This window comes from Cavia porcellus, unplaced genomic scaffold (assembly GCF_034190915.1).
Source record: "Cavia porcellus strain 051 isolate PalLab524CR breed Dunkin Hartley unplaced genomic scaffold, mCavPor4.1 scaffold_13, whole genome shotgun sequence".
NCBI lineage: Eukaryota > Metazoa > Chordata > Mammalia > Rodentia > Caviidae > Cavia > Cavia porcellus.
This window is the reverse complement of record NW_026947496.1, coordinates 26,514,042-26,586,130: the sequence shown is the minus strand read 5'-3', so window position 1 is coordinate 26,586,130 and position 72,089 is coordinate 26,514,042.

The window sequence follows — 72,089 nt, the reverse complement described above, 5'->3', positions numbered from 1 at the left end:
GAATGGATAAAAAAGTTGTGGTATTTTTATATAATGGAGTACTACTCAGCTATAAAGAATGATCACGCTGAGACATTTATAAATAAATGGATGCAGCTTGAGACCATACTCGTAAGTGAAATAAATTAAACTCACATGTATAAATACCGAATAGTTTCCTTAGTGTAAGACATGATAAGAATACATAAAAGTGTGTGGCAATCATCATTCCCAATCATATTGGTTTGAAGCCATATAATGTTTTCACTCATTAACTGTAATGGTTTTAACCTGGGTTGTTCGATTTTAGTTTCTATGATAGTACAAATAGCTATTTTGAAGAAAACAACACAACATAAAAGCTAGTGCTGATTTAATATCATCTTGTTTTGAAGTCCCATCAAGCTGTGGTACATCTGTTTTCACTGGTTTTAACATGTTGTATCTTACTATATTTCACTATATGCTATAGTATAAACAAAATCCTTTATAGGCAAATGATAATAAAGAAACCGTTGTTCATTTTCTATTAGCTGGTTCTAAATAACATGTAATTCTTGCATTCTCTTGAATGGCGTCACACTGTCTCGATATGCTTGATGTTATAGCATACGAAGTTACACTCAAATAATTCAAGGAAAGAGGCACTATGGCAGCTACTATTATGTTAGATTACCAGGTGGTGAAACACAATGACTCTTGAATTGTTCGGTTCTGACCTGCGCTTTTCTGTTACAACATCCTCTCTTATCTCAATCTCCCCCCGACCTTTTTTTAAATTAATCTATTTTCTCTCATTTTTTAATTAAGGGAAAACTAAATTAAAAAACAGCGGGACATATTATAGTAATTTTCTTGGTTTTCCTATTAACCTGATTTGAACCCCAGTATTACTATCCCAATCTTGTTCTGTCTGATTATTCTATATTCTATTTTGTTTGATAGTATCCAGTTTGAGGGTATAGGCAACCACTTTGAAGGCAATAAGATGTACTATGATGCCCATTATGGTTTGACTATTATCCTTTTTTTGAAGTCCTGCTAGGTCTTCAGTGTAGGTTTTATTGCTCTTGTTCTGTACTGTTTTGATCAATTCTATTATACCTGATGGTATAGACAATTCAATTTAAAAATAGCAAGAGGCACAATGGTAACAACTTTTGATCACCTGGCATTCTATTTTTGCATCATGTGCTATGCCCACCCTTCTGTTCTGACTCTGTTTTGCTTAGTCACATTTGGTTTTATTGTCTTCAAAAAAAAAAGTAATAAGAACGGTGGGAGAAATTAAACTCAAAAAATCTAATTGTTATTGTAAAAAACAGAGGAAAGGAAGGTGGACTAAGGGATATAACTGCAAGTACATTCGAGGGTGTAGGGTGGAAAACCATATAACTGAGCTTTTGTTGGATCATTGAATGGAACTGTCTCCACTTTCACTGTATGAATGTCCACTTTATATGTTTTAATTTTGCAATTTGGACAACTGTTCTTGGGAAAATAATATATAACCTATTAACTGGTGATTTCTTACTGTATATATATTTTTTCTTCAAATACTGTATTATTTGTACCCTTTTACTGCTTTGATTTTTATGTCCTTTCTTTTTTTCTCTTTAAATAAAAAAAAATAAAAATATAAAATATAAAAAAAACAGAAAAACTTTCTGCCCATTTCAATGCCTTGGAGAACTTCCTCTAACTTTTTTTTTACTGTAGTCATTTCATAGTTTCAAGGCTTGCATTAAATCTACAATCCATTTCTAGATAATTTTTATAACAGATGTGGAACAGAAGTCTAGTTCCTTCGGTTTTCTTCTTACATTCCTTTATCCAATTCTCCCAGCATTATTTATTGAGAAAGCTGTCCTTCTCCAATGTGTTCTTACCCTCTTTGATGAAAGTAAGTTGGCTACTGATGCATGTAGTAAGTTCTACCCTCTCTACTATGTTCTATCAGTCTATTTATGTGTCTGTACTTATGCCAAGAATATGGTGTGCAATTTATTTTTGAAATTTAATTTAGGCTATATAATCAGTTGTAATTCAATTTAGGCTATATAATCTATATGACAAATCGTGAAGGAATTGGTCATCTGTAGCATTTTTTTTTCGGTCATCCATATCATTAAAAGTGACCCTCAGTCTGCTTCATATGTTGCAAAAAATTAACTCAAAATTAATAACAGAGGAAAATATAAAATTAAAATCTTTTACAATAAAACAAATAATATTGTGAATCTAGGAAAAGCAAGAAATTTTTATATTTGGCAACAAAAGAATTATCCACACAAGCAAAAATGGCAGTTAGGTTTAATCATGAATTCATTAATAACAATGATATTAAAATTAAGCAAAAAGTAAATGCTGTAGTTGGCCCAATTTAAAGGGAGAGATTTTCATATTCGGTAATACAGTGATACTCGACTATTGGCTGTCTTCAAAAATATATTTAATGTAAAAATACACAAATAAATTAATCCTTAAAGATGGGAAAAATAATCCGACCCTAAACAAGTTGCAGATGCTATATTACTATCAATGTTTATGTCACAGTAAAGAAAGCATAATGCATTTTATAGTAATCATTTGACCATCTTACCAAGAAGACATAAAAACTCCTTGTGCCTATGTAACTAATAAAAGATGTTCAACACACAAATTAAAAGTCAATGAAAGTAAAAATAAAATACAGAAATACACAATATGGATTTCAATATTTGCTTCAGCAGGTAGACAAAAACATGAATTAAAGATGAAGATTAATAGAATATTACAAATTGGAGTAAGCAAATATTTGTGAAATGCTCCCCCCACATGAAGCACTGCCAAGTAGAGTTAATATTTATAGAATATTCAACTGATTATTTTCAACTGCTCGCTGCTATCAAAAAGACAATATTCATGGTCACTAAATGGGTCTTGTGATGTTTATTATGGCTCAGGTCAGACAAAATATGCTCCTTAATCAAAACAAAATAATAATTTAGAAAAGGAGTAACAGAAATACTAAATAACTGAAATGTAACTGGAAACGAAAAGATTTAGATCCAAATAATTCATATGGCAAAGAAGAAAGAAAAGGAAAATGGAAAATATTTTGCACTGAATAAAAATGAAGGCAAAGTATTTCAAAATTTATTGATGCCACTAAGAAAATATTTGTAGAACCTTTTATACTTGTAATAGAAAAATAGTGATAGAAATGATCTCATCTGCCTCTTTCAGTGAATAGAAAAAGAGAAACAAACTTACTTAAAGTTATTGGAAGAGAGTAATATAATAGATCAGCACAAAAAGAATATATTGGATTCAGAAAAATAAAAAGTAAAAATAGAATGGCTTAACTGAGGTAACTGTAGATGGAAAAACCAAATAGAGTGATTAGGAAAAAAGCTAAAAATTACCAGTGTCAAGAATGCAACAAGTGTCGTCAAAAATATTGATCTTACAGATAATAAAATAATAAGAATAATAATGCTTTTTCATGAACAGTTTTGTGCAAGTAAATTTTAAGAAAATCAAACAATTTCTTGAAAGGTACAAGCAACCAGGAAAATTATTAATGAAACAGATAACTTGAATAGCTAAAACTCTTCCACAGAAAATGCTAGGTCAATATGAGTAATATTTCATCTTACCAAATATTTAAATTAGAAATTGTATTAGTAACAATAGATATAAGCAAAGACTTTGCAACTGTTATAAATAAATGCTTTGACAAAATATTCGTAAATGGAACCACATACATATGTATCTATGCACTGAGAGCAGAGCAAGAGATAGAGACGAGGGAAGAGATGAAAAAGAGCTATATAGAAAAACACAAAAAAATACACTAAATGGAGATTGTCTTTTCATTGCATGTTTTATTTAACATTTGAAAATTATTCATCAAAAATAGTGTATTAAAAGACTCAAAAAGAATATGTATGTGATAAACCCTACTGAGGCAACATCCACTTTTGTCAAAAAAACTATACAGATATTTCTGTTTGGTGAAGGATATTCAGGAAAATCCTTACCTACCATCATATTCAATGCAAAAAATATAAATGCTTTCTACTTAGGCTCAGAAATGTAAAAATCAGAACTTGAATATAAAATATTTCAAATAGCAATTTGTAGGTACACATACATAACTATACATTTAAGTGCAAGATAGATAATCACACTAATAATTTTCTGTTCATCAAAAATATGTTGTGCTATCAATTGTTTGATTGTCTGTTCACTTATAAGCTTAGATTTTGTGACCAGAACAACTACTTCTAAGATAATGATATGTAATATATTAGCTAGTGTTGATTTCTTACTGTTATATTTTGAAATTCTATATTATTTCTACTCTTTTCTGTTTTGCTTTTTAAAACATAACAAAAAGAACATAAAATCAAAAATATGATTGTATACAGGAAAAATATTGAAATAAATCTGAAACACACATAAACTGATTACTATTGATACTCCTGAGAAAATTGAGTAACTAAACAATATTTTGTGCCCAGGGATAATGAAATTCTCTCTCTCTCTCTCTCTCTCTCTCTCTCTCTCTTATTTTTGTACCATGGGAAATCACAGCCCCACACTTGTGAGGCAGGTGCTTGTGCTGCTGAGCTAAGCTCGCCACTACAATTCTTTGTTGTTGAGGTGTGAGTTCATCTGAGTTGCATTCTACAGGTTAGTAATCCAAATCAAACAAGGAGTGATTTATATTGTAGCAATTGACGAAACAATTGTAAGGTTCAGACAGATATTCAAAGATATTAGAAGTGTTATGAAAAAACTTGAGGAAGTAAAAAAAATTAAAAGAATATCAATGCCCACTTTCAAGTCTTAATTTAAAGTTAAATTAATCAGGTAACTGGTACTATCATCAAGACAGACAAGTAAGTAATAGGAACCAATGGGAATTCCCAATAATGGACAAAAATTTATGTAATAAATGGATGTTTGCCAAAGGTGAAAATATAATATAATTCAGCGGAAAAGCATTTTTAAGTGGTACTGGAAAATGATATTTAGTGAATACTAAATCTAAGTATATCATATATCGAAATATGAACTGAAACCTGTAACCTGCTAGAAAAAAATACTAGAACAGCCTGTAACTTTGATTTAAAAAAAGAATCAAAAGTATTATGCATGAGTACACAGTCATTAACCACACTTTATTAGAATTGTTTTATTTTTTATCTTCCTTTCTATGATTTTAGTTTTTAATTTTATTGGTGCATATTGGCCATGTGTAATAATTCCTCTCCCCATGGTGTGTTGGTTCATGTCCAAGACACATCTCAATTTTTTTCATCCCTCTCTTCTTCCTCCCTCCACCTATGGTTGATTTCCTTCCTTTCTGCAAATCTCTTTGCCCCTCTTTTGTACTCTTTTGCTCTTTTGCTCTGTAAGCACTATGAAGGAAATTAAATCACAATCCAAAGAATTTATTTGTAAATAATATGACCACTAAAAGATTTGTAGGGAGAACATATGCAGAACTTTCTAAACTCAATTGGAAAAAAAAAAAAAAACAGCTACATTTCACAAAAAAGAACAAAGGTTGAGCAAACATTTCAGCAAAGAAGATATACCAAGTGCACATAAGAGCATGAACACATTCAATGTCCATTTGGTAATTAGAAAAAAAGCAAATTAAAACCACAATCAGATATCACTAAAATATATTAGAATCTAAAATGAAAAATAAATTATGGGCCAGAGGTATCCCTCAGCAGTACAGTGCCTGCCTAGCAAGCATAAATTTCTGAGTCTGATTCCCAGTACCAAAAACAAAACAAACAAACAAAAAAACTTGTTCAAAAATCTACATAAAAAGGACCGAGTAAATTTGTATTAACAAGAAATCTCTCACATTGCTGTAGGCCATGTAAAATGGTAACACACTTTGAAAAATAAATTGGCAGGTTCCTTTAAAAATAAAACAAATCATACAACTTACCTATTCTTCTGGAAAAATTCTCAAGAGAAAAGTAGTAGGTCATACAAATATGTAACTCTAAAATGTGCAAGGTAGTCTGTAGTGCAACAAAGTAGACCAGCATTTGCCTGGGGATAAAAGAGGGGCGCGCATGTTGAGAAGGAAAGAGACATCATGAATCACAGGTGTAATGAATTACAATAGCAACTTTCTGGAGTGATGGGATATATTCATTTTATTGATTGTGCTTATGATTCTGTATATATGTCTTATATTCATGGATGGGTAGATACGTAAATAAACGTCAAATCTCATCAAGCTATGTACTTTAAGCTTTCAGTTTACTTTAGATCATCATTGTGTATTTTAATAAAATATCTCAAAATGAAACAAGAAAAGAATAAATATAGATTTTGAAGAATATTCATTCTATAAAGCTAGAGAGGTTGTGAAACAGATGTATTGGGGGAGGCTTTACGTTAGTTGTATGTTTTTGGTAATATTTTAGCTATTCTGTTCATGGATGACATTTTTAAAAAACATTTTAAGAAAATTAAGAAAGAAAAATGTTTTAAAAATTAGGGAAGAATGCTTTTTAACAATGAGAATAGAGATTTAAAACAATGTTTGTAATATTTATTCTGAACTTCTAACTCTGTCTTCCAAGAAACTAATAATTAAAATAATATCTTTACAAGTGCTGCATACATATTGTTAAACATCCATAGTACATTATAGCAACAAATTAAATTCTGCAAAAACTTGGAATAGAAGATTATTTTTAGTTCTAACTCAAGTTTAGATTGATAAATAAGGGTATCCTCCAGCTTCCTCAAGGATATGCTTTTAAGTATTTCAGCAGTTAGACTTCACAATATTTTTTTTTTAATTCAATGATAGTCAATTCTCTTACAGGGCGAATGCCACTTGAAAAATCACTTTTTGAACTTGGTTGCAGGTTGTTGTACCTTACCTCTGACCTGGGCTGTCTCTGGGCATTCAGACATAAATCTCAACAACTTAGTCTGCTTTGAGTTGTTGTTACTGTCCTGACTTTGGCAAAAGGAGGAGGGATGTTAGCCTTGTATGGCTTTATTGTGTGTGTGTGTGTGTGTCTCTCTGTGTGTGTGTGTGTGTGTGTGTGTGTGTGTCTGTGTATGTGTGTGTGTGTGTGTGTGTGTGTGTGTGTGTGTGTGTGTGGAGAAGGGTGGAGTGATATGTAGATATAATGTCTTCCTGAAGTTTCTGGCAAGCATCACACTTCTGACCATGATCTCAACCGAAAGCCTGAGCCAATTATCTGCCCTTCCCTTATTTTTCTTTTCTAATGGGCTTATAACAGAGTTTAAATCATAGTTTTATAATGTACTCAAAGTTATGATTTTAATAATCCTAAAATACTCAGATTTTGCTTAAAAATACATTGAAATAAACAAGTCAATAGCTACAGATTTCTCAAAACAGATGTATTATAGTGGACTCTTCTCACTGCAGAACTTTAGGGGAAAAAATTCAGATAGAATATATCTGAAAGTTGGTCCAGGAGTTGTACAGTCATTTAAATCATAAGGATTAAACCAGATGAGGAGAAAGAAGCATATCAAAACCAGTGTCTAATCTCTCACATCAATCCCTAAATATTAATTTTTAGGAGTAAAATCAGTTTTTGGTTATCGAAGGGATCATGACACATGCTCTCTGACTGCATGATTCTTATATTTGATTCTTTGGCAAAATCATTTCCTAACAAGTTGCATAAACATGAATAACTCACTCTTCATGATTTTGAAAATAATAAAAATCTTGCACAAAAATCATAGAAATTCATGCTGTATCCATCAGTGTTATCATTCATCTTTCCCATAGTTTTACAAATAAATCACAAAATAAAATTAAAGATACAGTTAGGATGAGAGCACAAGGCATTCTTAGGAGACTCCACTATGAAGGCGATCTTTTTCAGTCCTCACAGAAGCAATTAGTTCAATTCTTGATGCAAATGTCTATTTCTAGTTATTAATGGGCATGCAGTTTCAGGGAACTATGGGTCCTTAATATCCCTTTTCCTATTCATGTTGTTGGCAGAAAATTAAGGTCATTATTCATCAGTTATCACAGTGTATAGGAAATCTGTTTTACAAAAGTACTTTATTGGTCTGTTTGTACATTGAAGTAAGATATGCTAAGTAACAGGTAGTTCTTCGTATCTTCAATTTAGCTTTAATCCTTGTATCTATGGGCAGAAACATTATTTCTCTTCCACACCCAGCTATAAGAGACAATATTGTTACTCCTCTATAATATCAGTTCCATAAATGGGAGGCATAGATTATACAAATGGGTCTGTGCAACTGACCATGAGTCTACTTCTATTTCTTGGTTCTCAGATACTTGTATTCTAGCCACTAGGAATATGCTATAAGTTATCCAAGTTTTCATAAAAGGTCAGATATATGAGTTGAATGTGTAAGGATAATACTGTGATTTGTCAAAGCATTGTTGCCCCAAAAGATTTTATAGCTGTTGTGCAAATTACTATTCTAAAAGTTTAATGGGATAGTTGCACTGAATGATGATGCTTAATTGCCCAGTGTCACAACATGCTCATCTTGTCTGACTCAGTGTCACATGGGATATCATGTTAATTTTTGATTCTGTAATCTTCAGATGATGATGACTGCAAATCTTTAGGGGGAAGGAAACTCTGGAGTTGATATTGTTTTGTGTACAGTTGGATCACTAACCCTTCAGATACAAGTCATCTGAAATAATCAGCTTACCTTCAAATAATTCATTGGTTCTCATGATGGAAGTTTATCTATTTCTCTGTCACACACACACACACACACACACACACACACAGTTTTATCAAATTTCCTGATCTTTGATTTTCTAATTTTGCTTCTATTAGCACACTAACCATTAGACAAATATATTACCTCCTGCCAAGAAATCTATGTCTTTCTGTATCACCATCCATGGTTCTTTCTATACAGTTCAATTTAAAATACAAAATGTACTTATTGCAGCAGAGCCAACATGTGTGGAGTGGTAAATTTAAAAAAGTTCATTTCATACCAATAAAAATGTATCAGTTGGTGGAGTTGTTCTCTTTGTTTCATAGTTATCTGCAACCTCTAATGGGGCTATCGATGTAAATTAGAGGGAAGAGTCAATACAACAAAAACAGTCAGTATGAAATGATAGGCCACCTGTTTACATAATTCTTTGGGCCCTATGGATTTGTTTGGACCTGGTCCCAGATATCAAGTGCACCACACAGTATAGTATTAATGTGTCTGTCCAGTATGTTGACTCACTAGATCTAATTATTTTCAGATTGTGATAAGAAGCCCCTGTGCTCCTTTGTGGTCAGATGCTCCTTCCCTGTGAAAGTAGCAACACATCAGAAACTAGTCAAAGAGCAAGTAGTTTCTTATCACACTCTCAGTGCCCTTTCTCTAAAACCTTTAGATTCAGTGATATGATTGTGCTATTGTAGATTTAAACTACAATCAATCAGATTCCCATCTAGCACTGATTACTCCAACTTCATTAGATCACCTTAGCCACATGGTCCAAGTAATAGTGCAGATTTAATTACTGAGCATTGTATAGTGCTTTCTCCTTCTCCATGTTTCCCTCAAAATCAATGGTATTGGAAATTTGAGTTTTCAGAAAGCAAATCTTGAGGTAGAGCTGAAACACAAATTATTCACCAGGCGTAAACATCTGGCAAGAGGATAAAGTAGTAAGATGGGGAACAAAAAGTCAGAACTGTATTGCAGGACCCACAAAGTGGGAGCAATTCAGAGCAATAATGATTCACTGTCATTCTCACCTAGACCCAATCACCTATATACCATATGCTTGTGCTGTAGTCAAAGTTTGCAAGGAAATGATTTAATAGAGAACACAAAATTTATGGAATTTTTCATAATAGTCAACCAAAGAGTCAAACGAGTAAGGGCAAGAAATCTGTCCAGACATTAGGAAGCAAGAAATCCAGCTGAGGGCATGGATCCCACAGCAAGGTCCTGCAAGAATCCAGTTGCAGACCTACAGCCTATGACAAAATCCCCAGGAGTTCAACTGGAGACCTAGAGACTATGATAATGATTCATGCAAGTTTGTTTCATGGATCTGTGCTGGAAAGGCTCAAAGTCAGCAGTGGAAGCTAGAAAGTCTATGCCAGTGTGATGAAGGATCCGTGTTAGTAGCCTGAGTTTTCTGCTCTGGAACCCGGAAGTGATGCTCAAAGTAAGGAACAGAGCTCTCCCAAAACATACCACAGCTATGGTCAGTGACAATGAGGTCCCAAGCTTCTTAATCAGAACAGCTGAATGTGTACCAGGAAGTCAGAGCAACAGGCTTCTGCAGGAGATTGAACAGCATACTATATTGCCCTCTGGAGCCAGGAAGCGATGCTCACAGTAAGGACAAAATCTACCCCAAATTGAACCGCAGTCATTCTCAATGACAACACAGTCTTGAGCTCCTCTGATGATAAGAATAGCCAAATTCATATAAGGAAAGAAGTTTGAAAACTCCAGGAGAACCCCTGGCCACAGGAGAACCAAGAGCACCACAGGACTTCTTCCTCTTCAGTTCTCCCTTTCATGTTGTTGAAAACAATCCCCAGGTGGTCCCTCCACACCCAGTACCACACTGCTTCAGTTCAGTTAGATGTCACAAATTGACCACTAGTTGTCAATCCAGCACAATCCACTCCAGTCAACTGGATAACCTCACACATCTCCTTAAAGCATAGTCTCTAGTGGCAGATTTGCAAAAAGTTAACATGTCTTGGTGTATCCAGATTTACATTAATATACCAATTGAATATGTACTATTCTTATTGTACTCATTCCCATACCAAAAGCAAAATATTCAAAGGGTGATCAATATTCAAGGTTAAAACCACAATATTTTGATTAACCTGATTACAAACATATATCTTAAAATGACATTGAAATCACTAAAAAGGCTATTGCATTCATAGTCCTTGCTTTCCATTAACTTCTAACATGTCCTGAGAAGACTAAAAAACAGAGATCTCCTGCAATTTAATTCACTCTTTCCTTTGAGTGAAAGACTTCAGTTCATTTTTCCACTGTTGTGTTCTTCTCAACAAGCACATTCTCCTCTGTTTCATCCTTGCAGTCCACAGGACCCCTGGAGACTTCTCTCTGGCCAGGTGCTTCAGATCACTCTATGGGGTTCTTCACTCTTAATTTCCAATATAGGTCTAGCCAAAAGTTCTCAGTAGTAATCAAGCTACAATTTCAACAATAGATTTTACAGAAATTTTTCTGCTACACAGGTAATGCCTCTAAGCACAGGCAAGATGACACAAACTTTCATCCAAAGCAGAATAAACTATCTAAGATCTAGTAACCAGTGTAGTTCTTCTCAGTAGAAGCCTCCTGAACTCATCTTAATTAGCAGATTTTCCATCAGTTGTCTGGTTTTGTAGGCTCCACTGGAGTTTCCAGTATAGTTTATAGTTTGCAGGGGCTGCCTCTTTGGACAGGTTCTCAAAATTTTCCAAAATATTTCTGAAAGCTCTTAAGCCACATGACCTGGAAGCATCACAGCAATGACCCCACTCTCCTGGTACCAATTTCTTGGTTACATTTTTCTCATTGCTGAGACAAAACAACCAACACCCAAAATTAAAGAGAGAAATATTTATTTAGTTCACAATTTGTGGAGGATTTAGTCCATAGTCAGATGGCTCCAAAGCAAAGTGGAATGGCAGAGAGGCAACTTTCATGGTGATGGAAAACAGAAAAAGTGGCAAGAGCAGAAAGGAAAGAGCACAAGAGACAATCTTCCTTTCTATTCTATGGTATGTAGGCTACCCAACCTAGGCTGAGTATAGCACTCACATTGATAATCCTCTTTGGATCATGAATCATTCACCAACTCTAGAAACCTGCCCCCATGACACATAAGGCTTTGGAGGACATCCAGACACAAACCATAGCACCATGCTTTGTGGATGGTTTTACAAAGTGCAGAACCCCAAGGAAGGCAGGTGTCTGGAGAGGAGACTATGTGTTGATCTCTTTCCCAGTAGCTTAGCAGACACTTTTATTTTTTCTGGAAAAGTATCTGGATGGCATATGTCTATGTCTGCAACAATTATTCTGGTCTATTTTTCCTGCATTTAGGTAAGCTATCATAGGCTTTTGTCCCTGCATGGAATGGTGAAAGGAAAATTACAGTCCTTACTACTATAGTTATTTTCAGGGCCACAACCAACACTCACAACCTCCCATCTCTGCTGTCTCTTCCAAACACTTCATCCTCTATGCTACTCTTTTGGCTGATGTTGGAGAACTATCTCCTGATCCAACTCATGTCCACATTGTGGAGCAATCCAAAGCTTGCTCACTCTGCCCTATTAAACCAAAATTATTGCCCATCTAAAGCCACCTTTGGGCAAGGCAGCATCAGGTATGTCCAACAGATCACTTGAGTTTTACATATTGTCTCTTCAGAAACTTGTGATGACTGCTTTGTCTTATATTGAGCTGGATCAATTGGTTGTGCCAAAACAATAACTATTTTCTTTAGCCTCCCAGAAATACAAGGAGTCCCAGTATTCCCATAAAGCAGGAAAAACTTTTATTAACATAGATTTGCTTTGCCCTCTTTGAAGTGCTTCTTTATTAATCCAGATTTCTAACACTTCAAGTCCCAGAATTTCAAGGATAGGAAAATAACTGCTTCCTCTCATAACTCTTGGTGAGTTGTGGGAACTAGATTTAACATTTATTTTACTTTCTGGGTCTCTGGATTCATGTTTTTTTCTATGTGGGACCCAGATCCATGCAGAGGTTTTAATTCAATATATGTACCATGTCAAGTAGGATGACACTCTATTTTCACTTAGTAGTTCCTCTAAGTTGTCATGACTGTCATTCTTGTAAAAGACCATTTTTCTACTTGACTAAGTCAGCTTCTGGGTGTCCAGGATTTATTACAACCAGTGAGTCTCCTGGTTTGGGACCCAGTGTAATACTTCCTTTACTGTATCATGAGTTACTTAGCCTACCATGATATTGCATTTGACTCATACTAATAAACATTGGTGTTGGAAATAATATCATTTAAAATGAACCACAAGGATGAATTCTGGTCCTTTCTAGGAAAGAAAAGACTGTGAAACAAATGGTTTCAATTTCTTTCAAGGAATAAATGTTGCATTCTAGGTGGGACCCATTCTAGTCTTTGTTTCTAAAACATTCATTACTTGATATAGATCATCTTTGATATATGAAGACTCACTCCTGCCTACATAAAGCATGTAACTCTGCTACTGTGTTTGCTTCATTCTTGTGTGTATAATTGCAGCCCTGGGGAGAGGGGGTGACCCCAGAATCTATCTGATATCAACCAGCTGCACATATTTTCTCTTGGATTTTGAGATCCTTTTCTGTGGTCTATGTGGTCTTTGGGATGCTAACACATCATAGAAAAACTGTCATACTTCCTGCTAATTCGTAAAGAATTATTTGCATCTTCCTCAGAACTTGATTTTCTACTGTTTTCCAATCTTTCTTCCAAGCTTCAGATCAGTCATCTAAGTCACTTTTAAGCCATCTCTGTGTCCTCACCACAGGTCATTTCTCTTTCCACATAAAAGGAATAATAAGGTGTATTACTATGACTCTGCTAAATGGCTAGAATTTCTAACATCATTATAAAACTGTCTCTGCATAGGAGTGTAGTACAGCTGTCACACATTTTTGGCTTGCATTCACATAAAAACTGAACCATTAATAAACCAAAATTATATTTCCCCCTCTGTTTTATTTTATTATTTACTATCCCTGTGCAGACATGGTGTGACGTAAGCGAGACATGCTGGTACACGAATGGGGGATGTGGAACTGATATATTTTTGTGTGTCTCATAAATAATTCTTAAGCCTAATTCTATGAGCAGTTTAAGGTCATTGTCCTTTATTTGCTTCAACTTGTCAAAATAAATTTAATGAATTTATACTGCTATTTTTAAAATAAATAGTCAAAAGTGCCAGAAGAACAAAATGAAAGCACAAAATCTTCCTTCGTTTTTAGGAGATACATTTTTGAATTGTGCTCACAGACACACATAACTAAGTTTATACTTTTCCCACAAGTTTTTGAGTAAATAGGATAAGAGGAAAATGAGTATATTTTATATAAACATTCTTAATGTGATGAAAGTCAAATTTTCAAGTTCTGAGTACTAGAAGAAGTTTGTACTAGATACTTTTTAAGCACTAGTAAACGTTTAGGATGCAGGAAGGAACAAGATTGACATTAACAAGGCAAATTTCCCTTCCTACTGCTCCTGTATTAGGTGTAACTAAGTAACATGTTAATTGGAAAAAAAAAGTCACTAAAAAGATTTCCTATTGGTCAAATAAGACCACATCCTTTTTATACACTGTTTCCAATGTAACCATTTCCACTCTTGTGTGTTTTATATACTCGAAGATTCAACCAAAGTATGCTTCTTTGTATAAAATTGTATTTGAACTTATGAATTAATACCTTACATTTCTGGGCTTCAGGAGCACAATGTTTTTGCTTCATTTTAAATACTTTTAAGATGTGGCATGGATTTTTTTGTTTGTTTGTTTTTGGTACAGGAGATTGGACTCATGACCTTACGCTTGCCAGGCAGGCGCTTATACCACTGAGCTAAATCTCTGGCCCTAAACATTCTTATATTTAGAGAAACTGGCATTTTTCCTAATGATTCAACAAAACATGTTTGCTTGATAGATACGTTAATTATTCATTTAATATCTTGCCAGGAACTTCTACCTCCTAATTATTCTCAGACTGAACATTAATTTGTGAAGCAGGGGATCTTTTGTCACCTGGTTTCAAAGATTTTGCAACAATCTCAAATTCTCAGTTTTCTTGTTATTAAAACTTTTTGTTTACTTATGTAAATTCAAATACTACTGAGGTTCTTCTCTTGATTCTTATGTGGAAACTAAAGGAAAATAAAAGAAAATCTGCTTTTTCATATGTATTTAAGATATAAATCAAAGGTTTTGTAACCTTAATTGAGAAACTGAATTGTGAGCCCTAATGATGAATGATGACGTGCCTATCTGTTTATTCTTGCAAAGCAAAAGGAACAACATTTAGCACAAGCTTCACAATGTTGATTCTCTGTGAGTTGATGTTTGCTGAGCTGTGTGACTTACTGTCTTCGTACTATCTGTGGTATTTAAGTTCACAGATTAAGGTACAATTCAAATTTAGATCTTGAATATGTTATTAAATAGTAATTCTGTTTATACATATACAATCTCTTGAGGTTAAAATGATTTTGCATATGGCTGAGAACATGTCTGCTTTATCTACTAGTCATAGAGCTTGGTACAATGGAGATAATAATAAATGATAGAATCAATGGATAATGGCAAAAACTTGATGTTTGCAGAAAATCTACTAATTGTGATTTATGCATTAAAACTGAAGGGAGTGATGTATTTTGCAGAAGAATGACCATAATTCACAGAGTATTAGATAAATTTATACTTTCTCTGTGAAGTAAAGACGACAAACAAATGACCAGTGAGCTTAGGAAAAGATCTTGAACACCATTATTAGGTAAATGGAAGTCATTTTCCAATGTACCTTTTATGCATTAAAATGACCACAATAAAAATACAAAAAAAATAAATGTTGGTAAAGAAGTGGGGAATTGGAGCCCTTATACACTACTGAAGATGTAATATGGTGTGACCACTATGACAGATTCTCAAAAATTAAAAATAGAATTACTACATGATCCAAAAATTCTAATTTTAGGCATATAACCAATGTATTAAAAGAAGAATATCAAAATAAATAAACATTGGCACATCTGTGTTCATATCAGTGCTATATACAACCACCAAGAAATAGATTAATGAATTATGTATAATATATTATATAAGTATGTAACATATGGAATACATATAAATACTTGAATAAACTTTAAAGATCTTATATAAGTGATATAAACCAGTTAGAAAAATACAAATATTGTATGATACCACTCCTTTGAGGTATCTTAGGCACAGAAAGTTACAGAAACAGTAAATAAACTAGTTTCTAGGGGCTTAGGGAGATGAAAGTATAAAGAAGTTTCATTTAGCAATAAATGCAGAGTTTCAGTTTCATTGGGTCAAAAACTTCGGTAATTGGTAATAAAATAATTGCTTATATTTAATACTATTAAACTCTGTATTTAGAAAAGATAAGTATGGTAAATTATGTTATTCATTTTATCACAACAAGAGACTTACTTAAAATATAGGTATACTTTTATTTCTTAGTTATTTGTGTGACATTAAATATTCACTAATGTGTGACCATGAAGGACATACATTTTCAATGAAGGTATATAGTTGACAGGCAGTGACATTGAAAAATCATTGGATTCTGCACAACATCTTTATTTAATTATTCATTATGTACTTCACAAACATATCAATCTCTCTGGAACTTCTGATCAGAATGTCTTTAACTGGAAATACGAAACAAATCAAATAAATGGAACTTTTGCTTTTTAACTACTGACTAGCAAATTTTAAAATACAGAATTGCTTTTTTGAGTATATAAAATGTTTCATTGATTTTTCTAAGAACAGAAAATGTCAATTTGTGTACTACAAATTCTAATTTAGTATTCATACAGTGGGAATTCTTTGAGCATAAAGTGCATTTTTGAATAAATGTTTTACAAGTATAATTTAGGCAGATTTTCTATCACTGATCATTGTACTGCCCAAACCTAAAGACAGTAGTAAAATAGAAAAGAAATTCAGACATTGTTTTGGCTCTTATGAACAAATTGTTGACCTCAGCAGGACACAAAATGTAGTTTAAAACCAACCTAAGCTATGACCTTTTGTGGGCAAGAGTCAAGTTACTGTTTTTTGTTTTTTGTTTTTGTTTTTGTTTTTAATTTATTTAAAGAGAAAAACAAAACTAAACGAAGCAAAACAGTAAAAGGCTAAAGCAATACAGAATTTCAAGAGAAAAAATATATAGTAAGAATTTACTAGTTAATAGATCATACATTGTCATCTCAGAAACAGTTGTCCAGATTACAAAATTAAAGCATACAAAGTGGACATTAATACAGTGAGATTGCAGACAGTTCTATTCAATGATCCAACAAAAACTCAGCAATATGGTTCTCTATCCTACACATTTAAATATACTTGCAGTTATATCCTTTAGATCACTTTCCTCCCTCTCTTTTTTACACTAACAATCATACTTTTTGGTTTCCATTACTCCCACAGTTCTTATAACTTTTTCTTTGAAGAGGAAAAGAAAAAAAAAGACCAAAAAAAAAAAACAAAAAACAAAAAACAAAACAAAACAAGACAGACCAAAGAAAAACCCAACGTGACAAAGCAAAACAGAATCAGTTAGAATAGGAGGATGGACATAGTATATAATGCAAAAAAAAAAAAAAAAAAAAAAGATTACTAGGTGATAAACAATGGTTACCATTATGCCTCTTGTTATCCTAAACAGAGTTGCCTATATCAGTTGGTATAAAAGAATTGAACAAAACAGTACAGAAGACCAATAAAACCCACATTGGAGAGCTTACAGGACTTCAAAAGAAGATAATAGTCAACCGATAATGGGCATCATAGAATATCTGGTTGCCTTCCAAATGGTTGCCCATACCCTCAAACTTGATACTATTAAGCAAAACAGAATATAATAAAATTAATCAGAACAAGATGTGGAGAACAATACAGGGGTTCAAATCAGGTTAATAGGGAAACAAAAAGGTTACTATCATATATCGCAAGATTTTTAATTTAGTTTTCCCTTAGTTAAAAGATACTAAGAAATAAATTATTTTTTAAAAGGGGGGGGGAGATTGAGAAAAAAAACCATGTCAATAGAACAACACTGGTCAGAACTGAAAAATTTAAGCATCATTGTGTTTCACCACTAGGTAGCCTGACAATGACTCTTTCCTTGAAATATTCGAGTCTAACTTCATATACTGTATAGCATCAAACTTATCAGGACAGTGTGAAACTGCTCAAGAGTGAAATTGTTGCAGGGTATTTACAACCGGCTAACAGAAACTAAACATCAGTTTCTATACTATCTCTTTGCCTATAAAAATTTACTTATACTATTGCATACATTAAAATACAATAAGATACAACATGTTAGAACCAATGGAAACAGATAAAAAACAACTTGATGGAGCTTCAAAACAGGATGATAATAAATCAGCACTAGCTATTATGCTGTCTTGTTTTCTTCAAAATAGTTATTTGTAGTATCACAGACAATAAAATAAAACAACCCAGATTAAAACCATTCCAATTAATGGGTGAAGACATTATATGGCTTCAAACTAGTGTGACTGGGAAGGATGATTACCACGTACTTTTATGTATTCTTATCGTTTCTTACACTAGGGAAACTATTCGGTATTTATACATGTGAGTTTGATTTATTTCACAGTATGGTCTCAAGCTGCGTCCATTTATTTTTAAATGTCTCAATGTGATCATTCTTTATAGCTGAGTAGTACTCCATTGTATAAAAATACCACAACTTTTTTATCTATTCCTCAGTTGATGGACACTTAGATTATTTTCAAGATCTGGCTATTACAAATTGTGCTGCTATAAACGTGGAGCACATATATCACTGTGGTATGATGTTTTCAGTTCTTCTGGGAATATGCCTAGAAGTGGAATAGCTGGGTCAAATGGTGCTTCAAGTCCCAGCTTTCTGAGAAATCCCCAGACTGACCTCAACAATGGTTGCACCAGTCTACACTCCCACCAACAGTACAGGAGAGTTCCTTTTTCCCCACAGCCTCTCCAGCATTTATTGTTGATGGTTTTCTTGATCTTGGCCATTCTTTCAGGAGTGAGATGAAATCTCATTGTGGTTTTAATTTGCATTTCTCTAATGACTAATGATGATGAACATTTTTTCAAATATTTATTTGCCATTTGTATTTCTTCATCTGAAAATTATTTATTCATCTCAGATGCCCATTTTTGGATGGGGTTTTTGAATTTAGGGAGTCTGGTTTTTTTTTTTTTTAATTCTTTATATGTTTTAGACAGAAGTCCTTTGTCCAAGGGGCAGTTCACTAGGATTTTTACCCAGTTTGTGGGTTTTCTCTTCACTATTTTAGAGATTTCTTTTGATATGCAGAAACTTTTTAATAATATGTGATCCCAGTTATTGACTCTGGGAAGTATTTCCTGTTCGGTTTGAGTCTTGTTCATGAATTCTCTATCTACCCCTATGTCTTCAAGGTTTTTACCTAATTTGTCTTCCAATAGATTTAGTTTTTCTGTTTTAATATTTAGATCTTTGATCCATTTAGATTTTATTTTAGTATATGGTGACAGGCATGGTTCTAGTTTTAGTTTTTGGGCATATGGAGAGCCAGTTTTTCCAACACCACTTATTAAAGAGGCTGTCATTCTTCCAGTGAACATGCTTGGCCCCTTTATCAAAGATAAGGTGGTTGAGTGTGTTTGTAGTTGTGGTTGTATCTTCTAATCTATTCCACTGATCTTTGGCTCTGTTTTGATTCCAGTACCATGTTGATTTAACTACAGTTGCTTTGTAGTATAACTTCAAGTTAAGGATTGTGATGTCTCCTGCCTTGCCTTTGCTGCTTAGAACTGTCTTTGGTATTCCAGGTCTCTTCTCACTCCAGGTGAATTTTAGGGGTGATTTCTCAAGATCTATGAGGTATATTGGTGGTATTTTTATTGGGATTGCATTGAATCTGCACAACAGTTTTGGGAGAATGGCCATTTTCACAATATTTATTCTTCCTATCCATGAGCAAGGGATGTCTTTCCATTGTCTGAGATCATCTTCAGTTTCATTTTTCAGTGTATTATAATTTTCCCTGTACAGGTCTTTCACTTCTTTCATGAGAGTAATTCCTAAATATTTCATTTTTTTGGTTGTTAATGTGAAGGGTGTGACTTCTTATTTCTCTCTCTGTGATTTTGTTGTTAGTGTATAAGAATGCTGTTGATTTTTGAGTATTGGTTTTGTATCCAGCCACATTGCTGAATTTATTTATTATATCTAGGAGTCTTTCAATGGAGTTTTGGGGGTCTTCTATGTAGAGTATCATGTCATCTGCAAATAATGATAATTTAACTTCTTTTCCTATCTTTACACCTCCTATTTCTCTTTCTTGTTTAATTGTTCTGGCTAGTATTTCCAGTACTATATTAAATAGGAATGATGACAGGGGACATTCTTGTATTGTGCCTGATTTTAAAGTAAAGGCCTTCAATACTGGCTGTTGGTTTGTCATAGATGACCTTTATTATGTTGAGGTTAAGACCGTCTATTCCAATTTTCTGCAAGGTTCTTATTATAATTGAATGTTGTACCTCATCAAAAGTTTTTCTGCATCTATAGAAATGATCATGTGATTCTTACTTTTGACTCTATTGATATGGTGGAATACATTTATTGATTTCTGTATGTTGAACCATCCCTGCATGCCTGGGATGAATCCCACTTGGTCACGGTGTACGATCTTCTTGATGATTTGCTGCATCCTATTTGCCAATATTTTATTGAGGATTTTTGCATCTGTGTTCATTAGGGAGGTTGGTCTGTAGCTCTCTTTTTCAGTTGGGTCTCTCTCAGGTTTTGGTACTAGAGTAATATTTGCTTCCAGGAATGACTTGGGAAGGACTGCTTCCCTTTCAATTTCATTGAAGAGTTTGAGAGGTGTTGGCATTATATCCTCTTTGTATTTCTTGTAGAATTCTGCACTGAATCTGTCTGGGCCTGGGCTTTTCTTTGTAGGTAATGACTTAATTACATTTTTGATTTCAGTAATAGAAATTGGGTTATTCAGCAGTTTTACGTCTTCTTGACCTAGCTTTGATACTTCACATGCTTCTAGAAATATATTTCTTCCATGTTATCAAACCTTTGAGAGTAGAGGTTTTTGACATAGGTGTTGATGATCTTCTGTATTTCTATTGGGTCTGCAGTTATTTCACCTTTTTCATTCCTTATTGCATGAATTTGAGCTTCTTCTTCCCTTTTTAAAATAAGGTTGGCTAGGTGCTTATCGATTTTATTTATTCTTTCAAAGAACCAACTTTTTGATTCATTGATTTTTTGGTTTGTTTTCTTAGTCTCTATTGCATTGATTTCTGCTCTGATTTTTATAATTTCCTCTCTTCTTTTGGCTTTGTGCTTGACTAGCTCTTCTTTTTCTAGATGTTTTAGGTATAGAATCAAGTTATTTATTTGTATTTGTTCTGTTTTCCTGAAGTGGGAAATCAGTGCAATAAATTCCCCTCTGAGGACAGCTTTCATTGCATCCCACAGATTCCGTTAAGTTGTGTTTGTGTTTTCACTTGTTTGTAGATATTGTTTAATTTCCTCTGTGACCCACTGATTACTCAAGAGTGTGTTATTCAGTTTCCATGTGTTTGTGGGATTTTTGCAGTATCTTTTATCATTAATTACTAATTTCATAGCGCTATGATCCGATAACATGCAGGGGATGATTTCAACTCTTTTGCATTTGTTTAAATATGTTCTGTGAGTTAAGATATGATCTATTTTAGAGAATGACCCATGTACTGCTGTGAAGAATGTATATTCTGTTGTTGTTGGGCGAAATATTTTGTATATGTTTATCAATTCCATTTGTTCACAGGTGTGATTCAGTTCTTTTATTTCTTTGCTGACTTTCTGTCTTGTTGATCTGTCCAGTGGTGTCAATGGTTTGTTAAGATCTCCTGTTAGAATTGTGTCACTGTTAACTTGGTTTTTCATTTCTGTTAGTACTTGTTTTATATCACTGGGTGCTCTGGAATTTGGTGCATATATATCTAAGATAGTTATCTCTTCCTCTTGGAGTTTTCCCCTAACCAGTATGTAGTGACCTTCTTTATCCCTTCTGATCATTATTGGCATGAAGTTCACATTGTCTGCAAACAGAATAGCCACCCTCGCTTTTTTTGGGGGGGTGGGGGGTTCGGTTGCATGAAGTATTGTTTTCCATCCTTTGACTTTCAGTCTGTGGGTATCCTTTTGGGTTAGATGGGTTTCTTGTAGACAACATATTCTTGGATTTTGTTTCTTGATCCATTCTGACAGTCTATTTTTTTTAATTAGTGCATTGAGACCATTTACATTAATGGTTATAATTGTTATATATTGGTTTATTGCTGACATGTTATATTTCTGCTGTTGCATCTTTATCTTTCTGTTCTATTTAATTGTCTGCTTTGTTAAGCGGTTTTCTCCTAAGTGTATAAACTGCCTTTCAATATTCTTTGCAGGATTTGTTTGGTGATCATGAATTTCTTCAGCTGTTCTTTGTCGTGGAAGTATATTATTTCTCCATCAATTTGAAGGACATTTTTTTGGGGTACATCAGTCTAGGTTGGAAATCATTTTCCTTTAGAGTCTGAAATACTTCACTCCATGCTCTTCTTGCCTTTATTGTTTGTGTTTAGAAGTCTGCTGTGATTCTGATAGGTTTTCCTTTATAAGTTATCTGTCTTTTCTCTCTGACAGCTTTTAATATTCTATTCTTTTGTTCAATTTCTGGAATGGTGATTATTATATGTCTGGGTGAAGTTTTATTTTGGCTATGGCTATTTGGAGTTCTATATGCTTCACTGATCTTGATATCAGTTTCCAATTTCATGTTCGGGAAGTTTTCAGCAATTACTTCTCTAAATATCCTCTTGACATCCTCTATATTGTCTCCTTCTTTTTCATTTATCTCTATCAACCTTATGTTGTTTTTCTTTGTGTCATCTTGCAGGTATTGAATTGTTATTTCTTGATTCTTGTTATTTTTAAAAGAACTTTCCTTTCCTGTTCACTGGCTGCAATCTTGTCTTCAAGGTCTGAAATTCTATCTTTGCATTCATTGAGGTGGTTTTTACAACTTTCTATGGAGTGTTTGATTTCCTGTATATATCTTTGCATCTGTTTTATATATTGTTTTTTTCTTATATTGTTCACCCAGAGATTCTGTCTTTTTGTTTAGTTCCTCCAATTTTTTAACTGTGTCTTCTTTAGATATGTTCAGCATCTCCTACATTTCTTTTATTATTTCTTCTTTTACCTGAAAGATTATTTCTAATTTGAATTCCTTTAAAGCTTCCCGGAGTTGCTTCTTTATTTTGGTTACTATTGTTTCAGGTATTTCAGGTATATGGCATGTATTTTCTTCTATGTACATGGCTCCTAGGCTTTCTTGGGATTGGTTGGATGTTTGAGATTGCATTTTGGTCTTTTGTTTTGTCATTTTCCTACATTACCATGTTTCAAGTGTTGTTCTAGAGTTTCCCCTGGTTGTGTTGTAAATAAACTCTTATGTCCTGGGCTCTTGGGACTCCTCTACTAGTAGCTCCCTCCTTGGGCAGCAGAGCCCCTGGATTAAAAGAGGCTTACCAGGCTCCTCTCGGGTAGACCTAAAGCCTCCTCAATCTGCACAGTTTCCCCTTCTGGTAGCAAAGCTCTCCTGAGGGATAGAAGGCCACCTGTTGTGGTCTAGGCAATCCCAAATCCTTCTAAGCCTAGTCTAGTGTGGCTGCAAGCCCTGTGAGCCCCCAACCCCCTAGAGCAAGGATCTCCTGGGGATTGGATGTTGTGTAGCAATCCAGCTCCTTGGATGGCAAAACTCTCCAGGCTGATAGAAAGTGCCCTTATGTCCTAAGTAGACCTCAAACCTCCTCAGCAGGACTGCTCCTTCCTCCAGGCAGTGGCAGTAGTGCTGGTGCTATCTAGATCAAAAGAAGGTCACAGGCAAGGTCAGAGCAGGTTCCAGCGGCTTGGCCCAGCTCCCTCCTTCAGGCCAGCAGCTGTGGTGTGCTTCTTGGCCAAGGAGGCAGCGGGCGGGGCTGGACCAAAGTCCCTCTGCTTGGCTGGGCCCTCTCCTTCCCAAGTTACTGTTCCTACTGAAAAGAATAAGAAGAACATTTTGAATGCTAAATTCTAGGCATGGTGCTCAGCTCTTTATGTACAGAATACATTTCAGTTCTGATGACTATCCCAGTGTTGAAAGCATTAGTCCTTTTATACAGAATCAGAAGAAGAGACGAAGAACAATTGACAAACTATTCAAGATTACATGGAAACTAGGAATCAAAGTCAAATATAAATGATTTTAAATCCCATACCTGTGGTAAATGTTACATTACTGTATTTTGACCTATAACATAATAATTTTGCTAGTGAAAATAAGAATTTGAGCTGTATTGCCATATTTTACACTGTTCTAAGGATCTTTCATGAAAATCACTGTGTTTCCTATTAACATTATCTCTCTCTCATAGATTAGTAAAATAAAAACAGAGAAATAAAGCCCATCTTCCAAATAGATACAATTAGTTGGTGATTGAGTTCGGATTGAAAAGACTTCACACCTGTAACTCTTGAACACAACTCAGAATTTTCTGATATGAATGATCAAATGTTACTTTAGAATTCACATTGAAAAACAACTCTTGGAGTGTTCAACTCCTAGTTTCTAACACCGCATATGAAAAGCTCACAGGTCATTCTCTTCCATTCTTAAAAACAAAACAAACAAACAAACAAAATCCATAAATACAAAGCAATGACTTTTATTAAATCCATGACAATGGAAGTAATTAAACAATTTATCACCCTGAAATCCATGAAGACAAACATGTTTAGAGAATATAAACTTCAATCCTGATGATGGAGCCTAAAATTAGAACGATTGTTGTGTGGTCATTATGGCCAATTGCTGGAGGGCATGCATGGGCTATCATGGTACTAAAAAATTGTACAACAATCCGAGGAAGAATGCACATTAGCAGATTTTCCTTCTAGAAGTCTCACAAAGCTCTCATGGTATAAGTTAGAGAAAAATCTGAGAGTAGGATGGAAAATGCAACCATTTCAAATTTTCAAAGAAGAAATATAGAAATTTAAAGAGTATCCAAAATATTCCCTTAAACAAAAACCAAAACAGGAAGAGAAGACTATCAAATTCTTATATAGCTTAGGGCAACAGAGATTACTTAAATTCAGTTTCCTAAACCCTACATTTTCCAAGCGATGGGTTAAAAAAATCCAAAGAATACTTGTGAAGATTATGTCCCATGAGTGCAGTCCCATTAAAAATCAGAGATCTGACAGTAAGTTTACTCAAAGTTTCACTTGCCCACACTTCACTGCCACAGATCTCTTATACAATCATGGTGGATTACAGTATAGGGAGTTGCAACCTGAGGTTATTTTAAAAAAAAAATGATTATAGAGAAACACAGAGACACCAGGAAGAAAAACTAGTAAGGGAAACTGAAGCCTCTGGCATTGATAGCTACAGAGAGCAGAGAACACAGCCCAGCTATCATCCAAATAAACAAAAAACTTTGCAGTGAAGGTCCAGTATATCTGTTGCTGGTCTTACCCAGTATACTGGATCTGGTTTACAACAAAAAAACTACAAGATACTCTAAAAGGCATGAAAAGTAAACGAAAGAAACAATGCACACAACAGAACCAGACATTACCTTGGGGATTTAGGAATTATCAAACTAGAAATTTAAATTAACTATAATTAGTATACTTTGAGATCTAGTAGAAAAGTGTACAGCATGCAAAATCAGGTAGGTTATGAAGGCAGAGAGATCAGGGCTCTAACAGAATCATAGGAAATTCTGGAAAGCACAGCCACTGAACTAGAAATAGAATATTTTTGATGTGATCTTCAGTAAGCTGAAAATAGATAAATCAATAGATATTTACCAAACTGAATTACAAAAAGAAAAAAAAGAAATAAAAATTAGACACAATATCCAATAACTGTGGGAAAATTACAAAATGTATGAATGTATGCAATAGGAGCTGAAAATTGTTATCAACGTATATAATATTATAATATTTGTACTAGGTTTGGCACAGTATAGTGTTATGTGAAAGTGTGCTTTGGACATGGACACAGATGACATGATTAGTTGAAGAGAAAATCCCAATTAATTTCTTCCCCCTCAAACCACACGATAATAGATAGATGATTGTAGAAACATTGAATAATAGATGGCTACAGGGAATAAGTCAGTTATTATTAAAATAATGAGATGCATGTGTTTGTAGGGAAGATTCTTCTCCTATCATAGGAAACCTATAAAAGTCGGAAGAAAAAAAATCAAAAGACATTTTAATAAAGTGAAAGATACTCCTTGATAACAAATATCTCCTAAATACAGAATACAAAATTATAAAATTTATTGATAATAACACAGGAAAATATCACATTGTCTTTTCATTTGGTAATAAATTTTCAGGATCAAAATAAAAATACCATGTAGAAAAGAGCAAAATTTGATGTTTGTTAATTATTTACTTGCATAAAGTGAATAATAAAATGATTATTTCTAAAATTTATATAAGTAATGGGATATATAATTTTTTTATGATTTGGATTTATATTATGTAATTTTCTACTGCTTACACCAACATATAATTGAGAATCAGTCACATTGAACTCTAATGATACAGAAATTTTTCTTATATTTTAAATGCTCTCTTTGATTTATACTGAATAAAATCTGGAGAATTAAATTTTTAGATAGCTGAATCCTGTAAGTTCTCACTACAGTTTGCAAGACAGCCATCAGACATGGTTTCATATCTGAAGCTCAGTATTTATACATATAAGATGTGATAGAAAAATTCAGCTAGGGAATTTCAACACAGCACATATTTTTAATCATTGGGAGATTAAGAATTCAGTAACTTTCTTTGGTCAACTTACTTTTTCCCACTTACTGATTGAGAAACTTCCACTGTCCTTTACAAACAATTTTCAGTATTGACGGAAACTGTAAGAAGTGAACATGTATTATTTATGGGATAATTAATAACCAACATGTGCTCCATCTACTGATATGATAGCAATTCACAGTGTCCCAAAATGATGAAAATTTATTACCAACAGCAGAAAAACTGGTGTTAAAATTGAGTACGTCTAATGAAAATTTACATTGATTAAATTGTAAAAATGAAAATGATATTAGCAAGGAACTAAACCCTTGTCTTTAAACTATGCATCAAGATTGATAAATTAGAATAACACAAATAAGGAAGAGGCCACAGAAAAGAATGACATTATTGATATTTTCTTCCTACTGTAAATTATGCTGTGAAAATCTTCAACTAAAATCACAATGCACTTGGATACACATACATTCTCTTAAAATCTCAAATGTGGCATATCTTTTGTTTGAGAAAACATACATATAGTCAATATTTGGTAGATTAGATATTACATAAAATTTTTAGAACAAGATGGCTTAAAGAACTAGATACTTTCATAACGATTTATTTTGTCATACATTTAGTAATAGTATTTTTAAAATTAATTTCATCTTCCTCAGTCACTCTGTTTTCTGTGATATGTTCAGCTTCTAGTTTTAGTAATCTATTCTGAAAATTCCATTATCAGTGAAATTGCTCAGTAAGGTGCTATGGTTGATTTGCTCATAACATCACTACTATCAGAAAACATGACTCTAATTGCATTCTGTACTGAGAATTCAGTATTTATGTAAGAAAGGTTGTAATATGTCTTCTGTGATGCAGAACCTTGCAATATTTACTAAACTATCTTGAAACACAGAAAGGGTTTAATTCAAAACTACCTTAAAATAAGTAAATGCCTTCTTCAGATGCACATGTTTATGTAGAGATTTTTTTGTAATTATTGGAATTGAAAGCTACAATATGCATCACAAATTCTCTGCGTCATGGATATCTAAATGTTTAGCATTCCTACTACCCAGAGTGACAAGGTCTTTCTTAGGCTCCATTCATGATAAATATTTCCAGAAAAAAGTAACTGGATAACAGTCCTTTAGGAAATTAAGTAGCCAGTCCAGGAAGCTTACATAAACTGGTGTGGTTGAAGCTTCAAAGAAAACTTGTGAGGACCCAGAACACAGAACTTGAAGTAATTAATAGTTGCTAAAAAGTGATAAAGATTAATTAAATGTGCAACTATAGAAAAGAAGAAAGAGCAAAATTCTAGGGGTTAACTCTGCCTAATTCATTCACTTGTGAGGCTCATGATGTAATTCAACAAAGGCTGAAGGATGAAATTAACCTGAGATTTCCAACAGAAAATTTTCAGATGAAAATTTTCAGATTTCATTGTGCAACATTAAACACAATGAAATTAAAATATCCATAAATTAGCAAACCAGTGTCCTAAAACATTGTAAGAAGTATAATGTGTAAAAATAATGTAACATGTAACATAATGTAATATGAAGAAGCAAAAATATTTCCTCCCATAGAAAATATGACAGTACTGAAATAATCTACTTTTTAGAATTAGAAGAGAACTGAATCATATAAATATTTAAAAATATAAAAGGTTTTATTTTTGCAGTGCATAAAAAGACAGGAAATATCAGCAAAGAATACAGACTATGAAACAGTAGCAAATAAATATTATTTAAAATAAAACAACTTAAAATTTAAAAAAAGAAATTCTTAGCAAATAACTTTGGGTGTAACATTGTTCCTCCATGATAAAGTACACATTTAGCTTTTACAAGGCACAAGTTAAAACGTTAGCTCCATAAATAAAGAAATCATAAAATCAAACCACGTGAATCAGAGTCTAATCAGTGAGCTCGAAAATAGATCAAGAAATGAGGAGAATTAAAATACTGATGAAAAGCCTCAAGAACGTGTAAACCTTTGTCAAAATGTCTAACATGAAAGATTTTGGCGTATCAGAAAAATACAAGAAGGAGAATAGTGAAGAAAATATATTCCAAGAAATACTGGCAAACATGCTTCCAAACTAGTAACATATTTAATTTGAAAGTCATGATATTTTGTAAAAATTGACCAGGGTAAGATAAAGAAAAGCATGACACTCTAATTAAAGCTAAATACATTAAAGATACTAAATACATTAAAGATTTGAAAGAAGGTCAAACAAAACGGCCTGGTAACTACGAGAAACAATTTGAATTAACATTAATTTCTCCTCAGAAAAAAGGCTGCAAATGGTACAGCAGTGAAATCACACTTTTAAAGTAATGGTTAAAAAGAAACTATAAAATTTGATAACCACTAAAATTATCTTTCAAGCATTAGGGTAAAAATATCTGGGTTATTTATTACAGTAGACTAACATTATGAAAAATGTTAAGGAAATTCGTTAGGCTAAAATGAAATCATAGGAAATAGAAACTTTGATTTTGAGGAAGGTATGAAACATTGGCTATAGTAAATGTGTAGGTAAATATACAATATTTTTCTTTTTCATTTCTTTAAAATATGTAGAATGGTTTGAAATAAGCATTAATAGTTATCTATGGAATTTATAATTTTATGTACATGTGATGTATATATATATATATATACAATATTATATACATATATAAAATAAAATATGACTAGAAGTTTTGCACCTTTTATGCTAAAGGATGAAATAACATTAAATAGAAAAATCATGACTATGTTCTGTAACCACAAAAGAAACCACTAAAAATTGCTGTGAATGTTCAAGAAGCTAAAAGTCAATAAACAACACAACAATGGGAACCTAAAAATACTCAAATATTCCAAAAGAATGCTGAAAACAAAAAGCTAAAATGTGGAATAAACAAGTGAAAACAAATAGCAAAAAAGAAAGACCTAAATTACAAATATGTCAATAATTACATTAAATATTAATGGACTAAGCATTTTAATTAATAATGATTATCAGCATTGATACAGCAACACACACAAAAAAGCCTCAACTGTTATCAGCATGAGGTTCTCAAGTATGAAACCAGATAAGTTAAAAGTAAATCAATGGTAAATGTTTGTCATGTTTATGAGCCTACGAAGGCTACAGCGGCTGTGGGTACCAAGTCCTTAAAAGAATAGTATTTAACTATTTCCTTTGCTGAAGGGTTGTATGGTTGAGCATGTGCCTGCCTATATATATGTGCACACCTGTGTTGCTTGGCATAGGACTCAAGGCCTCACACTTGGTAGACAGGTGCACTAACACTAAGGACACTTACAAGCTAGGGGATGCTTTCTAATTTATCAGGAATAAATATGCTCATATCTATGAAGCAGGAACCTATAGCTATTTCACAAATACAATTAGAGATGTTAATATGATGCTTTAGTTTATCAGCACAACACTTGGAGAAAAAGAATCAATAGAAAAATTATTACAATAGCACTAAAATTACCTTAATTGATATTTACAGAATAAATGCATTCTATTTAGTTGGGTATGGTGGTTCAATCCTATAATCCTACACTCTTCTAGGCTGAGGCAGTAGATTTTTTAATTAAAGCCCCACATTGCAATTTGAGTGACTTATCAGGATCCTCTCTGAAAATAGAAAGGAAGAGAAGGAAAGAAGAAAAAAAGGTCTGGGAGAGAGAGCAAGAGAGAGAGAGAGAGAGAGAGAGAGAGAGAGGCAGGAAGGCAGTCATAGCTCAATTTGAAGGTCCTGTATTTAATCCCCAAGATAACACATCCAAACATACACATTATTTTCATAAGCAAATGGAGTATTTTTCAAGATAAACCATGCACAGAAATACAAACGAGTTTACAAAACACCAGACAAAAAGGGCAAACCTACAGAATGATATATTAAATCCCATAAAGACGTGGTATTAAACACTGAAATTGGAGCCTAGAAGATACAAAATCTTGGTCTTAATGTATAAATTTTTCTGCTAGATGAAGATAAATCATGTAACATGTACTGTAGTACTTGATCCCTGAGTCTCTACTCAGCATAGCCAAATCAGTGCCAGTCAGATATTGATAATCAGTATCTAGGTCTGTTATTTTATTTGGTAAGGAAACACAATGTGTGATATTCACATAATCTAATTTAGTCACCCTTGTATAATGGACACATTTACATTGAAAAATGTTACTGGTACTTTAGAGTGTAGCTAAACACAACTCATACATGTGTGAAATTCTAGCATTAAAACTATTTTGTTGAAGGCATAGAATATTTTTATCTTGTGACATAATGCATGGCCTTTAGGAGAATACTGCTTTGTCTTTTCTAGGGGAAGGGACACAATGACTTCGGGCTTTTAAAATTAATTTATTTCTTGGGATCAATATATTAATCCCTACTATTTTAGGAACTAATGGAAATAACATGACTAGCTCATTGACTAATTGAATTAAGAAGTTTGGAGGATGTAAACAAAAATATTACTGGTTAAATTTTTTTTATAATTGTGGTCAGGAAACCAAGATACTAAATTGCAAGTGGCAGAAAACACTATGGAACCTAAATTCCATAAGCAAAACTGAAACAAAGGAGTAAAATAGATACAAATCTCATGACTTGCCATATATTTGTTATGGTCAGATCAAAGGTATAATTTTGTCAGCTTGACTGATTTCACTGTAATTTCACCCTTATCTCATTATTTTTTTTCCGGATATAAATCTGGAGACTACTGCAAGAAAAGAGTACAACTTTGAAAAAGGGCCAGGAGAAATGAGTCAGAAATTACCTTTAAAATTAATTCTTCCAACCTAAAATTAAAATTTTATTTCTTTAATGTTTACTTACTCAATTAAGATATAGAGGTAATTTTGTAAAATTTCTTACTGGATGTTATTTTGGTATTAATAATTTATTTATGCATCTTAAGACATTAAAATAAAAATGCAACAGGCTAATGGGGTAAGAATGAAGAATAGATAACTCAATTTAATATTAGGCTTACTGTATATGTTTTCAATGTTACATGTGTGTTAATCAATCATCTCACATTTGTGCTATATACATATACATACCAATTTGCGTTGCAATGGCAGATAATATTAGGCTAATTAAATTTACAGAAGAGAAAACTAATACAAAGAGATTTAAAAGTGACTTGGCAAAGAAACTTGGTGTAGTAGGTAGGAGAGTCAGGGTTTTCTAATGGGCACCTTAGTTCAGAGTTTGTATTCCTTACCACTGTATTATAATAAAAGAGTGTCCTTCACCAATTAATTATTATATTTCTATGAAACCTTATAAGGTTCAATTATTGACCTTAATAAATCAGACCTAAAATTATTCCTTTCTCTATTCTCAGGCTGTGAGTCCCAGGATGTGCCCCCTATTCGTATTACTTTTACCTCCAGAAATAAATAATTTATTTGGTCAGATGATTAAGAATTTGAGTGCATACAGTTCTACGATTCTTCAAACAATTATCAATATGCAATAATCCATATTTTCTTTTGATTGTTTATTATTTATTAAACCTTTTTAGTTCTGATTTTATATTCACAGAAGAACAAGCAATAATATTATTTGAAGAGTTTGTACCTGTAATGAACTCACACAATTTTGAGGAAAAGGAAGCTGAGGAGATCAACAAAAACGTAATGGACAGAATATTAGTTAATTTCCTCAATTAATTATGTAGTGATGAACATAAAATGCAAGTCCAATGATAATATAAATATCCAAAAAGCATTTGAGTGACATTATTTTATGTGTGACCACTGCACATTTTTGTGATTATTTCTTCCTGATTTTTGTTGTGAACAGAGCAGTAAAAGAAGACCAATTATGTCATCAGCACATGTATTTAAATGTCAAAGTCTATGACAGTTATTTTCACAACTAAAAATCTAAAACAATTTCACATTATGCTCAATTTTGTCATTGTTTTAGTGTGAAAGAGTGGATCATTTGGACATATATATTTTGTTAAATCATACTGCCTTTGATATTTCTGATTGTATATTTTATCTTACAGTATTTTAAATTGTAGGATACAATTCTATGCTTACTGAATCAGAGTAATCTGTGTAATTCTACAACCTGCAGCTTGTTTTTCCTTTATTTCATTTTTCTTTTAATAACTCTTCCTGAATCTTATTAACCACAGTGAACTTCCTTGGTTTTTAAACATAAACCCCCTAGTTGCTGATACACTTGTTAAGGCACTTCTGCTAACACATTACATTCAAAAGCATTTTGAAAATGAAGCAATAGTAAATAATTGGAAACTATTTTTAAAGCAGATCATAGCCTCATAAGATTAAAAAAAAATCATGATTAATGAAATTTTTTTCAGACATGCTAATAGCTGAGTTCGTGTATTTCAGTTAATGCAGTTGAAACATCCAACATTCCATAACATTGCTCCCCAGGCCAGCCCTGATACTCTCTCTGTTGTGTCACAGAGCAGGATTCACTTGCTACCTTTTCTGCTATGTTATCAGCATGCAGCCATTTCCCCTCCCATTTCCTCTCTGGGCAGTTTTCTGGCCCAGCTCAATTAAAGGACAAATCCATCGCAGTCTGCAGCCTAGGAATTATAATGAAGTCAGCTGTCAAACTCCTATCTCACAGCTGCCCCTCTGCGGGTAATCTGATGGCCACTTGTCAGCTGTTTCACCCAGTCAAACACAGACAAAGGGCCTCTGATGGCCTGCTTTACTCTAATCAATCTACACAGAGGCAGATGTTGAAATCCCAACAGGAAAAGGGATAATTTGATTTAGCATTCAGAACTGCCTTCTGCTATTGATATATCAGATCTCTCTGAACTTGATATTCTTTTGCAACCATGAGGAAAATGACTTTGTTTATGTATTTTCCTCATTCTGCCATTGAAATTAATGCTTCAAAATGCTATTTGCTAGTGTAACACGTAGCTCAGTAGAATATACCAGACTATAATAAATTAGTAGCTCTTCCAAGATACAAGAAATCTAGGTGATTCTGAATTTTTAGATTTCTGTAAATTCTAAATAATTTAAAATGAGCAATAAGAATCAAAACATTCATTCATCTTATTTTTCTTCTATCAAACAGGATGCATGTTAGAAAAGAAAGGAAAGTTAGAAAGAAAGATTATTTTCCTGAAATAAGTGGGAAAATTTGATTGGGGAAAAAAAAAGTTATAGTGTTTATATTCTAAGTTTTTTTGTTTTCCAACCAAAAGACTGTAGTTTTCTTAACGCAGCATTTCTCTTATTTAAGAAAACGTCTCAAGCCAATATACATACTATTGCTTCTACTGAAAATTTTGAAAAGTACATAATTTTTATTATACAATACTGTTACTTGCAATCATCAGCAGTTATCTGCTCTAACTTGTGGATGAAAACAAACATGGTTATAAATACTTAGAGTCTTACTAACTGAATATCTACCATTTGCATTTTTAATGTCTTTCTCAAGATGGTAGATGCTTCTGGGTGATGTTCAATAATTAAGTACATGAAAGTTATTATGTATTAAAGACGTAATCATAAAACTGATTTGGAGAGTTGGCCACATGTCTAAATATTTATGCTAAAAAGAAATGTAAATAATTATGATTTTGGATTTTTAATAGTGAGAATTAGCATCTTCCTTAAACCATGCTCTGCTAAATATTATAGAATCAATTTCACCTCATTTTAAGATTAATTTTCACTCAAGTTGTCAAAATGTAAATTTTATTCTCTTTTGTAGACCTTTAAAATAACATTAAAATTCTGAAATACACAGGTGATATGTATTATTTTGCATATCAAAATGCTGAAAAATTTTTCTTAGATAGGAGTTCTAGCTTTACAACGTTTTCTGATATAGAAAATGCTAATACATTTCTAACATAAGACTAATATTTAAGTTGAAAGTCTATCCTAAGTATTTAAGTTCTTGATCCTGAATGAAATATTTAGAGATGGTATAAAATAGTAAGAAGATAAGACCAAATCTCTGGTACTCAAACATTCAAGGATATTCAATACAGAAACTGACTTTCAAGCCAATACTACAAGGAATAAACTACTATTGATACTAATGTGGTTTCTAAGGATTCAAATTTGAATGCTGCAATGATCTTTTCATATGAAAACGGTTTCCATGAATGCTTGGCTGTTGGATAATCAGGACAAATATGTGTGTGTGTGTGCATGTGCACAAATGGTTTAAAAACCGTAAGTTTAATGTAAAAAGAGAAGACATGGGATTAAGTATTCCTCTATTCTTGGCAAAATCAATATCTGCCTATCTTTTGTCTGGCCCCTGAGCACAGCACTGAAGTTCATTTATTCTAAGAGAAGAGCAATCAGCTGAAGGGATAAGAATAAAAGTGTGTACTTGCCTTTGGTAGACGTACATAGACAGAGAAGGCAGAATGCAAGAAAGGAAACCAGCCTGGGATGGCTGTATAGTTTCTAACCTTAAAAAAAAAAAAAAAAAAAAAAAAAAAAAAAAAAAAATTCTTACACACTGAGACAGCTGCTTAGGGAAAGAAGAAAAAAAGAACTTTTTAAAATAGCTTCTTAGAAAAATTCTACATTTTTAAAAAATCCAGATAAGTGATTTAAAAAAAGAATGGGGGTGGACACACCTGTGAATCAACACTGGTTTTATAACAATACTAAAATGCTGTTTCCTTATATCCTTCTACTTTCTCATGAGTAGTTTTCCAGACAGCTAATGAAATGTACACTCTGTATGGTTTTTAAAACTTATCGCTTTTAATTTATAATATAATAAATATCAACTGATGTAGCAAAACCTCTTTGGGGCCCTCAAAAATCAATAATTCTGAAGAATGCAGCAATGTATTAAATAGTGACCAACCCCCAAAAGCCCTAACTACAAATCAGATTACAGAGACATAGTGCTCTCTCTCTCTCTCTCTCTCTCTCTCTCTCTCTCTCACTCACTCTGTCTCTGTCTCTCTCTCTCTCTCTCTCTCTCTCCCCTCTCCCTCTCCCTCTTCCTCTCCCTCTCTTTCTCCCTCTGTCTCTCTCTCTCCCTCTTTCCTCCCGACCCCTCTGTCTTTGTCTGTCTCTCTCTCTGTCTCTCATTTCCTCCCTCCTTCCTCCCTCCCTCTCTGTCTCTCTCTCTCTGTCTCTCTGTCTCTGTCTCTCTGTCTCTCTGTCTCTCTCTCTCCTTCCCTCTCACCCTGTGTTAGGGTTAGAAGATGGCCATCCTCAAACCAGAAGAGAAGCCCTCTGCAGCATATCAGTCTCAACTCCCCCATCTCAGACTTCCTCCCTCTAGAACTATGAGAAAATAAATAGTCTTTGCTCAAGCCTGTTTTAAGTTATTTTTAAGCACAATGCTGAGACACTAGGGTAAAGGGGTCTCTGAAATAAAAAAAAAAAACAGTCTGAGTGCCACTTATCTATATCAATAATGTTATAATACTATGTCCCTTCTAGACTCAGAGAAGAAAAAAATCATGATTCACTTTGGCTGCATTTATGTCTCTGAACAAAATGGGTAACACTGCATTCTGATAATTGTTTTCAAATGCCATAATATTTTCCATAACAATGTACTATTAGAGAAATCTTTAGCAACTCACTTATTCTAAACATTATATTTCTGCATTCAAAGCCCTATGCTTAGGCCTCAATTTTCTCATTCAACAGTATTTCCTATTATTCTCCTTAAACCTCTTATTTGGGAAGCAAATCTCAAATGTTTTGGTTATGCATTCCCCTAGTAGTCTCTTCTTGTGTTCACACAATATTTTCACTTGATATTCTAGATCAATGATGGTGAGCCTTTTAGAGATTTCAGTGTTAATGAACAGCCTGCTGTGGCACATATATTGTAGGTTTGCCACACTATTCTAGATCATTTCTTTCTATTAAAGAACTTTCTCCACTATCATTACATATTAAAGATCACCACAGCTGTCTTCTAAGGAAAACAAGAATAATGCAGTATTGTGTATGCTTGGGTTACTGCTGAAGAATTAAAAATTTACATGTATGTTTAAAGAGGCTCATATAATTATTATTTGTGACCTCTCTCCCCCAAAAAAGAACCTGAGAAAAATAAATCTGCTCTCAACAGCGTGTTAAATATAGATTTTAAGATATCAATGTATACCTTATAGTATACACTGTGTTCTATCAAAACATATGCCATTTAATTGGGACATATTTCCCACATGTGTCCTGGACTTTAGACTCGGAAATTCAGGTCTACTAACTGGAAGCCTCAGATATTTTAGAATAGAGAGATGGCTTATTTTTCTCTACCCTGTAAAAATACTTTAATCTTAGAATACACTATTATAAAATGTAACTTCTTTTAGAAGCCACTGTGCGTGGGATAGATTTTATGTACTAGATCACTGATCTTGGACAAGTTATTTAGCTTTTAACTTTTATTTCACTTTTCATTGATTCAATATGCTTGTATGAAAAATGGGGTAATAAAATCTCAACTTTATTGTTGCGTTAAGTGTATTGAGTGAATTAATGTGCATAAGCCTCTGCTATCCATTTTCTTTCAGTGGAGAGAATAGAGCTATATTAAATAAGATTCCCAGGGGTTCAGTTCAGCCGTGTAAGTGCCACCGGCAAGCATGAGGTTGTGTGCCTGATCCCCACTACCAATAAATAAACAAACAAATAAAATTCCAAAACTTAAAATAAAATTAGATAATTTAAACCTAGATTTTTTCAAAGTACGAAAACCTCCAAATTACTTGATCTCTCCCTATGAATAAGATAATTAATCTAAATGGCCGCTTTCATAATTTTGTTGTACCAAAGTTTCATAACTTTAGTACCTTCATATTTTTGCCAGTTTATCAATGGATTTACCTGAAGGGTCAGAGAATAAGATGTAGCTGTGATTTATCATAGATATTGGTGAACAAATTTATATATTTTTAAAAATATTGAATTAGAAAAAGTAGAATTGTAATTTTTAAAGTAAGAGAATGTCAATTACATTATAACTATAATGTTAAGCCAATTAACTGCTCTTTAATTTTGAGGTGTTAATGCTTTTCTTATGAGGCTAACAACACCAGATAATATATGAGAGACTGTGCCTGAGTTCAGGGGCACTAAAATAAATGTTCCAGTTTGGGAGTTTTATGTTTACCAATGATTAGAAACATCATATATGGACAAATTAATCTAGATGATTATAGAGTTCAAGAGCATAATTAGTCTGACTGACTCAAGGCTTCCAATGCATTTTTTAAGATCTTTTCTGTATTGCTTAATTTTAATTTCTTTTTACCTGTCTTTTATTTTTCACAAACACAATCACTCAGTTTGATGGGAAATGTAAGTTCAGAGAGCTTCAGGTGATGTCTTCCTGGGTGGACCCCATTTCACTTGCTACTTGGTAGAGTGATACAGCTTTACCACTGGTAGGACATTGTACCTCACACAGTTTAAAGGAGTGGTTTACTTTGGTTCATGGTTTCAGAGGGTTCAGTCCATGGTTGATGGATCCACACAGAAGCAATAGAGTGGCAGAAGAGTAGAGTGGAGCAAAGCTGATAACTTTATGCAGCTCAAAAGCAGAGCACAGGGGAAGTTCTAGAGAGGAAGGAGTCAGGGACCCAAAGTCTGCCTCCATGAGGTACCCAGACACACCAACAGTGTGCTCTCCTCCATACAGTAGGTGGCCCTCAGGCCCAGTCATGCTGACAATTGAGTTTAATTACCACACTTTTCAAACTCTTAGCAAGAGGTGTAATTCAACTTGTCCACCCAATACCCACCACCACCACCCCGTACATCTCAATCAGAGGCAGAGAATGTAAGGAAGTGATGTGATGTGACCTTCCAAGACTAGTCCAACACCCCCAAATGAACTCAGACTTCATCATCCATGTCCAGTTATCAGATAAACAAATAAATAATGAAGCATCCACATAGACTGTAATTAGCCAGAAACAGAAATTCTGATGTGCTAAAAGTATGTCCCAGACATGTGGGAGGGAGAGGTAGTCAATCTTCTCTGCTATGCTAGAGTTGATGAATTCTAGAATACACAATTATATAAAAACAGTTGGTTATTTGGGATGGTATGTTATGTACTGAGTCAGAGATCTTGGGTAATTTAATTAAATTTTAACTGCTTCAGTTTTATTATATGAAAAATGGGGCAATAACAGTTACTTTGATGCCATTGTGTTGTTAAGAAAATAGAATGACTTGTGGCTTAGATCACTGTCTCTGTTATTTTTCTCAATTTATTAATAAGGATCTGACACTTGACGAGGTCAGCTTATCAAGGTTGAAAATTTTATCAACTTATCAAGGTCAAAAGTCCTACATGCTAGAAGTGGGCATTAAATACAGTTATATTTTGAAATTTATGATTTCTTCAAAAAGGAAACACAAAGTAGAGGGGGAAATTTAAAGGAGAACTATTATTTAAGAAGCTGTCAGGAAGTTTTAATATAGAGTCTACAAAATATGAAGCCACCAGTTTGTGACACTTCCATCTTTCCTCACACGAACTCAGCTAGTCAAAGCAAATATTCTTTACATCTCAGATAACAAAACTCAAATTGAAAATGTTAAGGGCTTGTTGAAGGTTAAAAGTTAATGGCTATGTCTTAGTTATATCCATCTCTTCGAACTGTGAATTCCAGGGAATAAATATGAAGAGATCAAGATGCAGAACAGACATTGGTCTTGATCTTGTTTAGAAAGTATTAGACTCTCCTGTAAAATTTTTGGCTTGGTTATTAGATTTTCTTTTTTTTTAATTTAATTTAAGGAGAAAAAGAAAAAAACAGAAAAAGGGTACAAGTAATACAGAATTTCAAACAAATAAACAGTAGGAAATCACTACTTAATAGCTTACATATTGTCATGTTAGAAATAGTTGTTCAAGTTACAAAATTAAAGCATACAAAGTGGACATTCAAACAGTGAGACTGCAAACAATTCTATTCAATGATCCAACAAAAACTTAGTAATATGGTTATCTATCTGATACACTTAAATATATATGCAGTTATATCCTTTAGAACTCTTTCTTTTCCTCTCTTTTTTACAATGACAATTACACATTTTGGGCTTTATTACTCCTACAGTTCTTATTAGTTTTTTTTGAAGAGAATAAAACCAAATGTGACATAACAAAACAATCAGGCAAATCAAAAGGATGCACATGGCACCTGATGTAAAAACAGAATACAAAGTGATCAACAATGGTTACCATAATGCCTCTTGCTACCTTAAAAAGAATTGCCTATATCATCAGTTATAATAAAATTGAACAAAACAATAAAGAACAAAACCAATAAAACCAAAACATTGGAGACATTACAGGACTTCAAAAGAAAATAACAGTCAAACCAGAATGGACATCATAGTGAATCTTATTGCCTTCAAAGTAGTTGCCTATACCCTCAAACTTGATACTGTCAAGCAAAACAGAATAGAGTAAAATCAGTCAAAACAAGATGGTGAGAGTGATACAGGGTTTCAAATCAAGTTAATAGGAAATCAAAGCGGGTTACTATAATATATACTGCTATTTTTTATTTATTTTTCCCTTAATTAAAAAGATAAAAATAAAAAAAATAATAAAAAAGGAAATTGATATAAAAGAGGACATAACAACACAACAGCACAGGTCAGAACATAATTTAAGCAACATGGTGTTTCATCACAAGATATCCCGACATAACAGTAGTTTCTATAGTTACATTGTCTTAATATGTTTGATGCTACAACATACGAAGTTATACTCAAATATTTCAAGGAAAGAGACACTATGGTTATTAGATTTTCAAACCCAATTAACAAACATTTTCTAATCAGGTAATTATCATGCCAAGATCTTCTAGACCCAAGGTCAATGTATTTTTTTCCGTAATGGGTCAGTTACTAACTACTTTGTGTTTCATAAACCAGAAAGGAAAGTTTATATGTCAAATAGTCAATTCTTAATTTATAATGCTAACATCAATGCAGACAATATGCATGACTGTTTTCTAAGAAACCTTATTTAGGATAACAAATTTTAAGTAAGATTCAGTTTATAGAGTCTAGTTTGCAGGCTTCTGTTTCAGAAGCTGATAAATAACCTGTCATTACATAGTTATTAACAACAGCTTGTTGCAATATCTTTTAAAATCTGTGATTGGATATATTAAGTATAAGTGAGATGTGGTTATGTTAGGCTTACTGTTAGTTCAATGAATATTTATTGAGTACCTACCTTGTGCAAGGCATTTTTAAATGGTGAATTAAAAAGCATTTCAAATTAAGTAGGATGGTCTGTACTCCGGTGGAGTTCAGTTATGCAACATTCCATTAGAAGATGAGTGAACTAATGAAATAACATTTATACACTAACACTAGATACTTGCAAGAAGAGCAGGTAAGTTAGAAGGTAAATAAGCAGATTAATAAGAAGTACTCCTTAGTTTTTGGCGGGGTTATGTCCCAAATAACCCATTTGGAGTTAAAAATGTCACAAGTTGAAATTGTAATTAATACACCTAGCTTATCAATCCTCACCACTAAACAATACAGACTACTCTATAGTGTCCCTTGTTTACAATCACAGTTGTGGGGCTGAGTAGGGGCATCAAAAACAGAGGCTTTTGCCGCTTATCACTACCCTGGAATAAGATCAAAATTCAAAGTATAATTCCCATTTCATGTGAATCCTTTTTGTATTGTGGTAAATTCATAAAATTCTACATTGAGCTACGTTAAGAGAAGCACTACCTGTAAGTAGGTGTATGTGTAACTTTGCAGGTGGGGCTGAGGTGCTTTCTTTAGGGATTTCTCAGGCAGCTGCTTGTGCACTGAGACAAGATCGTCATGGAGAATGGGAAGAGTGTTGTAAGCCTCAAACTCCTCTACAGAAGCATGCTTGTAGTGCTTAAATAAGGGATGGATTTCTGAGCAACTGCTCAGGGAGACCTGGCAACAGGGGAAGTGTGCACCACCTGTAGGGAAGCCAGTCTTTGTGAGATGGTGTCTCATTCTAAAGACTTGGAATGCCAAAGAGAACTTTTATGGGAAATAGTATATTCTAAATTTTATTACATTAAAAGCTTACTGATTGCAATAGGAATAGTGAGTGGGGGGTGATTATTACTGGAGGTTGATGAGGGACTGCAGGAATTGTGGAATTCTAGGTGGGACATAGCTTGGAATGGTAACATTCCCTACCAGAACAGAGTAGGGAAACTTGTCTTTATTATGAAGGTAGATTTTACTCTTGCTAAAGATATTCAAGGGAAGGATATTGAAGTGAAGAAAAATTAAGTATTTGCAATTTCTGTTTACTAACATGAGTAGGAAAAGGCTTCAAGAAGTTGTAGATGCAAGAGTTTGTCTTAATAAGTAGTTAGCTTATGGTGTTATCAAGCTGCTGATGAAGTGAGTCTCAATCTAAGAGGAGGGAGCATCTGGAAATGTATGTGGTGCGATCAAAACATACTGTGAATATTTAAATTTATAAACAAATGTGGTAAAAGATAAAAAAAAAAACAAATTACCCTCAATCAAAGAAAACCTTTTGGAACACACTTGTCTCAAGATTCTTGTCATTTTCAGAGGCAACTCTAGAAGTCCTCTTTCCTGAGTTAATTGTACTGACATGGCTTTCTAGATGTCTGGAATCAATTCAAAACTCTGGCATTTCATGGTCATTTTTACTTTGAAGAAGAGTGAGAAAGTTATGGTGTCAGATATGATGAATAAAATTGATGAAGACACACAGCAATGTTCTTTTTCTAGAAATTTCTGTAAAGTGTTATTTAAGAAGGCATAATAAAAAGTTATGGTAGATTTTAAGCTAAAAAATTATCAAAATAAAAGACATGCTTCAATTTGCTCCTCTGAAATATTCAAAATGTTTTGCCTCACTTTGAACACATTTTGTCTTTCTTGGAAAAATGTCTTTTACAGTAATGTTGTATTTTAAAAACTGAACTTTCACTACAAGCTTCAATCACCTTTTGTGGATGTCAGAGTCTGAAGCCTCTTCGGTGGTTTTAAAGCCATTCCATCAGGTAGTGTCCCTAAATAGAGCATGTGGCATCAAGGATTTGGCTCAGCAATATAAGCTCCTGCCTGGCAAGTGCAAGTCATGAGTTTGATCCCTGGGAGAAAAAAAAATGGATCAATTAGATAAATGGAAGCCAGAAAGAGCCAGGGAAGCCACATAGCAATAGGCAAATATTCTGAAGGACGATATTCCCTAAGAAGGTAGAGAAAGAAATCATAGAGAGAGAAAAAGAAAGCCATGAGTGTCTCATAGAAGACAAAGAAAGAGGTGGATCAAAAAAGAGGCATCAGGCCTCTGGGGAAAGTGGCTGGGAGACCCTGTCCGAGGGGGATAAGGGAGCATGCATGGTCATCATTCACTTTGGGAGACCTCAGTCACCATGAAGAGAATATGGAGACGGTAGGAAAAAGAGGAACCAGAATGTCTGGAGACAGACTAGAGATGAGGAAGAAGATTTGTAAACAAGGCTTACATAGAAGAGAAATGCCAGAGTCCAGGTTGAGCAGTTGGTTGGGAAACGCATGAAGCATGCGGGTTTGATGGTGAGAATGGAAGATTAGTGATGTCGGTGAGCAGAGCCATGAGCAGAGCAGAATTATGTGCATGACTTCCATGAAGGATTCTCTCCACTGAGAACACTGTAGCAGCTTTATAAAACTCTGTTTTGAAGTTTAATTATATTTTAAAGATGAGATGAGTGAACAAAAGGAGAATCATGAAAATGGAAAGGTGGCTTTTGTACAATATTTATAAGTAAATGAAATTAAACTTCAAACTATAGCGTAATACAATGTCCTCCAAGAGAATAAGAACCACACATGCTTGGATAAGAAATGAAAATAGTTGGTTAACTGCATATCGCCTACAACATTATAAATAAATACCAAGTAGATGTTAAAGTACTAAGAAATCAGTATGTTTTGTGAAGAACTAGACAGTATCTTCCTCAAATATTTATTATTCTTACACATTTAATTGTTTTTCACATTGTTGCATATAGAAACATGAGTCACGTCTATACCTTTCCTTGAATTAGGACAAATATAAGGAAAATATTCATTCATTTAAATGCTTCATAAGAAGACTATATGAATATAAATTACAGTTATTGTGATGAAGATCAATATTTGTATTACCTTATCAGCTGCCTGAGCATTTTCTGAGGCGTCCTCAATAAGAGGGCATATTTTATAGGCACTGCTGCCCACAGCAGGCCAGCCAGTGAATCACAAACGTAGCACATTGAAGCCCACCTGACTTCCATCTCAGTGGTATCAAAGTTGTGGATGCCTCATTTCAACCAAAGCAGAGGAAACTTGTTATTTTTATTTATCAGACATGATATGTTGTTGTCATATTTCTTATGAAAGCTTTGTTTTTCAGATGAACAAAATAAGAAAAAATTGAAAGCCTGACATGTAATGTCATTGGTGTGGTTATTCCATTGTTATTTCTAGACAAAATGCTGTTTGAGTTTTTGCTGTCCCTTTTTTAATTTTGTTCAATTAAAAATTTATTTTTCCATGCTATATAATCATACCAGGCATAAACACTTAAAAATGGCCAGTGTTTGACTTCATGGTCTGAGAGAGATCTGGAGCCAATGATGCCACAATCTTGTAAAGTAACCTGTGGGAGGATGCAAGAAGAAATAGATGAGGACTCTTTGTAACCTGGAAAGCATGGAGTCAGACTTCAAAACCTCAGGGCAAGTCAACATCAGAGCAGATTTACATGTGCAAATTTCAGAATTAGAGGACACAAGAAAACCATCATGATCATCATGACTGTTGCTCTTTTCATGCTTGCTCTCTGCCATTGCTGGTAATTGAACAAATATTGCCTCCCAAACACACAGACATAGTGTGTGAGAGGAAAAGCCAGGAGATTTCACATCAAAACACAGCTTTGAAAAATCATCAGTCGTATTAAATGTTACCCATTAAATGTGATCATTACATTTTTCCCTGATTAACACCTTCAGTTTCTTCATAATGGAGATGGGCAACGTTATAATGCTTACCTTCTTTCTAACTGTGCAAGTAGCAGATCCATGCACTCTGGTTTCAAATTCTAGCCTGTCACACACAAGCCACCTTACACTGGAGAGTCACTTGACATCTCTGTATTTGAGCTCATTAAATAGAACTGGAGGACATCTATCACCTGCTCAAGGAGCAGTTGCTGATGTTGTGGGACTAAAAAAAAATACTCAGTGGTGAGCACTGTATCCATCAGACAGTGTGAAGGTTAAGCTTAAGTGGCAAGTGTTGAGAGGCTTGGGACTTGCCTTGGGAGTTAAAATAAAAGCACACTTTTGAGATTGTCTGTGTGGGTCATGGAGGTGTAATCCTGGGTACTGTGTAACTTGTTCCAGCCCCTTCCTCTCTAGCACTATTTTGCTCTCTGCTTCCAGGGTGACATGCATTCACCATCTTTATTCCGCCGTACCCTTTTGCCCTGATGCCCCTCCCCCAAAAGATTATTTGATGAGTCTCTTGAAATCGTGAGTCAATTCCTCCTTAAATTGGTGCCAGTAAGAAGAAACTCGCCACACATGAAAATAATACTCAATAACATTAACCATTCTATATTTCTTGTTCTACAAATTTCTATCATGGCAGGAGTTATGAACAGCTCATTCTCCTGTCCCATGCACATGCAATGAACCTGGTAAAATACAGTAAAAATATTTTGATTTATTGGAATCTAGTGAAGGGTTCACATCACCAAGGCAAAGGGAAATACTATGAGAGCGTGGAAGAAGGGCCACTGCCCAAGTTGTACAAGAGTTCTCCTCCGGTACCTCTAGAAAAGACCTGAAGGATTAGTGGCTGTATCTGATGCAGAGGAATGGTTAGTAATTTTTCTGAGCATCTTCCAAATACACATGCACATGTATGTTAAAGTGAAGTAAAGTAGGATAGAAAAATAAGTTGTATTATTTCCTGATAGTCAAATCAATACATATTCATTATAGAAAAGTTTGTGCTGTACCAAACACAATTTGGTATTTACTTAGTTTTTTTTATAAAGTAATATATAAGATTTATTTTTCCTTCATTGTTTTTAGTTTCCTAACATTTTTTAATGTTTGGTATACTGGTTATTCATTGTTATTCCCCTACTGATTCCTTCCCATACCTGATGTTATAACATTATATTATTCAACACAAGTTGCTTTTTATAATTATGAGTATCTGCTAAGGATTAATTCCTAGAACAGACATATTAGATCAAATATGTAAGCAATTTATCTTTTACCAAATCGTCACTAACTTCTGTATTTTCTCAGGTTTAAGGAGGATATCAAGTCAATTTGACTACACAGATATAATTTGAAGGGAGGAAGGCAGAATAAATATGTACATGCAATATTACCATCCCCTTAGCACCATGTCATACTAATCTCAGCCAGGTTTGTACTCACTCATGCTTTGGTAAGTGTGTGACTCTGTTCTCTGTCGTTGTATATGTCCATTTAGGAAGCACTATTTCAGAAGAGCTGTAGCGGAAGTATTCAGAAACATTGTCCATTCATTCTCATGGCCCGCAATTCCTGATACTTCAAGTTTTAATTAGGTGTTCTAGAAAAGAAATCCGTGTGCATTCGGGGCAGCTACCTCTTCTCTGTGCTCTCTTGGCAACTCCTTTCGTTTCTACCTTTTGAACTATTGTGTGGCTGTTCTCAGGCTGGATTTTCTTACTAGTAGTGGCGTTTTGAGAAATAAGATATGATGCCATTATTGTTTTTATATCTCCACAATCTGCCATGAAGGACACTCAACTGTTAGACAAAGGGAAGAACAAATGAATATTCAGATGAATAATGCATGAGTTTGCCTCTTTCATAAGTGGACATGCAGAGTTGCAAGTGTTATAATCTCAATCTAACCTACTTAGGAAATTTATAAAGGTATTATGACTGGAATGAGTATATAATTACTTTTTAATGACAAAATACATTTATTTGATATATAATTTCAAGAGATAATAGTCCCTATAGTAAAAGGAAGCAAATTAAAGTTGAATTAATCGGATTCATTTTTAAGCTATCCTGACCCTAACTCCTCAAATTTTCTGCTAAAATGTTACTTATTCGTATAGTAGTAGTTTAAACTTGGATTCTTAGAAAGAAATATTAAGGGAAATTTATTCATATACATTATTAATTTGTAAAGAGAAACAGTGTGTGAGTTTGTTAAACAGTTTTTTTTTCCTATGTACCACAAACTTTTATTTGCATTTAGTGACTAAAAATGCAAATAATTTTCCAAAAAAGCTCAGTTTTCATTCATTTGTAGAATTCTTACAACAGTTTTGTATACTAAAGTTTACTTCGGAGAAATATTGAAAACCAAAATCAAATCAAAGCCTTCAAATAAATTTTACCTTCACTGTATACTTAGATTCCTTAAAATAGCAAAGGCAATATGTTTTAGCTTTTAAAACTAAGAGTTTCTGCTAGAAGAAATTAATTTGTTGAGTGAGAAGTTGAAGAAAATATAAACATCTTATCAAACCAAGAAACTGATAAAGTCTAAGCAAAATAGTATTACAAAAATTCTAATAAAAAGGAAGTATAAAGCTGTATTAAGAAAAGAACTGATGGAGTTTGTGATCAATGATGGCCATATATTCAGCGTTGATTGCAGGGCCTAGCAAGAACCTGCAGAAATTTACTGAGCTGAAATTTGATTTGTTCATTCGGTGTTACCGAAGATTCTTTGCAGGGGTAAGGCAGAATTTTGATTCAATGTCTCTTACTAGAAATCCAAATATAATTGTCAAATAAATTTCCTGATGCTCCAGTTCATTAACAAAGTCAATTATTGTCTATACCTCTTATCAGTAACAATAGTCAATGCAATGTGTGAATACTCATAATGATTTAAAGTGCTAATTGTTTGTTACTAATTTGATGCTCTTCCTAAGATGAATTCTTTTAGAAAATAAAATTATTGTATCTATAAGGTACATCTATAAGGTATTTTATCTATAAGGTATTTTATCTATAAGGTATTTAGAAAAAGTATAATATAAGTGCCTGAAAAGGGAAAACAAGAATCAAAAAAAAGTACTGTAATTATAATGATTCATTTGAAAAGTTGGCATTGCCTTTTCTAACTTTATGTTTTATCAGGACTCAGTAGAGATAACAGAAATACAAAGATTTCATGATTGTTAAACTCGGACATAAATTATGGCAGCAGTGGACTCAAGAGAAAGGAATTCGCAAAGGATAGCACATTCTGGAGACTTGAAAAATGTCTAGAAGAAGAGTTTGTGTTTCGATTTACAATGATATAGGAAGCTTCTAGAATGTACTTACTCTATAATACTGTGTAACAATTTCTGATTTTGTTATCTAACTCTAAATTATATAAGTAATAAACTAACAAAAAATTGGACAGTACAGATAAGAAACAAAATCTGTACCACCTCTTCCTCATCTTTCAATTTAAACTAAATTTTACATAAAATATATTTCAACTTTCTAATGATAAGAAAATAGTACATTACATGTTGTAAATTATTTTCTTAACTTCTAACTACTTTTACCTGCTTAATTCTAAGTCAGTACATGTAGATCTAAAACAGTATTCCTAATATTTCTATGCAATACAATTATGGTTTCAGATTATCAATTAAAAATATTTTCTTGAGATTTCCAATTTTTTCTAATAAGTGAAGCTGCAATAAAGAAGTGTTTACTTTGTGTCTTATGTAATCTTTTAAGGAAAATTTACTCCATAATTGTTAGGTAAAATTCTTTTTGGGTATATTTTTTGATGATTTTGATACCATATTCAGAGTTATATTCCTGACATGTGGAGACAATGTACCTTGCCACAAAATTAGTTTTAGTAATAATTTCCCCTGCCTCCAATAACAAACCACACCGAGCACAGGTTTTTAAGTTTCCGATTTGATGTGCCATGTGAGATTTGTTAGGGATTTAATTTGCAGTGTTGGATTTCCAGTGAGCATGTTTCAGTTCATATGCATATTTTACATTACTCATTCTAACACAAATGACCAGCCAGATAAAGTCATCTTTTTTAGTGAGTTATAGTGATGCCATAATAAAGAAGAGCAGGGAAATCATGCAAAGCTTGCTGAAGTCTAAGTTTAGAATTTGCAGGCCATCAATGCTGAGAGCAAATTACAACCCAACCCAAAATATAGAAGACAAACTTGAGCACCTGACCATCCAGGTCTGTGGGTTCTGCAACCAGATATTTAACCAACTGCAGATCAAAATATTTGAAAAAAAGATTACATCTGTACTAAGCAGGTGTGAGCTTTTTTTCCTGTCATTAGTCCCTAAACAATACATATGACAATTGTTTACATAAATTTTACATTAGATTAGGTATTTTGAAAGAATCTAGAGATGATTCAATTCTTTCAGAGGTTGTACATAGGTTACATGCCTATACGTTGTCGTTTTTATGTAAGAGATTAGAGCATCAATGAATTTTCTAACTACAGATATCAAAGGCTGACTATTCTGTATATTCACAAGCATGATCAATTTTAGCTCTTTTTCATCTACTCATAAGTTAACTGTTGGTTTGTAGCTTCTGGGAAAAAAAGAAAAACAGATTCTTGTGAGTGAAATGGGTTCTACTCTAACCTCCAGCAAGTTAATAGGTTTTGCCACCTATTTTTTTTTAATCATATCACAAATTTCAGATGCTTTCCTTTCTTGAAGAATGAGTTGATTCAATTACAGGATATAAAAAATCAATCTTTGCTTGGTATATCTTTTGCTGTAAGGCAGCTGTCATTACATCACAGAGGTAATTGTGTGTGTGTGTGTGTGTGTCTGTCTGTCTGTCTGTCTGTGTGTGTTGGTGTGTTCACGCACGTGCACGCATGCATTTTAAAGAACATATTCATTTATGTCCACTTTTGGGTTAGCCTGAGGGGTGATTTGGGTTTAGAAAGGTGGATATAAAAATTTTGTGACAATGAATTTATAGTGAAATTGTTAGATCTCATTCATCAATAGTAAACTCAGCATTAAAAAAAAATATTTTGAAACATACCAGTTGGTGGTAGCTCAGGAAAAGGAAGAATTCTAGCAGTTATACTTTTCAGACACCTGCTTCTATAACTTGTAATTATTTAGTTTCAAAATGATTCTTAATTGTATTATGATGAAATCTCAAAACATAAGCGCACATAATGAACATGAAATACATAAATAAAATTGTGTATCAGCTGAGGAAATCTCCTAGATTTTATTGTTAAGATTAAAATTGGTGCCGACAATTTTTCTCCAAGGAAAATCATTCGTATTTTATGTCAGTTGGTTAGTGGCTATTTTTTTGGTAGATGATAAATTATGTATATATATATATATATATATATATATATATATATATATAGTATGAAGCATATTATTATATTTTTGTATTAGACTGCTCTTGTATTAAACACTTGCTTACTTAAAAATAGAATTGACCAAAATTACTTCCTCTTTTATAAAATATATATTCTGTAGCAAGAAAATATATTCAATAGCAGGGGAATAATTTTATAAAATACATCAATATTCAAATGCTCACAAGTTTGGTAAGAAAAATACATAAGCAGCCAAAAGGAAAAAAAAAGTGAAAACAAAATCCTGAAGCTATTTCATTAATAAGAAACAGGCTAGTGAATTTAATATGGACTCTGTGTGGATAAACTGAAACACCTGTGTACAACCTTTCAAGCAAAACAAAGCCTTTTATTTTTGTACCTGGGATCAAACTCATGACCCCATGCCTGCTAGGCAGGCACTTATGCTGCTAAGCTAAATCCCCAGCCGCAAAATAGCATCTTAGATACCTTATAAAATGAATTAAAAGAAAGGAATTCCAAACTCAGAATTCATTACCAAAATGCTTTTTCAAACATAGCTTTTAAATAAAATGTCTTATCAGAGATAATTAGTTATTTTAGGCAGAAGAAACGAAATAAAAAAAGGAATGATGATCAAAAAAATTAAAAGAAATGTATGTTAAATACAGAAAAAATAACAAATAGTACCCAATTAATTGGATTCTTCCCCAAACTGAGAACATTAACTATATGAGATGGTGTGTAAGTTAGGAGATGATGGGTTTAGTGATGGAAATTCCCTGTATTTTTTTTTCATTATGGGAATAATGTGTTAAAATGTTTCAGATCAGATGAACTGTAGGCTCTCAGAAGTATGAGTAGCTAAGGAAATTCAAATTTTGAAGTATAAATGTTAAAAGATTATCAACTTATTTAGTACAGAAAACCAAAAATGAAACAGACAAGAGATAAACAAGAAGGAGATCATCCTTAAAAAAACAAGAAGAATATTGAGGGAGAGAGAAGAAATGTAAAAAGCAGGACACAAAAAACAACACTATTTGGATTAAGCTACTTTTTTTGAATAATTATATGTAATCATTTTATCCAGCATGCAGTTTGGAATTTTAAAGAACACTGCTTCATGTTATTGACAAGATATATATTTAAAACATAAACATGCTTGAAAGTAATCTGGACAAATTTATATATTTGTATATATTCTTACATGTGAAAAATTCTAATCAAAAGGTAATCAAGGTCAACCCTGTATTAGAAAAGATGATATTTAGGACAAAGAAATTCTGACAAAATATTGCATATGACAGAAAATATCTATGACCAAACATAGATTTTAAATTTATAGAATGTGGGATTCATAGAATTGTAGGATACATTTAAAACCTCATAACTATAGCTAAAGAATTCAAAAATATTCTGCAGTTTTAGGCCCAACATAGGAAAATCTGCTAAAGGTATAGGAATATTAATAAACTTGGTTGAACTTCATTTTTATTTCTTTCAGTTTCTTTTTAAATAATTTTAAGATACAACTTTCAGACCTTAATATTCACCTCTTTAGTCAAGGAAGAATCACAAAAACTTAAATATATGGACGCTAATATACAGTGTAAAAAGGCAAAGGTTGAAACTACTCACCTGTCTGTGTCAATGTGGAATTAGTTACAGTTCTTTATATGAGTGGAATTAGACCAGCTCTCTACAGGAGTGCTGTGTAAGTCTGTTAGCAAGTGTGCGGGGAAGATTTATAGATAATGCAGGTATCGTTACTATGATTCATAGCTAACATATATGCCAAGCATATTCTTCTGGATGAGCTGTATATCAAATAATGAAAAGTATTTAAAAACTCCTAAATACGTGGTGCAGGTGTTGATGAGCTAAGGCAGCACAGAATCCAGGAGACATTACCTGACAGATCCATTCTTTTTTTCCACTTCCTCATGGAGTAGAGAGCAGAAACCTCTAGGTAGAACTATAAACAACAACAACAACAAATATCCAGGGGCTCAACAACTACTGAGACTGTTTTGCAATCACATATTAACTTTGGGTCATTTCTTAGGAGCCTGTTCATCTGTACTTCAGGTACCTGATTCGAGCTTGATATGGTCAAGATTTGGTAGATGCTGGCTGAGCATGTGATTAGGACCAGACCGGACACTATATCAGGAATGTGATTCTGGGAAGATAAAAAGAAGCTAGAAGGAGACAATGAAGACAAATTCTACACATATTCAAACCCCAAAACATTCCCATGTACTTTGTATCTCTGTTATATAAAAGTTTCATGTCCTGTGGGCTCTTGGCACAATGGACCATTCCACACTGATTAATTTTTGAGTTGTTATTTTATTTTAGTCAGATGAATTAATTGGCATAATAAATACTTTTATTTAATTTATTATTTAATATTTTACCTAATTAAGCCAATATGTTAAAAATCAACCAAGACAACATGCAGCAACTGCTTCAATCAATCATAATGAAGCACTGACTTGGAGGGAAATAACATAATTTAGATACAGTTATAAGACAAAAAGAAAGATGATATTAACACTGAAGTACTAAGTGTTGAATTTTCAGTCTTCACTAATCACAGTCCCATAGACAAAAAATAAAATCCACATATGTTGCTTCATCTGCATGATCACTACTTGTAATTAAACTGATTCTTATCTACTTGAGAAAAATTATATTCTGCATATTGTTCTGTAAAATTGTAAACAGATTGCTCAGTTTAACAACATTAAATTATTACAATGGTGATTTGTTTAAGAAGAAATTATGACTTGGAAAAATTCTTTTGTTTATCTAAAGATGGGTGCTAAATAATATTTCTCTATGTAAAATTGTGTTTAGCTAAGATATGTGTCCCATTGTATTAATTTACCCCATTTTATTAGCCATCGCCGTGATCATTATATAAAAATAGTCCTTATGGAACAATTCTTTTTTTTTTTTTTTTTTTTTTTTTTGTCTTTTTCCTTTTTATCAGTACCGGGGATCGAACTCACGACTGCCTGCTTTCAAGGCAGGCGCTTATGCTGCTGAGCTAAACCCCCAGCCCCTATGGAACAATTCTTAAAAATTTATTAAAATTAGGTCATTAGATCGATAAAATTCTGATACTATGATCCACAGACACAAAAACACTTCAAGTTGGTTTTTCGAAAAGACAATTTACAATTTTCAACATCCAGGACCTTCCTGATATACAGTATCCAGGTATACAGTATCCTGATTTTATTGGTATGTATAAGCAATCTCAGTACCCCCTGCTTAAGTGAGATTACATCGATAGAGATTTTTTTATCACACTGTTCAGAAATACCCCAGGGTTACTGTAGAATAGTATATGATTTTGTAGTGAGTACAAAAGTGAGCCTAATTATCAAATGCTGCATCCTTGCCATATTATCTCAGAGAAGACAGAAATTCCCTTTTAAAAAGCAAGGTTATATGACTGAGTAGCTCCTGAAATATTTAGTGGCTTACAAATTATTTTGAGTTACAAATTCTATTGGATTCTGACCCTTTTGAGTCTAAAATAAATGCATCCATAGTTTTCATTCTGAAGGTATAATACATTACTTGCATGTGTTCAAACTCTCAATAGCTGGTTAGATTTTCTACCCATCAATTTGAACTATCATCATATGGAGCAAAAAGCTACCTCTTACCTCCTTAATGACCATTTTTGCTCACTTATAACTTTAGTGAAGTTCAAGTTATCAGTTAAATTCAGAAAACAGCCTATGAAACTGAAGAACATCTGTGTAAGTATTGGCAACATTTTAAGATCATAAACATAAGCAAAGATGCAGAAAGGGTTAATGCTATAACAGTTTATATGCAGCAGCAAAGAGTACACATTGTCATGTAATGTACACATTGCATGTAATTTCATGGAATGAAACCATGAGAATGCTTTATTTAAACACCACAGACTTAAGCAGCAACCCTATCAGGGAATTCCAAGTACAATGGAAGGGTTGAAAAACCAAAACAAATTTGTAGTTTGGATCTTAAATGCATCTCCTAGACCTTTATGCTAAAAGTTTGTTCACCAGCCTTTAGCAGTCTTGGTAGGTGGTGGAGCCTCAGGAAATGGCACTTAGTGGGAGAGGTAAGGACCTTGTGGATGTATGCATGAGGATGGTTGAACCCAGCCTTTGCTCTCTCTTTGCCTTCCAGCCACCATGGGGTGAGCAACCATGCTCTGCCACACCTTCCCTGCCATGATGATCTTCTCTTCCACAGGCCCTAAAACAGTGCTGCTAAATATTCATGGGCTGAAAACTAAAATCATGAGCCAAAATGAAATTGTTCGTTTATTAAACCTTTCGTTATTTTACGGATTTGTCATGCAGAGCAAAAATTGACTAAAGCATATGTAAATACTAGTGCAAAAACGACAGCATCTAGTACATATGTTATGTTTTAGAGATGATGGATGGATGATGAGTGTAGAAATTAGGTAGATAACTGTAAGAATAAGTCTTGCAGTTTGAAGTCACCTACTTGAAAAATTTAAAATAGCACATCGTATATCATTAGAAGACTTATAACCACAGAACTTCATGGCAATAACCTGGGAATGGAAAATGATAGCTTGCTATGAAATATACTAATACATAGAGGATAATAAGTATTTTCAGAGGTAGAGGAGTCAACATTGTAGGCAAAAAATAGGCATCAAAATTTACTCAAGATGGCACATATGCAGATAATTAATTAATACTGCTTTATCTTGTAGTAAGTTAATCAATTGGTTCCTTCCTGGGATGTGACTGTTCCAGTGATGCAAGCATTTTATCTCTGTAACATGCATTATATTGGTATGGATTTCCCTTTCCCTCCCTTTTTCTCTCCCTCTCTCCATTCCTTTCTGTTTGTTTTTGTACATAATTGACTTAGGCACACATTTTCTGCCCAAAATTTAAAGAATTGTTAATCAGAAATCAAATGTCAATCTACCTATTATGGATATTGTGATAACAGTTGGCTTCCTTATTTCTCGTACCTGTTTGCTATGGATAATTTTTGAGTATTTTATTAAAGAGGAGTAAAGACAGCAGAGAGCCTTTCACAATCTTTCCATTAGAGAGAATGCTTGCAATTTTCCCTGATTTAGTACAATGTTGACTATGGATTTCACATAAACCCTCTTCACAGTTTCAGATTATATCTTTTTGTATCTGCTTTCATTAGGATTTTTATCAGGAATGGTTGTTAGCTTTTTTGCTAAGGCTTTTCCTGCATCTACTGAGATGATCACATGTTCTTTATCCTTTCTTCGACTTATGCAGTGTATTACATTCATTGATTGACATATATTGCACCATTCTTGAATCCCTGGGATGGAGGTAATTTGTACATTTTATGTGACATTTTCAATGATTAGTTGTTTTCTGTTTGCAACCATCTCATTGAAGAATTTTGTGTCTATGTCTAATTTTGTTTCAGTCCTTGTACAATTTTGGTAATAAGGATAATAATGGCTTTATAAATGAATTTGGCAGTTTTCTTCCCCTTTCTGTTTCATGGAACCATTGAGGAGTATTGACACTGGTTTTTCTTTGAAGTCCAAATAAAATACATTGATAAATTCATCTGGTCCAGGACATTTTTTGGTTGAAAAAAATTTTATGGCTTCAGTTTTATTGTCTATTGTTGGTCTTTTCCAGTATAAAATATCCTCCCAATATGATCTTGATGTATATATGTCCAAGAATTTATGCATTTCCTCTAGATTCTACAATTAATCGGAATATATTTTTTTAAAAAGCTTTTTATAATCTTCTGAATTTCAATGGGGTCTGCTTTCTTTCAACCTTTTTTTATTTCTAATTTCATTGATAAGGGTTTTTCATTTTTATCTAAATTTGGCTAATGCTTATTTATCTTTTCAAAAAACATAACATTGATAATTCACATTTTTAGGGTTAGGATTAGAGTTGTGTCTCAATTTAATTGACATCTCCTCTAGTACTTTATTTCTTTCCATCTGTAAGTTTTAGAATGTCATTGCTTTTATTTTTCAAAGGGCCTTAAGATGTATCATCAGATTATTTATTTGGTAATGTTCAATTTTTATAATGTGAACTATTTTCATTATATCCCAGAGTTCTGATGTGTTGTATTGCCATTGTCTAGGAAATTTTAAAATTTCTACCTATTTCTTCTATTTTTCATTCATTATTCAAAAGTGTATTTTTTCTATATTCCATTTATTTGTCCTGCTAACTATGGTTACTTCTGCTGCTTATTTATAATTTCTTTACATTATTAGTCAGTTGAAAGCAAGAGATTATTTCAATTCTTTTTTATTTATTTAAGCATGGTCTGTGGCGTAAGATATGATGTGATTTGAAGAATGTTCCATAGGCTACTGAAAAAGAAGTAAAGATATTCTGTTGATGGATGAAATACACTGTAGATACCTGTTGAATACATTTTCTGTTGTTTTTTTTTAAACTCTGAAATTTTTTAATTGATTTTTTGTCTGGTTAACCTATTTGTATGTGTAGAATGTTGACTGTATTGGTATATACAATTGTATTTATATCCATCTTTTGGGTAAAGCAGTTTTTTAAAAGTAATTGGGTATTCTGGTATACGGTGCATATATTTACAATTTTTATTTCTTCCTGGTGTATTTTTTCCATTAATTAATATAATGCTAACCATTGTATCTTTTCACATGTTTTAGTTTGAAGTTCACTTGGTCAAATATTAGAATAGCTACTCCTGCTTGCTTTTAGGCACTGGATACATGGAGTATTATTTTCTAATTTTTCAGTTTTTGTTTTGTGATGAGGTGTGTTTCTTTCAGGCAACATATAGTAGAATTTTGTTTTTGATGCAACTGTGTCTACTGATTTGGGAATGAATATTGTCATTATTGAATATTGCCATTATTGCGGAATGAATTGGGGAATGAACATTGTCATTATTGTATATTTCCAGTACTTATTTCCTCATTTTTTCTTTTGTTTCCTCTCTGTCCTAGATTCTGTTGAATATTTTCTGCACATGTGGCTTGTTGACCACAAATACATTTAGATATTCTTTATTATAGAAAGTTATTGCTTCTTCATCAGATTTGGATGAAATATTTCCAATATAATTTTGCAGAATATAGGAATCCAGATGAAAATTGTTTTTATAGGGCTTGAAAAACTTTACTGCATATTCTCTTAGCCTTTAAAGGATCAGTAATATGAACATTGAATAAATAGCACTTATTCATTTTCATGGATGTTCCATGAAGAATTCAGTCAGGCATCAACTTATTCATTCCTGTTTTGATTTGGTGTTCTCTTATTGCTAAGACAAAGTACTAAACACCAATGTTAAGGAAGGAAATGTTTATTTAGCTCACAGTTTGAGAACGTTTCAGTCCACAATCAGCTGGCTCCAAGGAAGGGTGGCATGGCGTAGAGGCAACAGTTCACAGTGGCAGAAGACAGCAGAAGCAACAAGGGCGAAGAAGGGAGAGAAACAATCTTCTTTTTCTCCCTTATATTGTAATCAGATTACGCGTCACAGGTCAAATGTAGCACTCACACTGTCACTGTGTCCTCCTTTTGCACAGACTTAGGAGTTTACAAAGTGAGCACTTTGGCCCCCTGCTGAATGACTCAGTTAAACTTGTAAACTTCTCAGATTGACACAATGAACATCCTAGAGGGGTAAAGGCTTCTAGACTTCTCAAGTTGACACAGTGTATCATTACAGTGCCTTATCTCATACTTCAGACTTTGTATTCTATGTTAAATAATTCAGATGATTCACTCATTATATCCTGTCTATAATTTTTTCTTCTCTATGACTTGGATATAGTTGTCTGATCATATACTTGGGGTTACTGTTATAGTAAAGTGATTTTCCCAATGAAAGCATACCATTTTTTTCTACCAATTTAGAGTAGGAAGAAATCAAACATGTAGTTTGAGAACTGGGCGTCACAAATGCATTACTTCCTCCTTTGTTGGCAGAAACTCAATTCTAAGAAAGGATCAGAAATGGTAAAAGTTGCAAAGACTATACCCAAGTCACATCAAACATAAATTCCTAAATTGGAAATGGAATAGATTAATCTCAAGGCAAGTATTTTGGTTCTTTGACTATCAAAGGTGTTCATGTGCTACAGAAAAAGTTTGAAATAATCTGGTAGATGAAAACAGAGTGGGAGCTTGTTCAAAGCGGCCATACTGTATAGACTTTATTTCCCAAGCCTAATGAAAAATAATAGTCTCTAGTCTGTCCCACAAAAGCCTCAAATTGTAGATGAAACCAGATATAATTCTACAGATGAGATACCTTGTATAAGAAAGAAAGAGAGACAGAGACAAAATAGAGATTGTGAGAACCTTCTTGACTACACTTCTCTAGATGTTATGGATAGCATATGGTATTTAAGAGATTAGAATGACAGAGTACTTATACAAAAGAGACAAAGGCATTTGAGAGCCTATTAAATCCCCCTAGATATTAAGCAACTAATAATTGAACAACTTAAAAGTATTGTTTTTGTCTTAGATATCCTATGGTACACTGTATATAACAAATGTTGGACTCCTTTTATATGGTTTAAAAATTTTATTTAAAAATAAAATTTTATTTTCCTGATACAATACAAAATCTTTAGTTATAAAGGTATAATTAATCATATAACAAGAAGCATTCAGTTTACAGATGTTTATTTGTTCCTTAAAATCTTTACTTAAACTCTTGCAATAATATGAAATTTACTGGTTAAGGAAAAAGAAATGTAAGAATTAACAAACTAAGTGGCCATTTGGTCTGATGTGCCAGATTGGAAACCAGCGACATCTTGGACATTGTCAGATTTCTGGTATTTGCTGAGATAACTCAGTATACTAAATACAGGAACAATAAAGGAAATCTGAAATAATGGCTTCAAAATACTTTAAATTTCCATCTAAATTAGTGGCAAAAGAGTATCCCTTTTGGTGACAATATTAACCTAACGGATTGCAGCCAACATTATCTAATTTCCAAACTCAGGGTGGTTTTAAAAAGCCAAAAGAGGTCAGGTTCATGTTTACCATAGGAGGTGGGACCAGACTGCATTAAAAACAAACAAACAAACAAACAAACAAACAAACAAAAAACACCACACACAAGAGTTATCCAAAGTAATAATGGCAATATTGAGTTGCAAAAAGGAATTTATCAGTTTGGAAACAAACTGACTCATCTGTGGAACTCATCCAGTTTTCAAAACTCCCATATTGGTAAGCCCAAGCCCATGTTCAAATACCCAAACTGAAATGGAAAGAAAAAGAGAGGGAGAGAAAGAGAAACAAGTTAACAAACCTTTTAAATTCTGTGGATGGTATTAAATAGATTACATAAACATAGAGTTACATAGTGAAATGACTCAGAAAAATATTTGGAGACAGTGGCACTCCACTGTTTCCTATTCAAAAACATAAATCTATATGTCAATAAGTTCAATAAATACCACTTAAGACAAAAAAAAATCAGTCCAATTGCTGAAAATTAAAGATAAAGACCCAAGTTAAAGTCACCCACATTGCATAAGAGAAACTCCAACACAAGTGCTGATTACTCTTCAGGACAAATGAAGGTCGGAATACAGTTGAACAACATTGCTAAAGTACTGAAAATAGAGAGAAACACCTGCTTGATTTATATACAGCAAATATTTTTCATAAATTACAGTAAAATAAATCATCTCTCAGGCCAACAAAGCCGAGGGACCTTCGCACTATTTAATGCCAAAGAATATTTTGGTGGCTAGAGGTAAATAAATGCTTATGAGAACCGGATTTTTCAGAAATAATTGAAAATAAACACAAAAAATAAATATCTAATGAATACAATATGTTATTCAATATTTTTCTTTTGTATAAGAATAGACATATCTTCCCCTTTAAAAAAGCACTGCTTACTAATTAAGTTAAAAATCATCATAATCTCTTATGTGTGATTTATAAGAAATGTACATATTCCTTACATATTTGTAAGGTTTCTTAATGATTTAAGAGGATAGGTGTACAATTGTCCAACTAATTTTCACATTCACTACACACATTTTTATATACTACTTTCAACTACTTAGTAGGCAATGTTTAATATTGGCAATATCAATTGGCCAGTGCCTGCATAGATAGCTAAATGGTACAGTGCTTGCCTATCATGCAAGAGACTCTTGGTGCAATTTCTAGTATTGCATAAAAAGAAAAAGAAAAAAAAAATAATTCATCAGCATTGGACATATATTCTTGTCCTGTAACAATGTTCTTCAACAAAGCGTTGGTTTCTCCACTGGGGGGAAAAATCATTAATACATTCTCACTGAATCAGATATTTTCCAACAGTGATGACCTTTAAATTTCTTTGTTTTAAATTGTTCCGAGTTTTTATTGCTGCTTGAAGTATCTTTTACATTTTGAAAGTTTTATAGATCCAGGAATGAATGAAAAATCACCCATGATTCTACTTACTACTTGGGATAGTGTGAAGTTAATTCACTTCAAAAAGCTTCAAAGGGTGAAACTATGGGTTAGCTCAGTAATTGAGTGCTTGTCCAGAATGCATGAGGACCTGCAATTTATCTCTAATATCAAAAACTTAAAAAGGGCTACATATCATGGTTTTCAGGTATGTTGTAATTTTTTTCATAGATATCACCTCTGTAAAATCTTGGTATGAGATTTTATATCTAAAAGAGAAATTAGCCACTGAGATCCTTTTTCTTCCTTTGACCTATTTTAGAAATCTTGCCAGAGTAAAACTCTGAAGTCAAATATTGCTCTTCTACATAAGGGAAAGGAGATGGACTGCCCTAAAACAAGCTCACTAGAAGAAAGATAGGCTGCTTACTTAATAGATACTGCTGTAAAAACTGGCTTTCTACATTCCAAAGACTAAAACTAGACTCATGTCTGTCACCACGCACTATGCTACACTCAAAATAGATCAAAGATTTAAATACTAAAGTAGAAACACTAAATCTGCTGGAAGACAAAATAGGTAGAAATCTTGAAGTACAGGGACAGGCAGAAAGTTCCTGCACAAAATACAAACTGCATGTGAAGTACTACGAGAATCAACAACTGGCATCCATCTTATAAAAATTTTGCACATCAAAAAAATTCACCAATAGATTAAGGATACAACCCACAAAATGGAAAAAAAATATTAGCTGACTGTCCCTCACACAAAAGATTTCTATCTATGAATATGAAGAATTGAAAAACCTCTAGCCCATAAATTCAAAGACCCAATCCAAATACAGGCTTCTGAGATGAATATGCATTTCTACACTGGAAAACAAATATGTGACAAAATGCTCACCACCACCAATTATTAGATATAAATTTAAACAGAGTGTTGAGATTCCATTTCACTCCAGAAAGAATGTCTAACATCAAGAATCAACCAATAACAAATTATGATGAGGCTATTGGGAAAAGGAACCCTTCTCTACTATTGGTGGGAGTGAAGACTGGTACAACCACTGTGGAAATCAGTGTGGAGATTCCTCAAAGAACTAGGCTTGGAGGTCCCATTTGACTCATTTACTCCCCCTCTGGGTATTTCTCCAGAAGAACTGGAGGCATACACCACAATGACATACGCGCACCCATGTTTATAGCAGCACAATTTGTAGATGCTAAGTCTTGGCAGCAACACAAATGTCCATCAATGGAAGAATGGATAAAAAATATATATAGTATTTTTATACAATGGAACACTAATAAGCTATAAAGAAGCATAAATTTGAGGCTTTTATCGGTAAATGGATGACTCATGAGAGCATGCTCATAAGTAAATCATACTCACATGTTTAAATGTCATATGATCTCCCTAGTGTAAAAAACTGAAAGAATAAATAAGATCCAAAATGTACAATAGATATTGTGGAAGTAAAAGAGGAAGGAACTGCTCAATTGGAAAGAAGAACTAGGATGAGGGAAAGGAGAAAAGGAAGGAAATGTGTATATACATGATAGATAATTATTCTAATCCCTTTTAATTAATTGAAAAGAACAGTTTGTATTTACATTGCATGATCAGTTTTTCATGTCTATGTCTTGTAATCTGAGCAACTACTTTGATGATAAAAACATACTATATATTAACTATTGTCAGTCTCCTATTCTATTGTTTTGAAATGCTATATTACCATTTTTAATTCTTTTCTTTTTAAAGTAAAAAAAAACAAAAATATTATAAAAACAAAATAAGAAATAATTTAAAAAGTGTTATAGGTACATCTTAAATTCTTTAAATGTTTTAGCAAAGATTAAAGTTGCATTATGGAATAAAAACAAAATTATTAAGAGCAAATGTGTATGATAGAAGATAATGGTATTGACAGAATAGAAAAGGAGGGTTGTCACAAAACAAGACAAGATTCTTAAAGACTAATGACAGCTTGTAAAATGATATTCAGAGCGAGTGAATTTTTTAAAGACTCATTAAGTAATTCAATAATATAACAAGTAATTTTGCAGCATGAAAACACTAGGACATCTCACCAATAACAAATTTCTGGCACATACATGTTGTGGTTTTCTGGTGTAATATTTCAACAGACATTTTTTTTTTTTCAGACAGTGTAATTATTCACAAGGTAGAACCGTGCCTCCACAGAAATGAATTTTGGACATAATTCGCAAGTCCATTTCTTCCTACTTACTACACGTGTAAACCAAATATTCACTAGGTACTGTATTTTATTTCATTTTAATTTATTTTATCTTAACTTTCCTGAATCCTAATTAGTCACAGTGAAGAAAATGCAGCACCATGTATACGAATGTGAATAAATGTCTTAGGAGTTTGTTTATGATCACCCTTTGATATAGAATCCAGGTGAAAACATTACCTAAACAGAATTTTTCATTTTTGTGATGTAGGATTTTTTATGATCTCTTTTATGAGGTACAAATCAGTTAAATTTACACTATTTGAAAACCAGAAGACCAGTTTTAAATCCAGATTCTACAGCTAAACCACATAATATTGCTTATCTTCATTAATTATTCTATAAGGAAAGTCAGTTTGGTTTTGTTATTTCTCGTGTCTTCTTCCTCTAAGTTCTTGCTATGGAAGAACTACCTATTCATTATAGTAAAATGACAGTAAGGTTTGTAAGAGAACATGTCTTCAAAAATTCTAAAGAAGTAAAACAGTAAGCAGAGTTAACTGAGTTGAGAACTCTAGAACTAAACAGAAGGAGCTTGATCTAACTGAAAGCATCTCCATCCAGGAGATACTTGCATTTATGTGCATGTGAGATTGCATATGTCTGTGAGTGCTCATGTGTGTGTGTGAGAGATAGATTTTACTCAATTAATTTAAGTTTTTGTTTAATGTAGTTTCAGTGAATTTTACTCACAACATGGAATTATACCATTAGCATTGAGATGGTGGAAATCTTCAGTGCCTTAGTCCGTGATGGAATATTTCAAACATAGAACAGTAAGTTCTGCAATCAGGACAGTCAAAGCAATTTTGAATGAGCTGGAAGGCTATCAAATTAGTAAAGCTTGCGTAAAACCTAAAGACATGAATTATTCTTACATAGACAATATAGCAGTAATGAAACTAAAACATACTTACTCCAAATTTATTTTTCTTATCATTTCTGTCACTATAGATTACTGACAATTTTGATATTGATTTCCAGTGAAAAAAACTTCTCAGATGCCATTTATAAACCTCCTCTATTAAAATTTAAAAAGATATGCATGTTTCATCTATATTCTACCATTAAAATAGTTATGCACTACTTTTAAATTTTTTATATTAAGTGATTATAGACAAGAAGTTACAAGTATTTTTCAGAGAAGTCCTTGTGTCTCTCACTAGGGCTCCTCTAATGGTGTCATGCATAAAGTGCATTAGCAGACCAGGCAACTGATCAGCTCAGCGCAGTTAACTGTAGAGCTGTGGCTCAGATTTCACCTGTTTCTGCATGCTCTCACTTGAAAAAAAAATTAAAATTTATACATTAAGCTTTACTTTCAGAAACTGGCATGTCAATCTCTCTTTTACTCTGATGATTTGAAAAATGAAACCATCAAAATTAAGTTTACTTTTCATATCACGAATAATCAGTATGCTCTGAAGACTTAAATTGAGCCTCTTACCTTAGAATCAGCTATTTGGGGAGCAATGACTAATACTTAGCTTACCAAAGTAGATTCCTAAAATATTACAGCTATCTGTGCTCTATATACAGTGAAGGACTCAAGTGGTGAAGTAAATCCCATTTCACATTAGAGACCATTAAGATATTCATTGATTTAGGAGATGTTTATCGAACAGCTTATTTTGAGCAAACATCACACTAGACAATATAAGGGATAAAAATATGCATAAAAGCAGTTCCCAAGTCACCAAGGGACTTCTGTAATACAGAATTGGAAATACTGTAGTGGAAAAATAAATAAACTGCAGAGAATGAGAAGTAGGCTTGATCAGGAAGAGACATAAGGAAGTAACGTTATGATGTGGAGAATTTGGTATCTAGTAATCTTTTCTAGACCAAACCAAGGTGTTGGAAATTTCACGTCCAGTTTAAGTACACTCTGGCCTTCCATAATGAGTTGTAATCCTGTCTTTATTAGTCTTAGTGCAGCAATTTAGAAATCTAGTCTTGATGTATAGTTTTGTAGGTTAGCATTCCCTTTAAGAACAATAAATATCAGAATAAGGATAAAGTGACACCTTGAAGAATTTTTTGTATTATATTTTGTAACCCTATGTATGTTGCAATTTGGATGATTTTCCTCTAGGTGATCTCCCTCTGTCATAGGACTCTTTCAAAGACACACTGAGGGTGTGTGTGTGTGTGTGTGTGTGTGTGTGTGTGTGTATATGCATGTGTGTGTGTGTATGTGTGTGTGTGTGTGTGTGTGTGCATGTGTGTGTGTGTGTTTAGTAGGATTTCACCTAGGTGGAGAAATAAGATGAGGAGAAGCATGCACTGGGCACAGAACCTGCAAATGGGCATGGACTGAAAATAGAAAATCCCACATTTGTACACGTCTACACATCACTTTGATCTAAATTCTGTCGCAAAGCTGCAAGCAACTCCCAGATATGTGCGACACATAGCCAGGTAAAAAAGGAAACAGGTTTGGTGAATGCATCTTCAGGTTGGCCAGAATTACAAACCTCAGCAGTAATTCTGAGACTTACATGAATTAAAACATGGAAAACTTAGAGCCTTGTCTTACAGGGACCATTATTTACACTATTTATTTACACTTTTTCGTAATCACAAATCCCAGCCGCTTTTGCCAAATCATTTATAAAACTTTGGTCTTGTACAAAGTTGGTACATGAATTTCTTTTTTCAGTTAATGCTCAGAAGACCAAGTTATCTTCAAAGTCCTGGTCTATAAAGAGAGGAAAGCATAGCACTTACCTGTGAAGATGGGGACTTGTACAAATGTAGATAACCAACTGCACAGGTAATAACAACTCATAATATTTCCTATTGCCATTGTTAATGGCACTGGCTGACAGGGCTAGGAATAGGTAGGATGATTAATGAAAACAGATAGGATAACAGAGTCAATCTTGGAATTTACTAATTCAACAGTGCCTGCTTATCCATATATGTTTTTAAAAGTCAAGTTATATAGCAGAGAAGTACAAATCAGTATACTTTTCTTTCCTTGGTGCCTTCATTTCTACTGTGCTAGCATTCTATTGAGACACATGGGCACAGTAGCAAGCTGAGCAACAAAAAAATATTTTTTAAGAGTTAAACAAGATTCATAATCTTTTCTCTAAAGAAAAAAATGAGACATAGACATAAATATCACTTTGTTAACCTGTTGTGGGAAAAATTGTGGCAAGCAGGGAATATTTCTATTTCTCCTACTATTTGGCATTCATCAGCATTACATCAGGGTCATCACTGAAATGGATCTTATATAAGCAACCAGACTGCTTATACTCTTCTCTGTCATCCTGATCTGTTTCCGTGGACAAACCCCAGCATGAGTGGCCATTAGGAACTTTAGTATTATCGAATAAGCAGAAAGCATTAAGAGGAGCATGAGAGTCCTTAGCCCACCAGGGAGAACTAAAAAGAGAAACAAAACTCTCCATGTAAGCTTTAAGGCTCCTTCCATTTCAGCACTAGACAGCCCTGAAGGGAATCAAGGGGAAAGCCAGTATCTGCATTAAACATGACTGACTCCTCCCACTCCCCAGGACCATTTGCTCCCCATCACATGATTTTTGACCCTGTCAAATTCGTCAGAGCATTGTGAGCATAGCTATGGCTTGTTCCTGAGCAGAAATAAAAAAGATGAGAAAATTGTTTGGAAATCCTGGTCCTTGGAGAGGCATGGCTAGGTCAGAGGCCACTCACTGGGCACAATTTGCTCTTAAGAAATTCTCTTGGTTCGAATAGGGAAAGAAATTATGACATAACTAAGTCTAATCAAAGTAATGGTAAGAGATGAAATGAAGCCAAAGTTAGTTGCATATGTATTTATGTCTATGGTTCTCTTAAAATATAGAAGCATATTTTCTAACTTTTTCCTACAGCTCAAGTGTAGGAGAACTAGGTCACACATGAACTTATTTCATAATTCAAAAACACAATTCTGTGTTGTAATTGCTTAGGACACAAAAGGAAATTGGCCAAGATCTCCCTCTGTTCCTTTCATGAGCAAAGCATGCCTGGAGTCCGTCACACTGCTTGAGAGGGGGTTGGCTCCGCTATCCTAAGTGCTGACTGGAGAAGTTCACTGTAGGTTGCCTCATTTTTGTTGTCTTCCTGGGAAGTCTCCTCCATCACTGAAAAGACTGCAGGACTGAAATAGATCTTCCTACAAACCCAGCCTGTAGAGGAATAAAGGTATGAGCTTCACCCCTCTCTGAATTTCTGTTTCAGCCGCCTAGGCCTAGATCCAGTGCCTCTTGCATCATGGTACCCTGATGTGAAATACCACTTGCATCCATCCTTCTTCAATCCTATTCAGATTGCCTCAGGGTGTTGGAAACCACCATGTCATAGTGCAACATGCACAATAAATAATTTTCACAAGTCTCTGCTTTAATTTATTTTCTTCAGTGAATAAATGCCTAAGGCATGATGTCGTAAAACACAGAGAAAAGCGAAGTAATGAGAATCAGGTAGTGCACTATCACCCCTCCTTGGAATGCTGGTCAACCAAAACTCCTCAGCACCACCAACATGTAGTCCGCTATTCATTTCTTTTCATTTCTTCATATAGTTGACAACAGATCATGAAATACATATATTCAGTAGAAAAAAAGAAAGAAAGAGAGAAAGAACCAAACTATTTTTATTTCTTCATAAGGTGGCATTCTCACATAAAGGAAAGTTCTGATCTCAGAATGATATTTAGTAGCTAACATATTAAGTATGCAAGGACAAAAACTATCATGAATTCTAAACTCTTATTAGTTACATAAAAGCAAAAAGAGAACCATAGAAGCAAGAGCCAACCACAGGGGCAGCAGAAGACTATAACTCAGCCTCAGAGCCTCTAACTTGAAGGTAAAGCTTCTTCCTGTCATACCATGTTTAGTAAGTGTTGAGTTTAATTGTGCAGAAGGTATAGTAGTACCACAGCCATCAAGGTGTGAAAGTCGGGGTTTCAAATTTAATCCAATTCCTTAACCTCTTGACAGGAGAGTTATTCAAAAGAAGAAGAAGGAGAGGAAGGAGGAAGAATAGATTCGAAGCTGAGTGTGGTGCTGTACTCAGGTGATAAGTTCAAGGTCAGCCTGAGAAACTTCATGAAAATGTCTAAAACTAAAATCTAAAAGTGGCTGGAGAATGATGGGGTTGCAACTTAGTGATAGAACACTTGCCTACTATGTGTGGGGCTCTGGGTTTAATGCCAAGTACTGGAAACAAAAGGAAGAAGTAGAAGGAGAAAGAGAAAAAGAAGGAGGAGGAGGAGGAGAAGGAGAGAAAAGAGGAAGAAGAAGAAGAAAAGGAACAAGAAGAAGAAGAAAAGGAAGAAGAAGAAGCATAGTAATAAGAAGAAGGAGGAGGAGCAGGAGGAGATGGAGAAGAAGAAGAAGAAGAAGAAGAAGAAGAAGAAGAAGAAGAAGAAGAAGAAGAAGAAGAAGAAAAGGAAGAAGAAGGAAAAGAAGGAGGAGGAGGAGAGGGAGAGGAAGAAGAGAAGGAAGAAGAAGAGAAGAAAAGGAAGAGGAGGAGGAGGAGAAGAAGAAGAGGAAGAGGAAGAGGAAAAAGAAAAGGAAGAAAAAGAAGAGAAGAAAAGGAAGAGGAGGAAGAAAAACAAGAACAAGAATCAGAACCAGAAGAAGGAGGGGGAGGAAGGAAGAAGAGGGTCCAGGGACCCAGCATAGCAGCAATGCCATGTGCGGGGACATGTGGAGTCTTAGCCCCCTCATCCAGCTTGCTCAGTAACCACATTGGCAGGTCCCCAGGTGAGTGATGTGGTTGCTGACGTTGAAGACCCAGGACCTGCAGTCAGTCATTTTCATTTGAAGATGGCCATTAAAATCACCTGTGAAGGAATGAAATTGCAGATGCCTGGACAGCAGCTGCCACCCACCTTAGGGCATTGCCAGGTGAGTTTAATCCTTTCGCTGGTGTTGGCTTTGCAGTGCACTAGCTGAACATGTGCCATGCTCTCCCACAAGATTCTTCTAAAACTAAAAGGTGATGTGTGTAAAGCAGTCAGCACGTTCCTAGCCCAGTTTTTATGCCTAAAATCCTTTTTCTCTTCCTCTTCTCCTTTCCTTTCTCCTTCTGCATAATGTAATAAACAAATTGAAGCAAGTTTTCAGCCTTGAAAATGTCAAAACTTTTTACTTTATTCGATATTTTTGAGTATTTGGAATCAGTGACATTTAACAAGTTCATAGGTTGTGGATGATATTGTACTATACACAGGAGAAAAACAATGACCCCATTGGGATGGGGTGTCAGGATGTCAGCTCTTGAAGACAAGGAGTCTGCTCTCTATCCTCACAACACACAGGCACCCAGCCCACTGTCTGTCCTCTGACAGACAATAAGACATATAAGTGCTGAAATTCTTATCAGCCTCAAAAATAAGAATATTTGAGGTAAGTGCTAAAAGAAGTCAAAGCAAACGTGTTTTTCTTTTACAACCAAGAATAAAGGAATAGTTTAACACTGTCTTAGTTCAAGTTCTTAAATTTGAAAATCTATTCCATTTTTTTTGAAATTGAAAGTAAATACATTCTTTCTCATTAAATGATTACCACAACAAATAATAGCTGACGCATTTGCATAAGAAACAAAAAACAACTGGACACCAAACTGTCCTTGGTCAGATGCCACTGACCCTGAAAGCCACAACGCCTGGCCCAAGCCATTCCCCACCTCTGCCCTGTAGATGTGAGAAGAGCAACCTGGATCTACGGGAAGGGCTGGTTCAGGGCTATTGTGTTCAATAGTTTATATTTTAATATGCCCACACTTTTGTCTTCTCAGAAGATTCCTATTCATTGTTTCTAATTGCTCCATTTCTGGATCATAAATACACATCATAAGAACGTTTTCAAAAGATCTGTCACAGGATTGTCTTTTTGTGCTTTTAAATGTAAAAGCCCCCAAAAGAGTTGGCAGCAACTCAAAATAATGATTATGTAAATGGAAAGAAAAAAAAAAAAAAAAAAAAAAAGCCTTGCTTTTAAACCAAAGAAAGGCAAAGCTATTTAGAGAAAAGACCCCTCCTCTCTCCAGAATTATGCCTCCTCTCCTGTTCCCTTTTTTCTAGGGCTTCTTTCATGAACACGTGGACAACCTGAGGCCTCCAGTGATGCAAAGGGCCCATCGCCAATCTATACATTGGTCAGTTATCATAAAATTCAGCCCATTTGCTTTACTGATACTTGTGTCAGACCATTAAACACGGCTCCATCTTTTGTGATTGAAAATCACAAGAAAAGAAAAGAAGAAAAAGAAAAAAGAAAAAGCCCTCCAGATATTATAATAAACACACACACACAAGCACACACACCCAGAGGAAGCAAAAAAATTTATCTCCATTGAGCTTAACAATCAGCAGGACCCAAATTACCTCTTATTAACATTTATTTTACAAAAGAGGCAGGGTATAATTTGGTGATAGATTCAGATTTGGAGAGGAGCTATAATCAGCCTCCTGAAGGGCTCTGCCTGAAGGACATGGCTGCTATTTTTTTGTAATTATATTTTTCAGCCCCCACACCCCCCCCCCCCAGTCTGGAAGTGTTTTTCACTCTTATCTCTGCTGCCTGCACTCCGCCCTCCTCCTTTATCCCTTCCTCTGCCCCCTCCAGCCCCCTTCTCTCCTTTTCTCTCCCTAGGCCCCTGTGAATAGGGCCCCTTTCAATGGTCCAGCAGGCTGGAGATTAGCTAGCCTGTTGGTGGAGGTGGCTGCTGGCTGAATAGAAGCAGGAGGCCACTCCTCCTGCTCTGGGAACCCATCCAACTGGGAGAGCATGTGCAGGGCCCTGAATAGGCAAGCAGCAGGCAGGCCCATATGTCAGCCTGTGCCACAAAGACTCCTCTGCATATCTACCATGACAAACGGGATTACCGAAGACAATTAATCTGGCACGCTTTATCAAAATCAAGCACTGACCTCTGCCCTCTCTCCTTCGGGTGCCGCAGATGCCACGCTTATACTCAATAGACCTTGAGTGTTCCCTTTTTCTCTTCTGAAAAGAATCCAAGGCCTGAATAGGGCTGGCGTGGACTAAATGCAAGAACTGTGGGACAGTGGCAGTCCTGATCAAATAGGACGAGTCTACCTTTTCTCTCACTTTTTACAACAGACTGCACATAGATCCTTGCTGACAGTGGAAAGAAAGAGAGATGCAGCCCTGCTAGTCTATCCCATGTCTGGAGCCCGTAGCTCCCTGGAGTGGGAGAAAGGGACAGAGACTCTGACTGCTCAGCTGCTTGTTGCCTTGCTACTGGGGGCTCAACTCTGGAAGAAGCAGGTCCATCAATAGCTGAGGCTCATCCCGATTTCCATGAATTAGCTGATCCTTTTGCAATTGTTTTGGGGACAGACAACAATGCAGCAAAAATGTAGCAGGACCTCTGGAACTGACAAAAGCTAAAATCCCGACTCCATCTAGGTAATTCCTGTAACTGGATCCTACTAGAATAAATTTCCACACTTGCGCGTTCTGTGACTGTGATAAGAGGAACCTTACTTTTGTGTCTGTGAAGTGTATTTGCCGCACTGCTGAGACTGATTGAGAAATAACAGTTCTTCTTAGAAAAGAAATATTTGTAGTTCATCTTTTTTGTTTGTTTGTTTGTTAGGCTTTTATTGTTTTGTCTTTGTTTTTCCTGGAAGTGATGAAGGTTTGAGGATCATTGACAAATGGGAATCCTTTGGCTCCGTGTCCTCTTCTTTGAGGGGTAGGGGTTGGAGGTAAGCTCTAGGTCAGAGTGGAACATGCAAGATATAGGTATTTCTACTGCTGCCACTCACAATTCTCTCCCCCTCAGAAATAACACTGACAACTGGCTGGGAAGAAGCTGAAGCAGGATGGCTGGGCCAGTTACAGGTGCTGGCTCCCCCTTGATGATCCATTAGCTATGTGCTTGGATAATTTCTCAGTCAAGATCCCAGAAGTATTGGTGGGGCAGAAAGCAGGAAATGCATGAATGAAGTTATGCATCTTCCCTTCTCACATTGAGCGCAGGCCACTAGCATCAGGAACACCTCTCAGACATAGGTTTGCTGGATACTTCATGGGACCTTTTGGCCCTCTCCCTCCTGTAGAAGCCAACATTCCCCAAGTGCCTTGGATTCAGTCCCAGAGCTGACTCTGCTGCTAAAGCAAGGGAGGTACCCCAACCAGCCTGTTACACTCTAGGTTTAATTTTCATTAGACTAGCCTTTTGTTCAAAGTCAATTTATTTCCTGCATTTCACTTTCTTTAGCAATAAGAATGAGCTGGATCAAGATCTTCCTTGTCCAGGCTACCATCAAACTG